This window comes from Molossus molossus, unplaced genomic scaffold (genome assembly GCF_014108415.1).
Source record: "Molossus molossus isolate mMolMol1 unplaced genomic scaffold, mMolMol1.p scaffold_m16_p_23, whole genome shotgun sequence".
In the NCBI taxonomy this organism is placed as follows: domain Eukaryota; kingdom Metazoa; phylum Chordata; class Mammalia; order Chiroptera; family Molossidae; genus Molossus; species Molossus molossus.
Genome location: NW_023425359.1, coordinates 13,911,108 through 13,982,123, shown reverse-complemented (window position 1 = coordinate 13,982,123; position 71,016 = coordinate 13,911,108). Strand labels below are relative to the sequence as shown.

The 71,016-nt window shown below is 49.4% G+C and overlaps 1 protein-coding gene and 1 non-coding gene across 2 annotated transcripts; both read left to right on the top strand.

Moving 5' to 3' along the window:
• The first annotated feature begins 15,475 nt into the window (after positions 1 to 15,475).
• LOC118640807 lies at positions 15,476 to 15,637 on the top strand. Its single transcript, XR_004961459.1, has one exon. It is a non-coding gene; the product is annotated as a U1 spliceosomal RNA (small nuclear RNA).
• A 10,090-nt stretch (positions 15,638 to 25,727) lies between these two features.
• STUM (stum, mechanosensory transduction mediator homolog) lies at positions 25,728 to 69,871 on the top strand. Its single transcript, XM_036277793.1, has 4 exons — positions 25,728 to 25,923; positions 66,813 to 66,992; positions 68,254 to 68,262; positions 69,837 to 69,871. The coding sequence occupies exons 1-4, from the start codon at positions 25,728 to 25,730 to the stop codon at positions 69,869 to 69,871; spliced, it is 420 nt and encodes a 139-aa protein (XP_036133686.1).
• Positions 69,872 to 71,016: the final 1,145 nt, after the last annotated feature.

The following is a 71,016-nucleotide window of genomic DNA, read 5'->3' as shown; positions in this document are numbered from 1 at the left end:
CCATGGCAGGGTCTCGCAGTAGTGTCCCGCTCGCCGACTCCCTGGCAGAGTGACAGGAGGGAGGTACACCATCCTCTGCTGGAAACCTGTTTGTTGACGACTCTGATGGTCTTGATGAGCTGGACTAATGGGACAGAATGAGCCTCTGCTGAGCAGGCGACTTATAGGCACTGTCCCACCTGATCCTCCCCTCAGCCCTCTGGGATGGTCTTGCCGCCTCATTATACAGACGAGGAACCACGCTTCAGAGAGGTTGAGCAGTTTGACCAGGATCACACAGCTAATAAGTGGTAGTCCCAGAATCCAACCCGGGTCTGCCTAAAGCCAAACTCAGTCTCTCTCCACTCCACCTGGCCACCTCCAGAGAAGTGACTCCTGTTCCTTCCAGGGATGAGTGGGGTCGCAGCCTTCATGGCAGGACCCCTGGAGAAAGACCCAGAGCTGCTGTTCAAGCTGAACAAGGCCTGGAATCAGCTGCGGGGCTTACTCCTCTAATAACCTGGCACAGCCCGAAACCCTGGTGTGAGAGAGGCAGCTAAGCAGAAGCCCTGTGTGTGTTCTCCTCAGCACACAGTCTGGGGGTGGTGGGGTGCCCTTTGGAGCCAGGAACAGGATTTAATATGCAAGGCTGTTCTGAGCTCTCCTGAGCCTGCCAAGTTAATTGGATCTGGGACATCTGCAACCTGGGCTGAAGCATCTACATCATCCAGGAAGGTCTGGTCCTTCCAGTCCTATTAATATGTGTCCAAAGTCCCAAACCCCAACCACCTCCAGCTGCTGCCTGGGACCACCTCTGAGTGGTCAGAGTTCATTTTTATTATTTTTATTTTATTTTATTTTATTTTTACTTCAGATAGACTGTGAGGGAGAGAGAGAGAAAGGGAGAGAAAGAGAGAGAGAGGAGAGAGACATCGACTGGTTGCCTCCCGCACGACCCCAACCAGGGCCAGGGACTGAAACACAACCAAGGTACGTGCCTTTGAATGGAATCGAACCCGAGACTCTTTGGTCTGAGGGTTGATGCTCTAACTGCTGAGCAAAACCAGTTAGGGCTGAGTGGTCAAAGCTCAGAGCTCAGGCTCTGAGGGAGAGTCAGATAGGGGCAAAGATACGAAGATAAAGAAGTCAGGCCCAGATGTAGAAATAGAAATAGACCAGCTGTACGGATGCAAATGCAGCTGTTTAGATGTAGACATAGAGGCAGATACCGATAAAGACAGAGGTGGCACCAAAGCCAGCCCAGGCAAGGCACGCCTTGAAGATAGCTACCCCGTACCAAGTTCACTGAGTCCCCCATAGCCCTTGCGAGGCAGGAATTTTTATCCCCATTTTAGACAAGAAACCAGGGCTCCTGGAGGTTGAGTGGCTTGCCCCGGCCACACAGTGACGGAGAACTGAACTACGTCTTGTTCCTGGGGCCGGAATCCCAACATGGTGACTGGCCCAGGCTGGAGGACCCTGGGATTCGGGCCTTCCTTGCTCCTGGCCGACCACAGTTCCACTGCCTCCTAGCAGCCCTCCCTGCCCTGGTCTCTGTCCCCTCCCTGTGGAGATGAACTTGCTGAATTTCCTGACACCGGGCTCTGCCTTTCTCAGGAACTTCCTAAAACCAAACATCAAGGTGTGACTCAAATCCTTCACTTCCAATGTCGCTGAGCCATTTCTACATGCCAGATACTTCCCCGGGCACTAGGGAGAGTGGAGAATAAAATGAGTCGGTCCCGGTCCCTGGGGAGCTTATAAGCAGCAAGGCAGAAAGATATGAAATACAACATTAGAATGGTGGTCGGCGCCACGGGAATCCTCAGGGCTGTGGAGTGTTTTATAGGGGGACCTGAGCAGGTCTGAGGGGATCAGGGAAGGCTTCACTGAGGAAGTGACGTCCCTCTCTGTTACCACACCCCCAGGGTAGGTCTGGCCCAGGTCCTGTCACCCTGGAGCTGCCCAGTTACGGGGGCCATGCCCAGCTGCATCCATGATATCACACTTTATCTCCCCTTCTTCATATACCCTTTCCTGTTGCTACACAAGTCCTGGCAACACCCAAGACTACAGGGCCCCAAGCCTTCATTTATGATCCTTGTTAGCAGGGTTCCTCGCCCATAGAACCTCAGGGCAAGAGAGAAATACAAGGACGGTCCCCTTCAGCAATGCTTTGATGACAAGGCTGGAGACCCTGGGTTTGATCTTCCCTGAGCTCCACTGTGGCTCCGAGAGCGGCCCCTGACCCACTGCTGCTTCTACCTTCATGTGAGTCTCCTCCGAAGCCGGGGGGAGGGAGGCTCAAAGAGAAAGCATGAGAGAGATGTCGTCAGCGGGCCCTGCTGGGCGCTTCGGTACATCCTGCAATTCTAGAACCAGATCGACCCTGTTATTTCCTTTGATTAAACTTCTGTTTTCCTTCAGCCCACTGGATCCATCTTTTAGTTATTTAATTCTAACTGTAATAAAAAATCCATTGAACTGCTCGCACACGAATGCAATATGAGGCTGGCAGCAGGCCTGGAGGGCGGAACCGAGCAAAGTGGAACCTGCAAGGCTTTGTCATCTTTATGTGCTCAGGTACAAAAAAAGTCTGATCATATTTTAAGTCAGCATGTGGGATGGGAGACACGCTCAGGAAAAGCTGGGGTTTTGTGGGGCAGGAGGAGGGACTGGCTGATAGCAAAATACTGTCCTTAGTCACTGCTACCTTCCTTCTGGCTTTTGGGCATTTGGGTCCTGGGCCTCCACCCACCCAGTCTCAGAGCTTGCGGGCCTCGTACCAGCACCCCAGCACCGTGTGAACTGGCCTCAGGCACCCACATAATAGTCCTGTCTTTAGACTGGAGTTACACGCTCTGACTCACCTTCCAAGCCTCTAGGCACATTGTTCTTATTTTTTCAGTTCTGTCTTTGAGGTTTATTTCCCTCTCTGGCCTTGCCCCACCCCTCAGACCCAAGCTCAGAGCTGGTTCTCTAGCTTTGACTTCCTGAGATTTTGGTCCCTGCCAGGCCACCATAGACCCCTCCCCAGACCATCCTTCTAGCCAGCCTGGTTCCCCAGGGTCCCACAGTTGGTTTGCTCATGCTTGGGTGTTGCCCAGCCTGGTTATGTGTCTCTGAGGGAGACCTGGATGCCCCCTGCCTTGGCCACGGCCCTCTCTGTGCTGGCAGAGCCTGACCTTCCAGATGCAGCTTCCCTCGGGGGTCTGGGTAGAGAGAACTGCTTCATCCCGGGGCCCAGGATGGCTGGAGATGCTCTTGTATACCAGAAGTCCCCCTGGAGGGCGGGGGCCCAAAGGAGAATTTCAAAATAATGAAAAAGTAGTATGCAGGGGAATGGACCAACACTGACCAAGGTCTAGCCCAACTCTGGAGCAGGGTCCTGGGGGCCCCACACAGGGCCAGGCATTAACCCTTGAGTTGTGGGGCCAAGAGAAGCTCCTGGGCTCCAGTGGGGGCTCCTGATCGGTCAGGGTGAGGGGACCTAGGAGGGAGATGTCAGGACCACAGCTCTTTGCTAACCTGTGTGAATGTATTTCAACGTTTTATCAATAGGCACAGTGGTACCAGTGCACACCAGCTGGTTAGCGGTCCTGGTTGGTTCTGCTGAATGACTGTTGGGTAGGAAAACAGGCCTCAATGACAGAACTCCTTTGGGAAAGCAGCTGCTGTGCCTGAGGGCGCCACTGGAGCCACATGGGTCCCCAGGGGAGAAGCCTGCTGACCCCAGGTTCTCGTTCCTGCCCCTTTGCTCTTTGCGGGAGGACACGGGTGCACAGAGCAGCAGTCAAGAACTTAGGCTCTGAGGTCAGACGGTCCTGAGTTTGACAGCTGGCTATGTTGCAAGCTGTGTGACCTTGGGAAAGTTGCTTAACCCCTCTGAGCTTTGTTATCTTCTTCTGAAACATGAGGCTAATACCACTTCTCTCACCAGGGACCCATAAGGGTTTTGTATGTTAGAAATCTGCAAAGCACCTGGTATAGAGGAAGTGCTTAATCAGTGGTAACTAATATTATTATAATTAATTTGGCTCAGATGGTCCACGCTGGCTATTTTTCCCTCTCCAACCTGACCATGCCTATATCCAGCCCCAGCAATTCCTGGGCGCTAACCATGTACCACACACTGTGCTAGACACTGGGGTTTCAGAAATGAACATCACAAACTACATGCTACGTGGAACTTAAATAAATGAACAAGGGCAGATTCCCATCCCCTCTGTTCCCCATAGCCCAATCTCCCACCTATTTTGTATAGAGATACCGCTAAATGTAGTGGTCCATTGTCCTATATTCCCACAGAGAGGAAGACCCATGCCCACCATAACCAGTGCCCACACAATGGCAAGGGGCTGTTGACACAGAGAGGGCATTTGACGCCCCTTAAAGGTGGTCAGTCCTTGGGAACAGGCCTCTCCACAGCTGAGGCTGGGGTGGAACAGCAGGGTTCCCTAAGTCAGAAACCTGGAAACCCACAGGCCAAGGACAGGCCACCTCTCCCCTCAACAGGGCAGGGTGGGGCCCAGCCTGGGGCAGGAGACTGGAAGGGAAGGCTCCCTCTGTCCTGAGGAAAAGCTGTTTGCTTGTGATTTTTTTTCTCAAGGAGACCAAAGACACTCACTGTACCCAGCAGTGCCTTTCAAATGGGTCACTTACATTAGAGCTGATATGTTTTACTTAAGAGTTTTTCAAATGTGTGCACTTAGGCTACCTAATCTGTCTCTCCATCTGCCTACCTGCCTAGTGTTCAATCAGAGATCACGACTCAGATCTGGTCTCCTGCTAAAACAGACTGTAAAATCTGCCACGCCTGGAAGAACAGAAATCTTATTTATTTATTTATTTTTTTAATCCTCACCTGAGGACATTTTTCCATTTTTTGTTCAGATAGAGTGGGAGGGAGAGAGAGGAAGAGAGAAACATCGATGTGAAAGGGACACATTGAGTGGCTGCCACCCGCACGACCAACCAGGGCCGGGGACAAACTGCAACCGAGGTACGTGCCCTTAGCGGGAACCGAACCCGGGTCTCTCTGGACCACAGGCTGACGCTCTAACCGCTGAGCCAAACCGGCCAGGGCGAAGAACAGAAATCTTATTGCTGGCAGCACGGTATTATCAACCAGATATTGGCGGTATGAACAGCAAAGAGTTCTCCCACTTTTGAAATGGAAATAATGGCCTCCTTTTCCAATATTGATAATTTGTAAAACAAAACATTGCCTGAAGCCCATGCCACAAGTTGACCATATCATTGTAGAGACAGCCCCCTCATGTCCTGCAGTACACCTGTGACCTGTGTCTGCACTGTCCTTGGTGTGAAGCACTTGCAGGAAGACGGCCCAGATGCCCAGAGCTTCTCACATAGGAACACAAGGAGGTGAGGCTGCATTTCCTACGTGTCAAGCACAAAAGCTTAATTAGGCCAGAAATACTCCCTAGTCCCTGCTTCTGGAAGACAGATCTCAGCTGTCACTAAGCATCTGTGGTTCCCGGAAGGGACAAGTGGAGTTCTGTGGGCTGGAGGCTTCGAGGAGGAGATTTTTTTCCTTTGTGCCAATTATGTACATGGTGTTTAGTTTTCTTTGTCTGAACCCTCGTGTCTGAAACTTTGGCCCTGGGGCTGACATTCTGAGCATGCTTGCGAACCCAGCAATACCACCACCATGACCCCTGCAGGGAAGCATGCCAGCTGAACCTGATACTTCAGACATTAGGGCAAAGGGGGACTCTGAACGGGGGTGGGGTGGGGTGGGGTGGGGGGTGACGGGGTGCTGTTCAGGAAAGGCAGGGGAGGGGAGATTGAAGGGGCAATGATCTTGGAGAGGAGGGCAGGCAGGGCATCCATGGGTACGAAGGGAGGCTGCACACTCATGTATCCCTTGTTCTACAGTATTTCTTGAGCATTACTGTGTGTGGCAGCCATGGGCGGGGAGGGGGCGGAACCCTGTTCCTGCCATTGGGGAGGGGGAGACAGACAAGGAAACACATAGATTTGATAGCTGGTGGGAAAAATGCTTTGAAGGAAACTAAAACAAGGTAAGGGGAGAAGGAGGGAATAGGGGTGGTTTTGGCTGGGCAGTCAGGGCAGAATGGACCAAGGGCACTGCCAGAATAACAGGGCATCTGGAGGAACAGGGGAGGGGTGGCTAGAGAGGTACAGCATTGGGGATGGGGATGCAGGCTGCAGAGTTTTGATAGGACCTGATGGGCAGTGCAGGGTCCTTACTGAGGGTGCCCACAGGGGTGCAGGGAGGGATTGCTAGCTATTTTCTCCAAATCCTCCGCCCTGTGAAGGAATCCACAAATCCACCAAGCCATCTCAGAGGTGTCAGCTTGTGAGAGCAATCTATGAGCCCACCACCAATTAACAGAGGACTAAGCAGAGCCTACAGAAGGGAAATGACTCATCCAAGGTCACACGCCCAGAGAGGAAGCAGGAATGGGGACAGAGCTGCCTCTGCCCAGGGAGCGCGGGCAGCCTGTTTCTTCTTTCTGAAGATGTTGGGAATGGCAGGCCCTGGAGCCTTGGGATTGTCCATGTAGGTGTGTCTTGGCCTTGCTCATCTGACCAGAGCAGAGACACTTTTCCTGTCCCCTGTCCCCTCTCTTTTCCAGTTCCCTTCCTCAGTTCTTGCCCCATCCTCTTCTCTCTAAAGTCCCCTCCAGCATTTCCTACCCGGGGCCCCTGGGTGCGGTATGGTGGGCGGACATGGGACTGGATTCCCTTAGCTATGTCTGGGTGGACACTGAGATTCTGTGACTTCCCTGAGAGTCTGCCATGAAATGCCAGCCTCCCCTGCAGCAAGGAGGAGCCTGTCTCACCATGCACGGGGCAGAGGTGGGTGCTGGGGTGTGCATGTTCCAGGCAGGTGCAGAACCTGATTTTCTCTCATTATTAATCCTCACAGGGGCTGTTGAACTAAGGTCCGGCAATGGTGGAAATGACCTTTGTCTTCAAGGGCCTGTAATGCTGTCGCAGGCCAAAGGCAGGCCACTGCTGGCTTCGTAGTTGCCTGCAGGAGTGATCCTTCAATCCACACGAAGTCTGAGAGCCTCTTCTTAGAGACATTAATTAGCCCCCAATTAATGCAAAACAGAAGCTCACGCTCCACAGAGAGGGGGGTTAGCTTTAGCCCTGGAGCCTGTCCCTCATTTGTCTGTAAATTGCCCAACAAATCTTGGTGAGGCTTCAATCCTTCCTTATGTAAACAACAGCTGAATGTGAAAATTAAAGCCCCTGCCCCCAGCGACCAGGCCCAGAAACAGCTCTGACTTTATCTCCGGCTCCTCACCCAGGCCTAATTCTAGCTCAGAGAACACTTGGGTCTTTAACCGACAGCTTTGGATTGATCAAAGTGCCTCCATGGGACAGAGATGCTGAGGTTTCTCTAAGAATTATCCTTAGTGGGTTGTACAGAGGTTATGGAGGTGAGTGGTGACATCATGGTGATTCCTCTGTTCCCCAAAGAGGAGCTTGCTGGCCAGTTCAGGTGGCTGGGGTGTAAGTGGGGCATGGGGACAGAGAAACCAGGATGTGGTTCCTAAGTAGGCTTTCATTCACACCACAGGCTGCTCAGACACCCACACTACTGCCTGATGCTTAGGGGACAGAACTGATCAACTCACAACTGAGGAGGGTGCTCAGCCCTGCACACAGATGGCAGAACAGAGGGCGGAGCAACCAGCAGGAACGTTTGAAGATGGCCAGCTCACTCATCACCCTTCTTTTTAAAAAAATCCTCACCTGAGGGGGGTATGTTTTATTGATTTTAGGAAAAGAGAGAGAGGAAGGGAAAGAAAGAGAGAGAGAGAGAGAGAGAGAGAGAGAGAGAGAGAGAGAAGGAAGGAAGGGAGAGGAAGGGAGAGAGAGGAACATCGATGTGAGAGAAACATCAATTGGTTACCTCCTAAGAATTTGTCGAATTTGTGACCATCTTCAGTCACTACATTGGGTTTAGACTTGTGCATATGCATAAGATCTTCTCTTTGTGAGGCTACTGGAGATACCAGGAAATAAATTTGCAGTCTCTCAAAGTAATATGAATGTGACAGGTAAGCACTCAAGTAATAAATAAAGAACTGATTTAGAAAGCATAAGAAGAGTGAGGACTTGCCTGGCCGGTGTGGCTCAGTGGACCGAGCATTGTCCCGTGGGCTGAGAGGTCCTGGTTTGATTCCGGTCAGGGCACAAGCTTGGGTTGTGGGCTCAATACCTAGTCCGAGGGGTGGGAGTCATGCAGGAGGCAGCTGATCAATGTATCTCTTTCAAATTGTTCTATCTCTCTCCCTTCTTCTCTCTCTAAAAAAAAAAAAAAAAAAAAATCAATAAAAACATATTTTTAAAAAAAAGAAGAAAGAGACTCCCCAACCCCTCATAATAGTTTGGGGGTCAGTTTTAGGGAGATCTTTGCTAGGGGGTTAAGAAGGACAATTCTTTTACTGAAAATGCTTCTGTGTTGTGATCATTGCCATTTTGATTAGCACCTACTTATTTAACTAGTTATTTATTTATCTTCTTAAATTGGAAAAAGTAAAAGGTGGCCAGTGGGACATAATTGCTCCCCAAATATTAATTCCAGTTGTCTCTGAGTAGTGGAACTACAGGCGATTTCCTTCTATTTAAGAACTTTCTTGTTCTTTTTTTTTTTTTTTTTTTTTTTTTGTACAGACAGAGTGGGAGGGAGAGAGAGGAAGAGAGAGAGAGAGGGAAACATCGATGTGAAAGGGACACATCGAGTGGCTGCCACCCGCATGACCAACCAGGGCCGGGGACAAACTGCAACCAAGGTACATGCCCTTAGCGGGAACCGAACCCGGGTCTCTCCTGACCGCAGGTGGGCGCTCTAACCGCTGAGCCAAACCGGCCAGGGCGAGAACTTTCTTGTTCTTTTCCATGCTTTCTCTGAGCATCTTTCTTTCTTTCAAAATGGAAAAAATAAACATCACAGAAATGTTTGGGGACAGATTGGGCCGTTCTCTTTCCTACCCTTTTGTCCTGATGAAGTCTGGCTAGAGACTAATAAATAGCACCTGGAAGGGAACAGAAGCCCACAGGGCATAATAGAACCATAGGGTGTGGGTGGCTGGGGTTAGGGAGAAAGTATTAGTCAGGGGCCAGTCAGGAGACCAGGGCCCTTGATGGGTCCTTTCAAAGTGGGAACTAGTCTGGCTCATCAAGTGCAAAACAGCCCGGAGGCTGAGCATTCGCCCCCAGGGAAGGGTGTGCAGTCTCCAGCCCAGGCAATAGCTTGTCCCACCTGACTGCCAAATGCTACTGGCTTCAACCCATGCAGCCAGTTTGCCCTTTGACCCTTGCAGCTGCCTCAGGGTTCCAAACTAGCCTGACTCACTGAACCTACTTCTTGTTCTCACAGAAATGTGAAAATGTGGGATGTATTTGCTTGAGATTCTTTTCCCTCTCCCGTCCTTCCCCCCTCCCCCCAAGGAGAATGAGCAAGAGGAGAGTCCTTCCCCTCTCCCCCCAAGGAGAATGAGCAAGAGGAGAAAGCAGAAACCATTTCTCTTAGGTAACCAGCCACCTTATCTTATGATCTCTCTGACCCAGCCTTCAGAGCCCCTTAGGTCTTGTAGAGAGAGTCACTGTGTTTAATCCAAAGCAGAGCCTGGCTTGGCTTTGACAGCAGAAAGGGCCTTTCTATGAGGGAGCCAGGAGGGGCCTCGGCTGGTGATTAGGCAGCCTGTCTGGCTCAGGTCTGAGCAGCCAGACATGAAAGGAGCAGAGCCAGTGATGTGCTGGGAGACACCAGGTGCAGGTGCTTTTTGTGCTTTTGAACTTCACAGCTGGACCTCTGCTGCAAGGGGTTCCGGGAGCCCATGGGCTCACCAGGGGAGAGTTGGGTTGGGAGGTTGAGCCAAGCATGCTGGTGGAGGCAGGGCCCTGCCTGGGTAGGAGAGCTGGCTGCAAGACACTTCTGCCAACGACAATGATGCTTTGCTCCTGAGTGGTGGGTGCCTCCTAGCTAAAAAAATGCTCACATTGAATTGCCCACCCAGAAGGCAATCTAGATTTGAGTATAACAATAATGCATTTGCCCAGGAGTCTACAACTTATGACATCTTTGATATAAAATTACTTTCTTTTAACTTGCTATGCACAAACCCACACATCCCACACCAGCGGGCTCTTGGTTTCTTAGGAGTCCCTTCTCAGGCTGTCAAAGCACAGGTGTGTGGAAGCATCACTGTGGTTGATTCTGAGGAATTAGAGCAAATGGGAAAGAGGACTAGAGCTCAGTAAATTTATCCAGGTATTTTACTTTTTTTATTTTAAATTTTTTAAATCTGAGGATATTTTTTCTATTTATCTTCAGGTAGAGAGAGAGGGAGAGAGAAACACTGAGGTGAGAGGGACACATCGACTGGTTGCCTCCTGAACAACCCCAATCCGGGCCGGAGACAAACCATCACCGAGGTACGTGCCCTTGGCTGGAATCGAACCCAGGACTCATTGGTCCACAGGCCGGTGCTCTACCACTGAGCCAAACTGGCCAGGGCTATCCAGATATTTTAAAAAAGAACCAGACATATTTTAACTCCTACATTTTGGAGAATATAATGTTAGTTCACAAGAAAATGCTGCAAAAATTAAGTTAGTTGATTCTTAAGTACTTAGAGAAAAAAAGCATTATTAAAAAAGAGCTTTCAGGGAGTTTTCTGTGCACAGATATTAGAGCTGGATTGAAGTATCTTCCTCTCCCAATCCTGATACCACAACCAAAGACGATCGGAAGGAAAATTACGGGTTCATTTCACTCAGAACTATAGTGCAAAAACCATTAAACAAAATACTAGCAAATAGCCCTGGCTGAGTGGTTCAGTGGGTTTAGTGTCGTCCCATACACCAAAAAGGTTGTGGGTTCAATATCCGGTTGCGGGCTTGATCCCCAGCAGGGGGCGAACAAGATTGATGTTTCTCTCTCATAGATGCTTCTCTCTTTCCTTCCTCATTCTAAAAAAAAAAAAAAAAATCAATAGAAATATTTAAAAAATAAATCAAACATATATCCTCATGTGAGAATTAAAATAAATAAATAAAAATATTAGCAAATAAAATACCAAGTTGACATTAAAAATAATATATTACATTTAAATTGAGTTTATCCTGGATGTTTAGAATGGTTTAATAGAAAAGTGCAAATATAACTTAATATATTAACAGATTAAAAGAAAAATCATCTAGTCACCTCAATAGATGCAATAGATTTATCTTTGATAAATTAACACTGAAAGTGTTTCTAAATTAGGAATGAAGATAATTTCTTTGATAACAACTGCATGAAAAACTGAATAAAATCCTTATGGGGAAATATAAGAATATTTTCTTTAAAATCAGGAATGAATCCAGGATACCCACTATTGTATTAGAGTTCTATTGTATTGGAGGATGTGGGCAGTTTATTAAGACAAAGAAATTCTTTTCAAAAAAAGAAGATTGGGAAGGAAATAATAAAACTCAGTATTTGCAAGTGACATAACTACTATATAAGAAACCCCAAAGAATTAACATGCAATTATTGACATGCATCATATCAGAGTTATAAAAACTGCTGGATATACGATTAATGTACAAAAATCAGTATAACCATTCTGTTAACTAGCAGCAAGCAATTAGAAATGTAATTACTATTGAAGATGATATCATATAATATCAAATGTCTAATAAAAGTATCAGAGATTGCCCTGGCCGGTTTGGCTCAGCGGTTAAAGCATCGGCCTGCGGTCCTGAGAGACCCGGGTTCGGATCCCGCTAAGGGCATGTACCTCGGTTGCAGTTTGTCCCCGGCTCTGGTCAGTCGTGCGGGTGGCAGCCACTCGATGTGTTCCTTTCACATCGATGTTTCTCTCTCTCTCTCTCTCCCTCCCACTCTACCTGAACAAAAGATGGAAAAATGTCCTTGGGTGAGGATTAAAAAAAAAAAAAAAAAAAAAAGTATCAGAGATTATCAAGAATCTACCAAAATCTGTGCAAGATTTCTATGGGGAACATTATAAAATTATGGTAGATATATTAAAGACAAATAAAAAGATATACCACACTCATGGATAAGAAGGTTTAAAATCATGAAGACGCCAATTTTCCCCAAACTGACCTATAGATTCAATGCAATCTCTATAAAAATCCTAACAATGTTTTCATAGAACTTGATAAAATCATAAAAAAATTTATATAGAAGAAATAAAAAGCCAAGAGTAGCAGGAGAATGAGAATTGGAGACAGAATCTGTGAGAGGCTAGAGACAGAAAGAAAATCTGTGTAGGCCATATACTGTTCCACCAAGACTTAGGAGAGGCCAGGGGTGGGAGACTGATATATGGGTAAGATAGTCCCTCTTCCTAGGCACCTAGTGACCCAGCTAGTCCAGGATAGGCCCAGAGTGGCTGTGGGGAGGGGCAGCTGCTTGCTGCAACAGTCATCTGGCCATGTGATCATGTGGAATGCCTGCAAGGTTGGTTCACCTGTCAGTCTCTCCCCTTGAACAGTGAGCTTCTGGAAGGCAGGGGCTGTAGGTGCTCAATTAATGCTTCTGGAATGAATGCATGAAAAGGAGGCTGGGGCAGCATCCATTCTAGAACATTTCGCATTAATTCTCCCTGTTCAGGATGCCATTATAACTACCAATTAATCTTGCTATTTTTTTTTTTTTTTTTACTTCTAAGTCATTCCTACTAAAGTGTCCTCAAACCTCTTTTTTTCCCCCCTAAAGAAAAAATATCTCTTTCCAAGCCACTGGGGATGGCACATGATTTGCACCCTCACAGCTTTGGAGAACAATTGGCATATCCAAAACAGCATTCGAGCCTGTCTGGATGGTGGCTTGTAGGGTAATAAAATAAAAAGTAATTTATAAGTGGCAAGGAATTTGAATAGAAGCATAATTCCATTTTCTGCAGAAAGCCAAGCTGTTCTGCATAATTTGTCATTCAGCCAGGGCTTTCTGACTTGCTCAAGCCAAAGGCTCCTACCTCCTCTCCATCAGTCACTGGTTCCTTCTAATTTAATTCTAAGTGGCAAGGCTCCCAGTATCTCAAGTAAATATGTTTGCTATCTCTCAGCTGAGCCAGCTGGTCTATGCTCTTTGCAAATGGCTGGCTGACCTGGGATGAAAAATCTTGGCTATACTACCCTTGAAACTTGCTGCCCGCCCCCCCCCCCCCCCCAATTCTGTTAGTGGTTTTCAGTTATCTATCACTGCATAACATCCCACTCCAAAATGTAGTGGCTTAAAATCACAATTTATTATTGATCATGATTCTGTGGGGTGGCTGGGCTCAGTGGGGCAGTTCTTCTGCTCCATGTGTATGGTTTAGGTCACTCTTGAGGTTGCATTCAGCTGGGAGCCCACTTGTGGGTGGAACATCCAAAATGTCCTCTCATCCCCCAGAGCCTCTCTTCACATGGCCTCCCATCGTTTGGTAGCCTAACCAGCTTCCTTCAGCATCACAGCTGGCTTTCCAGAAGGAACAAGCCCAATTTTGCAAGTGTTTATCAAGCCTCATGTGTGCCAATATCCCATGGGTCAAAGCAAGTCACACGGCCAATCCTAAAGTCACTGAGAGAGGGAAATACACCATAAGCTCATAAGCTTCCTTTCAACCTTGAATCTATTCAAATGCTCTCCTTGGCAGGCCAACAACATCTGTCTCAGAAAGCAAGGTCACATGTTAGCCACTTACGAGGGAGGTTGACAGGGAGGATGTAGTCTTCCAGGTGGAAATCCTCTCAGTGGCTGAATATTTAGGGACTCGATCTCTATAGACTAGGAACATCCTTTATGCTTTCATTGATTGACAGCTACGTTGGGAGTAAGAGGGTGGAACTTCCTATCCAGGCCACACAGGAAGACCAACAGGAAGGTCTGACTGGGCACTAGGCAGGGGTGTCTAAGCAAGCTTTTGAGAAGCATTTGGGCTCCACAAAGCCCCTCAGGGGCTCCCGGGGAGGGGAGGTTAAGGCGGGGAAGAGGACAGATAGGGCTCTGAAGGGAGAGACCACCTACCTCCCCCTACTCAATCAGAGCAACTCCACTGTTGTGTCCTTGCAGACTGAGTTTTCTTGTATGATTTTTGTTTGAAGAAAAGGGCTCCACAAGCAAACAAACAAATAAGTAAAAATCACCCAGAGAGTCCATCCAGAAGAAACATTCAGTCAGCTCAAGAGTCCCGCTGCTTATGGAGACAAAGGGAGGGTGGTGGTGCCACACACAGTGTCGGGAAGGGAAGCAGGTGCCACAGGCTTTGCCACTGAGGGTCGGGGCCAGCTGAGGTGAGCAAGGGCAGGCAGCTGCCCACCCTAGGGTGGTGGGGCAGGGTTCAGAGTCAAGGATCAGGTCTGTGCCCGTTAGTCTGAGGGTATGAGGGTACAGTCTCGGGGTGTCTGGCCTTCTTACCCAGGGTTCTACCTAAAGGTGTATGAGGCCTGCAGATGACAGAGCCAGAGCCAGGGATGCTAGGATGGCCACTCCCTAGGAGCACTGAGGGAGAGGAAGCGTGCTGGTCCTGGGCTAGATCTGACTGGAAAGTCTGTGACTTTCCTTAAGCTCCTGGGCTCCCCATCTCTGGAAAATTCTGCTACAGAAAACTTGACTTTCCCTCAGGTGAGGCCTCTCGGTAGTGTGACTCGGGGATACTACCTTCCTCATAACAGCTTTAGGGAGAGGTTTTAGGGTCATAGGTCCCACAGATATGACCCCTATCCACCTCAAGAACAAAACAGACTGGGACCAGCGAGGTGGTCAGGGATGGATATTTTGGCCCCGGCTAGAGCCTCTGAGAGTGAGGAGCAGGTTCAAGTTCAGTGGGAGCCTACCTTTAGCACTGCCTACCTCCCGCTCCAGGAACTTTCTCTCCATTGTATTCATTTTGTTCTGTCACCACACCACTGCAGTGACATGAAACAAGCACATTCCTCTGTCAGAGTTCCTGGGTCAGGAGTCTGGGCGGGGCCTAGCCGGGTCCTTGGAGTAGGGTCTCACCAGGCTGTGATCCAGGTGTTCGCTGGCCTCAGTCTCCTGTGCAGGTTCAGCTCTTTGAGGCTGTTGACAGGGTTGATCTTGCTGCCATATGACTGAGGGGTCCTGCTTCTGGCTGGCTTCTGACCGGAGGCTGCTCTCAGGTCCTAGGCTGCCGGCTGCCAGCTCCCTGCCCCGTGGTCCTCTTCAGCATGGCCGCTGACTTCACAAGGGAGAGCCCCTCACCCCAGGGAGGGCTCAGTTGCCTTTTAAGGGCTCTCACCTGATTAAGTTAGGCCCACCCAGAACGCTCCTTTTTGTTTAACTCACAATCCACTGATTCAGCACCTTAATTACACCTGCAAAATCCCTTCCCCTTTGTTATATTCCATGGGCTAGAATAAGTCAGTCTCACCCAGGCTCAAAGGGAGGCACACAGGGAGTGAACAGCTGGGGGAGGGAGTCATGGCGGCCACCCTGGGGTGTATCCCAACCCTCTTTTAAAGACCTCCGGCCACCATACTTACCTGGCAGGGAGATACCGTGATCACGAAGGTGGTTTTCCCAGGGCGAGGCTTACCCATTGCACTCTGGGTGTGCTGACCCCTGTGGTTCCCCAAATGTGGGAAACCCCACTGCATAATTTGTGGTAGTGGGCGACTGCGTTAGCGATTTCCCCTGAAGAGAAGTAAAACCCAGGCTCCAGGACTGTAATCCCTCCGCTTGCTTGCTAAGACCTCCCACCTCCAGCCCCCACCGTGCACAACCCCCCAGACCTGCTCCTCTTAGCTCACATTGAAGACTCAGTGCTCCATCTTCTCACACATTTCCCGCCAGGTGTCTGATCAGGTGGAAATAATTACATCAAAGAAGTAAGTCCCCCAAAGGGGACTCAATCTTTGTCTGGGGACTCTTCTTTATGCCAAAGAAGTGACCAGTGGGGACATTTTAGGGACCCAGGACTAGTGAGTGGTAAAAATGGCCCATTTGGATGCTGGGAAAGTCACTGTATCTCTCTGCTTAGATAATCACTTCCCTTGTTACTCTGTGGAGTCATTTCTTAGAGAGTGGTAGGGCCATGCCTCCTTCCTCCCACCAACCCAGAGGACACTGGCCTGATCAACCACCTATACTTCGTGTGCTTGTGTTTTGCAAAGGGGGTGACTAGAGAAGCCTGGTAATGGGAATTGCCCCAGTCTCCTCTATAAGGTGGTAATAATGATGATGGTGATACGTACCATTTACTGAGACCATTTACTATATGCTCAGCTACATGCTAAGCAGCCTCTGTGCAGTCCTCATGCCAGCTTTATGAGGCAGGTACTATCACTCTCCTCGTTTTACAAGTGTGGAAATTGAGTCTCTGAAAGTCTAAGTCTCTTGCCCAAGGTCGTGTAGTTGGGGAGTGACAGAAGTAGGATTGCCCCTCCATGGAATGTCAGACTCCAAAGTCCATGTGCCAGGACCTCTCTCGATCCCAGCACTTCCTGACTGTGGTATTGCGTGTGCATGTGCCCGGCACACCTCCCTAGGGCACAGCCACCTGGGGTTCTCCAAGGCAGCCCCTGAGGGCCCTGGAGTGTAGGGGATCGGAATGGGGCACAAGGCGCTGGCCCTGGGCACAGCATGGCTGCCCCGCCTGAAGCCTTGGAGATACTGGCATAAGTGCTGAATGGTTAAGAGAGAAACAAACCAACCTACACCCGGGAACTAAATGCCGAGAGAGACTCGTCTGTGATGCCTGCCAGAATAACAGAGCTTCACGTCCCCATGTGTCATCACAGGAAACATGAGACCACGCAACTGTGCAAAAGCTGCTCCATTGGCGGGGCGGGGGCTGCCAGGCTAGGCCTCCAGTTTTAGGTCCTGAGAGAGTTCAGTTGGTGGACTTGGCAACAGGTTAGTAAGGGTCCCTGGGTCTCTGCTGTGACCCATCTTCGGTGATTTGAGGATATCTAGGACAGATAGCACCTGCCTTCAAGGTTGGCTGGGCTTTGTGGTTGCTTTTCTTGGTTTTGTTTTCTAGTACGTTACTCCCTCAGTTAAATGCCAAAGTCGTGAGTATAATGGCACATGATCCAGCCTGGTGCCCGATGCAGATTACCTTTGGTAAGAGGCAAGCTTTCTCTGTCTCTGTCTCTGTCTGTCTGTCTCTCTCTTCCTCTCTGCTTTCTTCTCTCTCTTCCCTGTTTCTCTTTTGATTCCTGCTGGTTTCTTCCACCCTCTACCGAGTCATCAGTTCTAGGACTCCCACTGCTTCCGAAAAGACACCAGTGAATTGGCTGCTTGGGACAGCTGAATAATACAAATTGCACGTGGAGCTGTGGGAACTGATTGGTGCCTGAGTGAGTAGGAGAACTCAATTCACATGGATGGAACACCCAGGACGTGCCATCCTCTGTGCTCAGCCCGGTGTGGGAGAGTGCTGCAAGGGCTGGGGGAGGAGGCTGCAGAGCCCAAGCTTGACTGTGAGGAATACTCGCAGGGCAGGAGTGGTCAGCATGCCTGCATCAACCAGGTGCCCTGCTCCAACTCGATTTGGGTCTCTGGAGAGGGAGGAGGACAAGGAGATGGATCTTCCGTTTCCAGGGCATTTTCACCATCTGTCCTTCTTAGCCACCCCTTCTCCACTTTGGTCCCCACTGTCATGCCCACTGCTGCCTGCAGTCCCCTTCTGTTTCCGTGAGAAACAGCCAAATCAAATGTAGAGTTTCCAGGCTAACTAGGGGACTGCCACCTCTCAAAATGTCCTACCCTCTCTCACTTCTGAAAACCAAGTGGAGGGAGAGAAGCCCCTGGAAACTGAAGGAAGGAGAATTATTACCCAAGACGCGGAGGAGGAGGGGTGTTTATGAGTGGGACAGAGAGCTTTGGAGGATTTTTGACCACATTGGAGATCCCTTTTTCTGTGACGGTCAGGCTTGACCTCCACCCCGAAATCAGAGATCTGTTCTGGCCTCCACATCCTCAGCCTTGTGGGCAGGTGGGGGGAAGGGAGGGCAGCAGGGAGCCAGGTCATCTGTGGTCAGGGCCTGGCTAGATGGGCCATCAGAGAGAAGAGGTAACGTGTTCTGAGATAACCCCATTTATTCTGTCAGTCGATTTGATTTATTGCTCAGGTTTTCAGCTGTAATTACAGGGAAACGCAAACCTAATATCACCAGGTTTAATCGGGAGAGCTGATTTATAGATTGATTACAACTTAATAGATTTTCTGTATTAGGAGCGGAGTGGAACCAATGAGTAATTGGCTGAGTGAGGCTGGCCTGTTAAATTGGGAGACAAAAGAAAAATGAAAGCCAAACAGCCTGGGGAGAAAGGGAGGGGGTTTAAGATGTGAGGAGAGAGAGGCTGGGGAAAGAATCCAAGGAATCGACCTGGGACAGGTAGAGAGGAAGCAGCAACAAGTGGAATTTAGTGAATAAGGGGAGAAAGCTTTTGGGACCAATCTAGTCCAGCTCATTATTGAACTTTCTGAGCCACAACATCTCCATCTGTACAATGGGCATAGTTAATACTTTTGTCACAGGCGGCTGTGGAGGTAAAATGAGATTGTGTATGTGAAAGAGTTGAGCGTGGTGCAGTGGGGAATGGGGTAAAGGAAGAGAGAGGAGCCCTGGCCGGTTTGGCTCAGTGGTTGGAACGTCGGCCTGTGGACCAGAGAGTCCTGGGCTAGGCCCTAGCAGCTAGGGCCACGTACCAAAAAAAAAAAAAAAAAAAAAAGAAAGAAAGAAAAAGGAAAAGAGAGGAAATAGGAAAGTGGAAAGAGAGAGAACAGAAAGATTACAAAAAAGAGAACATAAGCAAACACTGATTTCAGCAATACACACAGCTGCCGTGGAAGAGACTGCTGTGCCCTGAGCATCCACACTCCCCTTTCTATAGTCATAAACTTTTTATTTTTTGACCAGGATAAAGTTTCCCAGCCTCCCTTGCTGTTAGGTGAGGCCATGTGACAAATTCTGGCCAATGGGTACAGGTCTAGGAAGGATACAGGTTCTGAAAGGAAGGAGTAACCCTCTCCTTCCCTCTTCCCCCAGCCGGTGCACCACCCTGGACCATGGCAGTGTCACAGTGAAAGGAACCTGAGTCCCTGACTCCAAGGACATCAGATGAACATAACTAGTCCTGATGACTTTGGGGAATTGAGCTACTCTACTGTCCTAGAGTTGTATGAAAGAGAGAAATGAGCCCTGGCCGGTTTGGCTCAGCGGTTAGAGCGTCGGCCTACGGTCCAGAGAGACCCGGGTTCGGTTCCCGCTAAGGGCATGTACCTCGGTTGCAGTTTGTCCCCTGCAATGGTCGGGCCCTGGTCGGTCGTGCGGGTGGCAGCCACTCGATGTGTTCCTTTCACGTCAATGTTTCTCTCTCTCTCTGTTCCTCTCTCTCCCTCCCACTCTACCTGAACAAAAAATGGAAAAATGTCCTCGGGTGAGGATAAAATAAAATAAAAAAAAAAAAGAAAGAGAGAAATGAACCATTTTCTCAGTTAAGCCACTCCGATGTTTCATCTTCTTAATATGCAGCCCAATCATATTGTAACTCAGTGTTGTCTGATCAAACTTTTGGAAATGTTCTCTGTCTGCACTGTCCAATATGGTAGCCACTAGACACATGTGGCCATTGAACACTTGAAATATGGCCAGCGCCACTGAGGGACTAAATTCGAACTAACTTAAAGTAGCCACAGGTGGCTGATGGCTACCAGAGCTGCTAGTGTGGCAGGTGTGCTCCAGGCTGCCCCGTCCTCTCTGGAGATCACCCTTTGCCATTTAAGCTACTGCCCGCCCCATGTTGGAAAGGTTGCTGGGGCAGGCTCCTCCTTGCCTTCTGATGTGGTTTGGAACTTGGCCTGTGCTTCAGCAGGAGACTCGGAGTCCGTGGACTTTAAGGGAACTAAAATCTGCTTGATTTCAGCTGCTTTTATTTATTTTTTATTTTGTTAATCCTCATCAGAGGATAATTTTCCATTGAGTTTTAGATAGAATGGAAGGAGGTGAGAGCAGAGAGAGAGAGAGAGATCAATGTGAGAGAGACACATCCATCGGTTGTACCGGGGGGGGGGGGGTATGGACCCTTGACCGAGCATCGAACCTGTGACCCCTCAGTCCACAGGCCAACTCGCTAACTGCTGAGCCAAACTGGTCAGGGCTCAGATGCTTTTAGATCAGAAAGGCCTTTGCTGGCAGAAGCCTCCTATTCTCTCTCTCTCTGAAGCATTCCACAGTTTTCTTGGTAACCTGGTCTGCAGCACAGCCTTACCAGCTTTAGAAAAATGTACAACTGTTTGCATAAGAAGTGGGACTTGCCAAGGTAGAGCCCCAGACTGAGTGTGTGCTGTAGGACTCTTAAAAAGACAGTAGTCTCTTCACAGGCCTTCTAGAACTCATCTTAACATGTTTTTCTCAGGTGACCAAGACTCTAAAATTTAGTGCAGTAATAATTCTTCCCTTGGTCTTTAAAGAGTGTGTAGAGTAATGAGCAAGATTGCTTAACAGTCACCCCGGGAGCTGGCATTGAAGAGTTGGTTGGAAGTAAAGATTTCGGAAGAGGAGCAGCTCTGGGAATGAAGGTGAGATTCAGGATGGGCCCTGTGAGTGTGTGGCCAGCCAGAAGGGGAGGCAAGAGACATAGGAATTAGAGGTACAGGCAGTTTTGTCCTGTAGTGGGGTTACAAGCAGGCTGGAAACCCATGGTGAGAGCTGAAGCTTGATGTTGACAGGCTGCAGTCAGGAAGGATGATCTAGAGGGAAGGGTGAGTAATTGTTACCCCAGCAGCTACTTGACGGTCTCCGGGGAGAAGGCCTAAGCCTGTTTTAAAGTGCTTCTAACTGATTAAGTCAGACCCACCCAGGATAATCTCCCATTGATTAACTTAAAATTAACTGATTAGGGACTTTAATCACATCTGCAGAATTCATTCAAGAAGCACCTAGGTTAGTATTTGATTAAATACCGCCGAGAAGGTACACGTTTGCCACAGGATGGTCACTGTCTCCCTTTTGTCCTCCAGCTCTTGAAAGAGATGATCACCAATAGCTCACCGCTAAGTAAAAACAGATTAGGAAGGGAATTCTGGGGACTGCAATTTGGCCTTGACAAATGGATACATCAAAAGCCATCACATCTATAAATCCCCCACCCACAAACTAAATTTGGGTTGGGTTTCTATCACTTGGGATGAAAAGGCTCCTGACTCAGTTGCCATTCATTGAGTTCCTTACACATGATATTTCACTTAATCCTATACATACTTAAATGAGATGGGTATTATTTACAATTTTGGAGACTGAGACTCAGAGAGGTGAAGAAATTATTCAAAGACACAGAACTCTAAGCAAAATCTGTCTTTCTACTGCAATGTTATAATACCAGTCAACCAAAAGGAGCCATCCCTGTGGGTGTACGAATTACTTGCTAGTTTGGAAGTTGACTTTAGCAAATTTTTTTTTTTTTTCAGCTAAAAGAGGTCCAAAACAAAGGCACTTTATTCAGCTGATGACAGAACAAGGCCAAGAAACAGATTTTATCTTCATGACCCAATGCCTGGCTTAGATGTGTTACGTGGCTGATAGAATCAACTGTTTGATCTGTTTGATCTGTTGTGTTTGTGTCTGATTTGGAGGGGGATTATGTTTTTAAGGTGTTAACTTTTATTTGGAGGCCTCTTCCTACCTGAAATAGCTTAGATCTTAAACTCTCCTTCAAACTCTAGCCACAGTCACAATGTCAAATGGATGTGGTATAAACTCCTTGTGAATTTAGGCCCTGGCTGGGTAGCTCAGTTGGTTAGAGTGCCATCATGATAGCCAAGGTTGCGGGTTCAATCCTTAGTCAGGGCACATACAAAAATCAACCAACGAATGCATAAATAAGTGGAACAACAAATCGATGTTTCTCTTTCTCTTTCTAAAAATCAATAACAACAACAACAACAAAAGAGTAATCAAGAAAAGAGAGAAAGCCCAAGTGAACAATATAGGACTGAAAGAGGAGACGTCATTGTAGATTTTATAGGTATTAAAAAGATAATCAGAGTATATTGTGAATAATTTTTTGCCAACAGATTCAACAGCTTTGATGAAATGGACAAATTCCTTGAAAATGGACATAGTGGGTGAGACTTTTGAGCTGGGATTCCAGTGAGCTGAACTTCTTAAGTGCCAAATCCAATGGGCACTTTGGGATCTTACTCTGTCCCTCTGTGGCGTTTGTTAGTGCCGACTGCTCCGCCTTAAAATCTTCCTCTTTGGTTTCCATGGAACACTCTGAGTTACTCCTTTTAAACCTCTTTGTCCCTCCTCCTTTGTGCTTAATTTACAGTACCCTCTAGGGACTCTCCTGGGCCCTCCATTCTTTTTATTCCACTTTTGTACACGGGACTTTACCTACCATTTGTATGCTGATGGTCCCCAAATCTGCAGCCCAGGTTGCTTTACTAAACCCCACGTGGACTACCCAACTTCTGTCTAGATGATCACCTATGCTGGTCAACAAGTGCCCGCCACCCCTTGGATGCCCTCAGACCCTCAAACTCAACTTTTCCTCTTTGCTAATAATATTGTTTTCATTTGGGAACTATCCCTCCCCCATTCCCAATCTGGAAGAGTCCTCCTCTCATGAGAACTGACTTTACCCTCTCTAGTCCAATCTCCACACTGTTGACTGAGTGGTCTCCCCAACCACATCCCATTATGGTGAATTTAAAGCTAGGGTCCATATTCTTTGACACTGCTCCATTGAGAGGTAGGGTGTCCTCCATTTGAATCTAAGCAGGTTTGTGAGGGCTTCGACCAATAGAGGTCACTGTGTGACTTCTGAGGTTAGCGGAGAAAGTCCATGCAGCTTCCACTGGTCCTGCAATGCTCCTGTCTGGAGGCCCCCTCTGAGGGTTTCCTCTTAGAACCCAGCCACCATATTGTGAAGAGTCCAAGTCACATGGAGAGGCCATATGTAGGTGCTCTAGCCAACAGTCCCAGCTGAGCCTGCTTTCAAGTTATCCCAGTCCAGGCACCAGACCTGAGAATCACTTTGGAAGTGAATTCTCCAGTCCCAGCTGTTCCAGCCGCCACTATTTGAGTCTTCACAGCTGAGCCTCCAGACATAATGAAGCAAAGAAGAGCTGCCTCAGCTATGCTCTGTCCATTTTCCAGACACACAAAATTTGTGATCATAACAAAATTTTGATCCAAGCCACTACATTTTGGGTAGTTTGTTACATAGTACATAATAATAACTGGGACACTTATGCCACATAACAACTGCTTATTCCAACAGTGATTCCACATCACCAGGATAAAGTCCAAATTCCTTTGCCCTTCTTTATGAGGTGCCTACCCACCCCACCAGAGCCATCTCCTATCCCTGCCCACACGAGCCCTGGTCCCAGCCATTCTGCACTTCCTGGAATGTTCTCTACTCTTCTAGGCTTCCATGCCTTTGTACATGTGTTGCTCTGCCAGGATGTCTTTCTGACTTCCAGATATTAAGTGAATCATCTGGGATATTGGGGGATATAAATCCACTTCCTCCTCTGAAATCCTTTCTTCCACGAATAATCAAGTTTGGGTGGTCCTAAAACAGTTCAGGTGCTCTGTGAAAGAATATTTTAGAAATTAAGTTATTTTTCTAGTTCCCTGAACAGTTATATGGATTCTGGAGCCAGATCGCTTGCATTAAAATCCCAACTCTATCACTTACTAGTGGGTGACTGGGTGCAAATTCCTTAACTTCTCTGTGCTCCGCTTCCCCCATCTGTGAAATGGGGTAAGATATAACACGTCATAGAATTGTGGGCAGGATTAAATGAGTTAAAATGTGTAAAGTGCTTGCAACGGTACCTACAGGGAGTGCTTGGATAAATAAGTGTTTGTTTAAACCAAAATAAATCTCCAGCAAGAAGTTAACTCCAGTCATTGCTCAGGTCTCCTTCAGTATCACCTTCTGTGGGACACCTCCCCTGATGCCTTCCCAACTCTAGCCGGTTTCACAGACAGGTTCATGTTTTTCTCAGCACCTTCAGCTTCCCACAGTTACCTTTGTCACTGTCTATAAGTCTATCACTGTAGTTGTTAGTGTCCCTCATCTTTGAGATCATTGAAGGCAGGGGATGGGTTTTACTTCCTTCTCTCTAGCCATAAGCTAAGTCATATTAGGTCTTCAATAAATGTGTATTAAATTGAATCTTGCTTTGATTTTACAATCACAGTAACTCAAGCCCAGAAAAGGCTAAATGAGTTCTAAATTATACAGGTGGCTGAAAAGAGACTAAAACTTTCAGACTTGTTCTCTTCTGACTGCTAGGCCTAAGATGGCTACTGTGTGTGTGTGTGTGTGTGTGTGTCCCCACAAGTATCACCACTAACGCCTGCTGACCATCTGCTTTTAAAATTATTTTAATCAGACACCAATAAAATTATCTATGGTCTTTTGGCATTCTTCCCCGGAGTCCTTGGGCTGTTTTATTATTACTCCTGGAGAAAGGGGATTGCTGGGAAGTAGATTTGCATCTTCCAGTTCTTCCCAACATCTGCTGCATTTCTGGATAATTCCGATGTATTGAACCTCTCCCTGCGTTCATCCCGTTCACTTTGTCCAGGTGTGGAGGTGAAGGCGGCATTATTCGGAAAATCTAATTCAATGTGGGGCCTCCTGCTGCGGGCTGGGACGCAGCCGGTCTATTCCTCTGACTTCTACCAGCTGCCACATTGTCGACACCAGACGGTGCCCTGTCCTCACACACAAGGCCAGGTTTTTCTCCAGGACAGTTCAGGGAATGGTACCCAGCATTCCCCTATCCGGTAGCAAGAGCATTTCTTTCCGCTTTTTGCATGTGTGTAGGAAAGGGTCCCATTAAAAAACAAAACAAAAAGTCCTCACTTGAGGACATCTTAGAGAGAGGAAGGAAGAGAAGAGAAACATTGATGCGAGAGACAAACATCGATCTGTTGCCTTCCCTATGCTCCCCTACTAGGAATCAAACCCATAACCCAGGTATGTCCCCTACGGGAATCTAATCGGCAACCATTCGGTGCACCTGCAACCCTTTGGTGCACCGAAGGACGCTCAGCCAACAGAGCCACTGCGTCGGGGCAGGGTGTCCCATTCTAACCGGTCTTGCGGAGACCTGTTTAAAAATTTCTCTCCTGCTTTATGCTCTGTTACCAAGCCTAAAACTTCTTTCGCTTGGGGAAACAAGTCCATTTAAATCAGAATGAACTGAGGCCTATGGTGCTAGAACTGAAGGGGCCCTGTGATCCTTGCCTCCGGCTCCCTAACGTTCAGCACCTCCCCCAGATGAGTGTACTCAAACTCGAGGCTTTCCCGACCCCGCCAGCCGAGAACACAGGGCCAATACTCAGTGTCCTCCGAGAAGGTTCCCGCCCGAGTCACCTATCTAGGGAGGGCGAGATACATCCATTCCAATACTTTCTTCCCTCCACCCAGATTTGTAAGTGACATTTTAGGGGGGTGGGGTCGGGGGCGGGGAGAAGGGCGGGGAAGGGGCCCGGCGGGGAGGGGCGTGGGAGCGCTGTCACCGAGAGTCACGCCGCCCTCTCCGCCCCGCAGCCGGGGGTGTGGGAGCGCCTGAGCTCGCGGCTCGTGGGGACGCGGGAGTGCGGGTTCCCTGCCAGCTGCGCGGCACCGGAGCACACTGGCCGCCTGAGGTCGGCGCGGAGCCCGGAGCTCGGAGCCGGCCCCCGCCCCCCGCCCTCCGTGCCAGGGCGGCAGCCCCGCCGAAGCAGCCCGGCTCCGGGGAGCGCGCCCCGCCATGGAGCCTTCCCACAAAGACGCCGAGACCGCGGCGGTGGCGGCGGCGGCGGCGGACCCCCGGGGGGCGTCCTCATCCAGCGGAGTGGTGGTGCAGGTCCGCGAGAAGAAGGGCCCCTTGCGCGCTGCCATCCCCTACATGCCCTTCCCGGTGGCCGTCATCTGCCTCTTCCTCAACACTTTCGTGCCGGGACTGGGTAAGACACGGCCGCGATCCCTGCGCCCCGGCCGGCTGCGGGAGGGCACCCAGGGTGGGCAAGAGGGAGATCCTTCCGTGGCACCTACGGCTGCGAGTGCGCCGGCCCGCGTTCCCAGCACCCCCTGGCAGGTGGCAGCAGCGCGGGGAGCAGCGCCTGGAGGGTGAGGGCTCCCGACCCGCCTTTCGCCTCCGCCCACCTGTGAACGTGGTTGTCCGGCTCGAAGAGCCAAAACTTGGCCGGGAATGTTGGAGCCCGCGGGAGGTGGTCAGGACCGCTTCCCTCCAGGCGCCCCCAAATCTTGCCCCTTCTCTCCACCACGCGCCCCTTTCTGCAAGGGTCCCAGGCCCCGGCAGAAGGAGCACTGCGGACACGCGTGGCGGCGACCGAGTCCCGGGAGTCCGAGAAGTCTGCGGGAGCTGGGGATAGGGGGACAAGCTGGGCTTAGGAGACACCCTGCAGCCCCGCCTGCATCTCGGGGTGTGTCCGGGGACCGCTCTTTAGCCAGAGCCGCTTGAACCTCCTCTCGGAGAGCCCGCCATTCTGCCAGCACGCCCGCGGGTCTCCAAGGGGGTGGGGGATGATTAATTTGGATACCTGTGGGTTTTTTTCTTTTAAAAGATTTTTTAAATTAATGTTTAGAAAGACAGGAGGGAGAGAGAAACATCGATGTGAGAGAGTAACATAGATTGGCTGCCTCCTGCACTCCACTACCAGTATCGAGCCTGCGACCCGGCATGTGCCCCAACCGGGAATCAACCAGCAACCCTTCAGTGCATGGGACGAAGCCCAACCAACTGAGCCACAACAGCCAGGGCGGATACCTGTGGGTTTGGGCCGCACATGGCCAGAGGTGACCCCAAACTCCCTCCCACCCCTTCCGTTTCTTCGAAAGTGGAGAGCGCGCCCATTTAATTCTGTGTTGGACTCTAGCTGCCTGGAGGGACCCTGATGGCACTCGTGTTTCAAATTTTAAAACAGGGGACCATCACAGAGATAGGGGTGCTGAAGGGTGCATAAGGGAGGGGACGAGAAGTTTTCCTGACCATCCCTTTTTTTATCCCCAACTCCCAAATCTGTCTGCACGCCCTCCCCCCACTCCCAGTTTGCCTGCTTGGCTCATGATGTTCTTTGTGCTAAGAGGTGCCTCCTCCCCAATTCCGAGCTGGACAGAGAAGGAGGCACCTTTGTGCCCTCTTCAGGAGCAAGCCTGCCCCTGCTTGCCAGCCAGTTGCCAGCATCTGGCTCCAAGTTCCCAACAACCGAGGTCAGCTAGCAGAGGTTTTCTGTTGTATTTCAGCCTTTCTCACCACCTCGCTCTTAGCCAGCTTAGCAGGGGCCTTCCCGGTGCGGAGAGAGGGTCACACCCACCCACGCAGGACGTGTCCATTTTCCCTTTACTTGTCTTTCTGACTGCGAGGCTGCGGTGGCCAGAGCAGCAAATCTGTCTGAACAAGAGCCTCTTGTTAGGTGGCCTTCAGTTGTGATGCTGCCAGCCTCCCAAGCCTGTCCTTGTCACAGGCCAGCTCTCTGCACATTCAGACTGCGAGGAGGCTAGGTGATGGTGATTTAGCTGTGTTGGAAATTCCCACCTGCTGGAGTGTAAACACACTGCCAGTCCCTCTCTTTGGGATGTGACTCCACTTTTTTTTTAAGTGGTGAAGTCAGTCCCACCCTACGGTCTTTTGAGGAAACAAACGAATTGGTGCCAGGTGGGAGGGGCTGTATCAAGTCTGTGCTGAGCAGGGAGCCACACTCTGAGGCAGCAGCTGCCCACCTGTGCTTGCCCTCCTGGGTCTCACCTCACTATGTACCTTTGCTGCCATTCCCTGGGTCCCTGGCCCTCTGCCCCCATCCCCGCTCTAGGGACCCACTTTTCCTCTCTACACACTTGCCTTTGTTGGATCAGAATCCTATGGGATTTTTGTAAAAAACCTTTCTGAAAAGCCAGGAGAAATTAAGGAAACTATGTAAGTAATAAAACAGGCAAGTCATGGTTGTACAGACTTCTGAATTTTCAGTGATCAAATCCAGGTGTTTTTCATTTTGTCACTGCAGAACTGACTGGGTACACGGGCCCCTGTCCCTCTCCACACCGAAGGGGTCCTGATCCTTGGCAGTGTTTCTGATCTGTGAATCAGGGATGCCTGTCTCTCTGGGTTGCTGGAAGGATGGGAGGAGATTACGCAGAGCTCAGGGGTCTGGTGCATAGTGAGTGCCCTGGATGGAGATGGTGGGTCCCTCTTGCTCTTTGTGCTTCTTCAGAGCTGACACTGGTTTCATCTGTGTAGGGGGTGACTTTCTGGACCTTTCTTCTGAGTATTTGTTGAAATCTCTGCTGCCCTTGACCTGCAGTGGAGACCTATATGACAAACCAGCCCAGGCAAAACTTGTGGGTGATCCTCCCCACCCCCTACCTCTACCCCTGTGCCCCACTTCTCCAAGTCTTCTTGGCTTATCTGAAGCTCCTGTGAAAACTGAATATTCATGTCTGGCTCTGCCCTTTGAGGAAATGCAGCTACTTTAAATCTACAAACACAGAGCATCCTCCACATGCCAGGTACTGGGGATATGATGATGAATAAATCAGCCAAGATGCCCTAGATTATTGAGAGCAATTGATGCAAACATTGCTTAAATTTGGTAAGTGCCATGATGGCAGCAGGAACAGTGTTCTAACCACAATAAATTCTTCCTGGGTTGGGGATCAGAAAAAGGCTCCTAGAGGGAGTAATATTAGGTTAGACTCTGCAGAAAAGTTTTAGGCTTTTCCCATCCTTACTTCACTCCTACTCTCTGGAAACTGGGCAGACCATTGGCCTAAAGATCTCTTTCTCTCTCTGTTTTTTCTGGAAGCTTCCTTCTCTGCAAGCCCTCTTCTCATTTGCAAATTGGACAAGAGTGTAAGTGTTGGGATGAATGAAGGCATGTATTCTCTCTGATGTAGGTGTCACACGTCCATGAAGAAACCCAGTCTTTACAATTCCCCGGTGACTTCTTGATCCAAGCAACAGTGCTGTCGGGATAACACTCAGGCCATAAGAGGGATGTTTTCTCTCCTGGGGAGTGGACAGGAAGCAGAAGTGATCTATGATCTCTCTGACTCCTCATTGGCACAATAAAAACAAATTTAAAAAATGGATGATGGTGCCCCGGCTGGGAGGTTCAGTTGCTTGGAGCATCCTCCCATACACCAGAAGGTTGCAGGCTTGATTCCTGGTTAGGGCACACACCTAGGTTGTGGGTTTGATCCCTGGTTAAGGCACATATGGGAGGCAACTAATCAATGTTTGTCTCTCACATCAGTGTTTCTCTCTCTCTCTCCCTCTCCTTCCTCCCACTTTTTCTCTTCGTAAAAATTAGTGGAAACATCCTCAGGTGAGGATTAAAAAAAAAAAAAAAGGTTAATAAAGGATGAGGGTAAGGAGAGTCACCCAGTCCTATTCAGTGACACCACTGATAAAGACCACTGCCTGTACTTTCACAGTCCAACAAGTAGGGTATTTATAAGGATATATATAAATACTCATACACATAAGGAAAATTCATTGTTATGCCCCCAAATAGCCAGAAAATTTGTGTATTGTATTGGTCAGGGGTAAAATTACACTTTCTTACTTAAAAATTATATCTATCTTGATTGACTTGGTGAAATGAAAATGTTGATAACGCTGATAGTGGGAGGAAAAGTGGGATGGAAGAGAACTTGTGTTGACCATTAACCATTTTGTCAGACTAATATTGGCTATTAATCTACTGTTGAATGTTCATAAACATTTAATCTATTCCTAATATACCGCCTACTCTTTGACACTCAACTGAAGTCTTGCTTTCCCCGTAAGAGCACCACTGGCTGATTCAGCTTCTTCTCTTTCTTTTCTCTAGGCCTAAGGCTCTAATTGATATTTATTAGTTCTACCTTGTGGCATCTTTTGTAGTGTTGACTTTTTGTTGCTCTTTCAAGAGTTTATTCTTTGTCTATCTATATGTAAGTTCCTTGAGAGCAGAAGACATTTAAATTTTCTCCTTGATATAGTATGTTATTTGTAAATACATATTAACCAAATTATACTCCAGGAATAGGCATTAGAAGTCATCTGGTCCATCAGCTTAACTTTATATAGAAGCAAGGCAGGCCAGGACCTGGAAGTATATCCAGGTAAGAACCAAGGAAGTTTATATCCTACTCAACCTTTTAAAGGAAGTTACTTAAGGATGTATTTTAGCAAAACAACAGTGTAAATCAAGAAAGAAGATAAGAAAGCTAGGAAATAATGTATCCAAATTTAAGGCAGCCATGAAAGGCAACTCCAAGATCAAATTGTTTGCAGGCCTGGAGAGCAATCAGTCCTCATTAAAGTGGAAGGATGGGACGCTCCAGGAAAGTAGTCTCTGAGGATATGGTGGAGGAGGGGACATTCCACAGAGTAGAGAGCATTATTGGGGTAATGCAAGAAATTAAAGTTGTGATTAAAAAACAAAACAAACTAAGCAAGAAAAACAGAAGGCAATTAGTAACTGCAGTAAAGACAAAAAGTTATGAAAAAGCATTAGGATACCCAAATGAAGGAACCTGTCCAATGAGATCAGGGGGTCAGCAGGCTTCAAAAAGAATGGAAAGATTCCAAACAATAAATGAAAAACGGGAACGATGTTAGGGATATGGTGAAGAAGGCGCATGTTTTTCTACCAGCAATATGAAAGACAGGTAATCAACAACTTCCAGAAAAACAAAAAAATTGTCACGAAAGGCAGAGCTCTCATATGAAGCAAATGAAAATGTGGCCTGATTTTGAGCAAGTGGTGAGAAAGGCTCTCTTAAGTGGGTCAGGTCTGTCACTGGTCAGGTCTGTCACTGGACCAGTGGTGCACAATATGGGCTCTTGTGTTCTCTTTGACTGCAGCAATGAATATTTGCTTTGTCATAATAATATAAAGGCTGCTCAGTGGTTTTCAACTTCTAAAACCAAACACAGACAAAGCACTGAAGACTACTCAAAATAGCTATAAAGGAGGGTATAAAGATATTCCACCTTGACAATATAAAATAAAAAGTACAGCTTCTAGAAGTTGGCAGATAGAAGAAAAGAACAGGGCAATTGTGATAAATTGAATTATTGTTCCCAGTTATTCACTGTCTTCTCATGGCTTGCCACACCTCCTGTGGGAGGGGAATACTTCCTTCCCTGCCCATTGACGTCAGGCTTGGACACGTGACTTGCTTTGGCTAAGTGAATGTAAGTGGACGTGACATAAGCCATACCTGAGCAGACACTTTAAGAAGCATTGTGAGCTGATGCCATTGTTCTTTTCCTTCTCTCATGAGAATAGTAGGTCTCAGGTGGGGGCTACTCTTCAACTGGGTTCCCAGAATAAAGAAGACATCAGAAGAAGGGCATGGCATGTCATGTGAATGAGAAATAAGCCCGAGTTGCTAAGATTTTGTTGTTGTTTATAGTGTTGTTATTGTCCTAGCACACCCACCAAAGCTGACTAACACGTAGATGGTAGGGTAGAGGTATGAATGCCCTCTTCATATAAAGTGGGGGATCGAGAGATGCTGTCTGTAATAGATAGATTAAAAAATAAGCCCTGGCTGGTTTGGCTTAGCGGTTGGAGCATTGGCCTGCGGACCAGAGAGTCCCTGGTTCGGTTCCCGCTAGGGGCATGTACCAAAAAAAAAAAAGATTCATTTTGCGGTCCTGAGAGACCCGGGTTCGGTTCCCGCTAAGGGCGTGTACCTCGGTTGCAGTTTGTCCCTGGCCCTGGTCGGTTGTGCAGGTGGCAGCCACTTGATGTGTTACTTTCACATCGATGTTTCTCTCTCTCTCTCTGTTCCTCTCTCTCCCTCCCACTCTACCTGAACAACAAAAAAAAATGGAAAAATGTCCTCGGGTGAGGATAAAACAAACAAACAAACAAACAAAAAAGAAATAAAGGCTACCAAGGTAATCAATAGATGAACTGAAATAGTGATATGTTGGGACAATGGGACAAGGTTGATGTGCTGGGATAATGTTGGGACAAGAGTAGAACGAAAATGGGGGTGATGTAAGTAGGTGAACTCTTATACATCATCAGTTTTTCTTTGTCTAATACCTCATTCCCAGAAGCATGCACACATGCTGAAATTGTCTCCCGCCTTTTAATTTCTTTATTTTAATCCTCACCTGAGGATATTTTCCCATTTATCTTCAGACAGAGTCAGGGGGAGAGAGAGAGGAACATCAATGTGAGAGAGACACATCGACTGGTTGCCACCCATACAACCCAACCGGGGCCCGGGACAAACTGCAACCGAGGTATGTGCCCTTGGCTGGAATCGAACCCGGGAGTCTTTGGTCTGCAGGCTGACGCTCTAACCGCTGACCCAAACCAGCCAGGGTTCCTGGTTTTCTTTATACCTCATGTTTCCTTTGCTCATTCCATCAACTTCTAAACTTGGGAGCGTACCAGGGCACTTGATTTCTTGATCTTGATCTCTCTCCTGCCTGCACTCACTCCCTTGACGTTCCTGCTCAGTCCCCAGGCTTTACATTGCATTCTCGTGCTGACTCCCAAACCCACATCTCAAGCTCAGGCCCCTCCCTTGAACTCCAGAGTGTTTTATATTCAACTGACTTCTCAACGTCTCCCCTTGGCATCCAAAAGGCATCTGGAGTTAACTTACCCAAAACCAAACTCCTAATTTTCTTCCCCAAACCTGCTTCTCCCTCATCTTTCTCTATGACAGCAAGTGGCATTCTTTCAGAAGTTCAGGCCCAAACTGGGACCCATCCTTGGCTCCTCTTTCCCTCACACCCCAGGCCCAATCCGACAGGAAATACTCGGCTCTACTTTCAAAATCTATTCCGTATCTGTCCACTTCTCAAGCCTCCATTTTCTCCTGCATGAGTTCAGTGGCCTCTTAAACAGTCTGCTTGCCTTTACTGACCTCCCTCACAGTCTCTCCTCAACATGGCAATCAGAGTGATCTTTTTAAAACACAAGTGAGCCCTGGTTGGTTTGGCTCAGTGGTTAAAGCGGCGGCCCGCGGACCAAAGAGTCGAAGGTTCAGTTCTGGTCAAGGGTACGTACCTCGGTTGCGGTTTGGTCCCAGCCCTGGTCAGGGTCTCTCATCGATGTCTCTCTGTCTCTCTCTCTCTCTCTGTCTCTCTCTCTCTCTGTCTCTCTCTCTCTCCCTCTCTCCCTTTCTCTTTCTTCCTCCCACTCTATCTGAAGATAAGTAGGAAAATATCCTTGGGTGAGAAAATAAGTAAAATAATTAATAAAATAAAATAAATAAAAATACAAGTGAGTCAGATAATGTCACTTTTGAGCTGAAAACTGTCCAATGGCTCCCATGTCACTCAGAGTAAACGCACAGGTCCTTATTATGACCCACAAAGCCCTAGGCCAGAACTTTCCAAAAGAAATGTAACATGAGCCACGGGTGTAATCTAAATTTTTCCAGCGCATAAATTATAAAAAGTAAAAAGGAACAGGTGAAATGAACTCTAACAGTATACAGGAGTTGGCAAAAGTAGGTTTACAGTTGTAATACAGTGATACCTCGGTTCTCGAACGCCTCGGATTTCGACCAAATCGGTATTCGACCAGGAGATTCGAGAAACTTTTGTCTCGGAATCCGAACAAATATTTGGAACTCGAACTTCCGAGATGAGCCGAGTTGAGCCGAATGGCGTTCATTCGGCCCAGCGCGCCTTGCTCGCGTCATCAGCGTGAGTGCAGAGAGAGAGTCACGCTTTGTGGAGAGAGTCACGCTTTACACTGAATTTAACCCTTAGACATACTGTACACTTTTATTTCTTGTTGAGACTTATGTTTTTCTACATATTATATACAAATTAGGCCAGTAAATAGGCATTTTCTGGGGCTTGGAACGAATTAATCCAGTTTCCATTATTTCCTATTGGGTTTCATTGCTTCGGTTCTCGAACAATTTGGTTCTCGACCGTCCTCCTGGAACGAATTATGTTCGAGAACCGAGGTATCACTGTATAAACAATAATACAAGAATAAACTGTTTCATGTACTCACTACTGTAAACCTTTTGCCCATCCCTCTATTTCACTTAACCCAGTATATCCAGAATACCACTATTCAGTGAATATCAATATAAAAATTATTAATGAGATATTTTATATTCCTTTTTGTGTATACTGATTTTTCAAAATCTGGTGTGAATTTTACACTTACCACACGTCTGAGTGTGGACGGACCCTATTCAAGTGCTCACTAGCTGCAGTGGCTGCCGTATGGGACAGTGCGGCTCCATAGTACCTGCCTCCACTGTGTTTCTGATTTCTTTTTTTCAATCCTCACCTGAGAATGTTTTTTTAATTTATCTTCAGATAGAGTGGGAAGGAGGGAGGGAGAGAGAGAAAGAGAGAAAGAGAGAGACATCGATGTAAGAGAGATGCATCGACTGGTTGCCTCCTGCTTGACCCCGACCAGGGCTGGGGATGAACCACAACCGAGGTACATGCTCTTGGCTGGAATCGAACCTGATACTCATTGGTCCGTGGGCCGATGCTCTACCGCTGAGCCAAAGCAGCCAGGGCTGTGTTTCTGATTTCATCGTCTGTTGCCCTCCCTCATGCTCACTCTGCTGCAGCCCCACTGGCCTCTGCTGTTGCCTGAAAATGTCCGGGGCACTTTCTCATCTCAAGGCTTTTGCATTTGGTATTCCTTCTGCCTGGAGTACAGGTCCTACAGAAATTCATGTTCCTCATTCATTCACATCCTTAAGTCTTTGTTTAAATGTCACCAACTCAGTGATGCTTTCTATATTAGTTTGCTAGAGCTGTCATAACAAAGCACCACAGACTGGGTGGTTTTAACATCGATCGGTTGCCTTCAGTATGTACCCCTTCCAAGGAGCGAGCCCACAATGCGGGCATGTGCCCTGACTGGGAATTGAACCAGCAACCTTTCTGTGCACAGGACAGCGCTCAACCAACTGAGCCACACTGGCCAGGGCAGCAGCTGACTTCTGAGTGCCCTCAATGGCAGGTCCCTCACCAGACAAGCACTGTGCTCTTGCTGTGTGTCAGGTCTGGGCTCCAGCTGAGGTGCAACATCAAAGAAAACATGGTCTCTGCATCAGGGAGCTGACCATCTGCTGGGACCGTGGGTTGTGCTAAGTGCAGACAGTGGGTGAGAGTCTTCCAGAGAGAAGGGACACATGAGCCCTGGGGTCCATCACAGGGCCACAGGGGTGGGAGAACACTCTCCGGGCAAATGTGGCTTGTGGGGGAGTGACCTGGAGGGCACCGGACTAAATTACCCTTCCAGTTCTGTGTCAGATTCATGAAGCCACGAGCGTCATGGAAAATGGGGTGAACTGCAGACCTAGTTCCAGTTCTTCATTAGCACGGACCCTTGGGCAGGTCACTTAACTTCTCCGAGCCTCAGTTTCCCCATCCATAAAAATGGAACCAACGGTTCCTGCTTAATGGTAAAGCCCTCCATGGTCAGAAATGGTTATCATTACTGACTAACATCAGCAAAATTTCCTTTGTCCCCGAGATCATTTCTGGGGTTTTCCTCAGAGTGGCACCTGGGGTGGGCGGGAGACCAAACAGCTCTTCCACCTTTTCCAGCATCTGGTCCCGCCCACCTCCCAGAACTGAGACCTGGGCATTCCTGGGCACCAGCCCCAGTTCACACACCTGACATGCTGGGGGTGAGGGAGGAGAGCACATGTTTTCTCGGACTTGGTTTACACCAAGAGGTAAGTTTGCTGTTATACTCCCCGAACCCTGGGCCTGAGGCACCTGCTTCTTTTTTTTTTTTTTTTTTTTTATCCTCACCCTAGGACATTTTTCCAATTTTTGTTCAGATAGAGTGGGAGGGAGAGAGAGAGAGAAACATCGATGTGAAGGGACACATCGAGTGGCTGCCACCCGCACGACCAGCCAGGGCCCGGGACAAACTGCAACCGAAGTACGTGCCCTTAGCGGGAACCGAACCCGGGTCTCTCCGGACCGCAGGCCGACGCTCTAACCGCTGAGCCAAACCGGCCATGAGGCACCTGCTTCTGAGTAAGAGGCTATGGGAGCATCAAATGGTGAATGAGTGTGTGTGTGTGTGTGTGTGTGTACAAACTCGTGCATGCACACGCAAATGTCCCCACAGGATTACCTCTCAGTTACTTTACTGTGAAAGTTAGAGGACTGTTCCCAGGTGGTATTGGACCAGCCTGGCCTCGAGTCCAGGGAAGAGGCCTCTGGCAGCTCGTTCGTAGAGCCCAGAGGCGCAAGTTGGTGGTGGGTAGCCTTGAAGCCACATGGCCTGGGCAAGGTGGGACTGGGAGGATGGATGCTGTGGGCACAGTGTCTTTGGCATGGGAGCTTCCCAATGAGAACTGGGTGCTGGGTCTCAGTGGCCCAGGCTCAGCACCTTTTCTCCAAGCCACATGAATTAGGAATGATGTTTCTAGGGAAAAGCTGAGGAAAAGATGAGGGGACAATGTCTTCCTAATCAAAAGGCACAACACAGGAATCAATTATGCATTCCTTTTAAGAAAGGCCTTTAATTGCCCGGCTGGTGTGACTCACTGGTTGAGCGTCGACCCCTGCACCAAGAGGTCGCTGGTTCGATTCCCGGTCAGGGCACATGCGCAGGTTGTGGGCCAAATCCCCATTGGGGGGCATGCAGGAGGCAGCCAGTCGATGTTCTCTCTCATCAGTGTTTCTCTCTCTCCCTCTAAAATCAATAAAGAAAAAATACTTAAAAAAATGAATTAAAGCCCGGCTGGTATGGCTCAATGGTTGAGCATCGACCCATGCACCAAGACATCGCCGGTTTGATTCCTGGTTGGGGCACATGCCCACATTGTGGGCCACATCCCCAGTGGGGGGCATGCAGAAGGCGGCCAATCAATGTTCTCTCTCATTAATGTTTCTGTCTCTCTCTCTCTCCCTCTCTCTAAAATCAATAAAAAAAAAACAATTTTTTTAATGAATTAAAAAAAAAAAAAAAAGAAAGGTCTTATATTACACTGAAGAAGTCATTTTTCTTGAAGGAGTAAAATGACTTGAGACCAGGGCTGTCTTGGAGCCTGGAATGTGTGGGGGCCATGACCAGGGTCCATAGAGCCCAGCACTTAGTAGACTTTGGTCTTTGATGACTGACAAGTTTGACCCCAAGGTCAAGAATAATTTGGTATTTATGAAGAAGAGTCTGTCCTAAAACCTCAACAAAGAAAATGGTCCAAACTTCTGAGGGCCAGGCAGTTTTAGGGCTACTCCAACCCCTTAATTTTACAGATGAGAGACCTCCTCTGGTACCCAAGGCTCTTACTCACAATCTGAGCATCACTTACCCCAGCCAAGGCCTTCCTGTCCACTGTGGCATCTGCCTTGTCCTGGACGGTTAATTATTACGTGTTGAATTAAGTGAGTGCACCGGCATTTTATAGATCTGGTGAGGGCTGTGGAGGATCTATCAGTGACCACATTAGATCCCTTCACCTGGACCACCTTGTCACTGCCCAGCCCCCACCCCTTACCACCTTTACTGAGGCATATTTACATCATAAGTCACTTTTTCAAGGTGTAGCAACTATCTTCCCCTGCCCTGTCTTCCAACCTCACTATCTGATCACTTTCTGAAGCTCAGAAGCTTACTATGACAAGAACACCTTAAGGCAAGTGCCTGTAGGGAGGAGCGGTTGTTCGGGAACCTTTGTGTCGCTGCTTCTCAGGGTTCTGCCTGTGCAGGAATCCTCGTCCCCCTTCGTGCTGCAGATGAGCCAGACACAAGAGCCTGGAGGCTTCCAGAGCAAACACTGTTTGGGAGCCTGTCATATTTCATTTTCTGTTTTGTTTCAAAAAGAAGCATTTCACCAAGAAGGAACTTTCTCAATGAAAACATTTAACAGCATGGCGCCAGTAGCATAACTTGCACCGTGGGGCGTTTCTGAGGTGGAGACAGATGGGCTCTGGCCCTGGCTGTGGGGGTTGCATTGTTCTAAGAAGTGTCACCCTTAGGCCAAGCTGCAGAAGGGAGCACCAACAGCAGTTCAGATGGACTCGGGTCTCCCTGGGTCCCAGCTCAGTGCGGCTGTGGTGTTACATTACTGTTTTAATGGATTTCGGTGTTAGCAGATTAAGTACATTTCTGCTGCTGTCTCAGCTCTGATCATTTCATTCTTCTGCTCTGAAGTCTGGTCGCTCCCCACTGATCCCAGAGCTAAATTTATCTTCCATATTGGACTCACAAGGATTCAGTGAACTTCACCTACTCTTTCCCTCCCTTTATTTAGCCAAACTGGGCCACCAGCTTTTACCGGGTGCTGTCCATGCTTTTGTAGTGAACTCCCTCCCCCACCATCTGTCTAAACCCTACCCAGCCTTCAAGGCACCTCCGAGCCTTTCTTGATCACTCCCTCATGGTGAGCTCCTTCTTCCTGGGACTGTCAAGCCACTTAGGACACTTCTTTTGCTCTCCTCCAATTCTGGTCCTTAAGTTCTGGTTCTTCTATTGTGGCCTTAATCTTATCCTGGAATCAATCATCTTCTTGACGGTAGGGGATATGCTCTCCTCACCCGCTGCCTCCCCCAGCACCGGGCACCTTTCCAACAGGTACTGGTGGAAGTAAGGCTATGTGTGCATACTGACTTCTGGTGGTGGAGCCTGGTCCTGGTTCCTTCAACCTGGCGAGCCCTTCTCCAAGGAACACAGGCTTTCACATCGCTTCTCAGCATCCCTAGCTCAGACGGAAGTAAGGGGCAGAGTTCTCGGGCTGCAGACAGGGTGGGGGGTGTTGTCCTCCAGCATGTGTGTCTCTGAGGAATGCTTGGTGTTCTGGTCACTCAGGGATGGGACATGAGCAGAGGAGGGATGTTGGCTCCCCATCACAAAAGGATAGGGCCTGTTCTCTGGGGGATTTACTGGGGACAGTCACAATGTCACTGAGAAGAGCCAGGCCACCGTCCATCTTTTTGAGTTGTTAGCTAATGACAGATAAGGTAGGGGGGTGGAGGGCAATGATGGAGGTGATCAATCTTAGTAAACTGCTTTAACAAAGATTGGTTTGGTCAATAGCCATCAAATTAAATCTAAGGGGAAAATTGGATGAGGAGCAGGATATTACTATGATCTTAAAGTATCTCTCTGCAGAATGTTTATAACTTGCAAGGAGAAAAATCGTACAGTGAAGAAACCAGATAGCACTTGACTGGGTGAAAAAAACCACCTTACCTGGACCTTGAAAACATTGTGCTAGTGAACGAAGCCAGTCACAGACCACATATTGTATGATTCCACTGATATGAAATGTTCAGAATGGGCAAATCTGTAGACAGAAAGTAATGGGGTGGGGTTGGGGGGGGGCAGTGGGGCAGTTGGGAGGACCCAGGGAGTGATTGCTAATGGGCATGGGGTTTTTTGGGAGCGATGAAAATTATCTAAGTTGATTATGGTCGTGGTTACATAACTCTGAATATACTGAAGCCACTGAATTAATAAACAGGTGAAAGTTAACAGTGTGTGAGTTATATCTTAAGAAAACTGTGAAAAAATTAGCATCAATGAGGAAGGATAGACAGACATCACATGCCTCCTGATGGGATATCTTGAGAGGCACACACATCACTTCTGTAATATTCTGGCTGGGGGCGCAAAACCTGAATGGATTAATGTGGAAATATCAGAAAAGCCCACAGTGAGGATGTTCTACAAAATACCTGGCCTGTATTCTTAAAAAATATCATTGTCGTGAAAGATGGAAAAAGACATGACAAGACAACTACATGCAAAGCACATTCTTGGATTTGATTCTTTACTGGAGGAAAAAAATGAATACCAATAAGGACATTATTGAGATAATTGACAGTTGGAACATGGGCTGTAGATTAGATAAAATATTATATCCGTATCACGCTTCTTAAAATTGATATCCGTACTATAAATATGTAAGAGAATACCTTTGTTCTTGGGAAACACACTGAAATATTAAGGGGTAATATATATATTACGGGCTATCATATATTCAGCCTATTCACAAATGGTTCCGAAAAATAATAATATGAAGACAGACAGAGAGAGAATAATAAAACAAATGTAAAGTGTTAAAAATTGGCAATGTAGGTAAAGGGAGGTGTCTGTATTATTCTTGAAATTTCTCTGTAAGTTTGAAAATATCTCAAAATAAAATGTTAAAAAATCATGTGGTTAAAAGCCAAACATAACTCATACACTTCAGACGCAGCAATTGCACTAAAATCCAAATTATTGTACCTGAAATTAGTCATATCCTCTTTCTTATCACTTAAGGTCTATTTACCAGCTTTAACTAACTCAGGGGCCATGTGAAGCTACAGGAAGAAAGTCATGGTACAAGTTGGCTTTGGCCTGCAGGGCCCAGACGCACAAAACAGGTTTTCCCAGGGACTCCTACTGTTAAAAGCCCATGGTTACACCAAAGCTATTGCAGCCATTTGAGAGTGTGAGCTGTCCCTCTGCTCCACCAGCACAGGCTTGATTATAACCAAATTGAGTTTCCCAGGAGTCTGGGCCAGTGCCCACAACTAGATTCCCTTGCAGTGCCTGGTTGGAACTAAACAGGCTGCATTGGTAGCCATCCTTTGGGGCCGATCAGGAATTTAAAAGCTTCAGCCAGAGCTGGACCAGATCCCAATGCTACAGAGCTATTTGGAGAATTCTTTCTTTTCTTGGTTATTCTTCCTTCTGACATCTCAGGATGGAGTCCAAGAAGCATTCATGGACCTCAAACCAACAACCAGTGGCATAGCTGCCCCTTAGCCTTGGCTACTCTGAGCAGTCATGTGAGTTGAACACACAAGTGGAATCTTTCTGCGACCTGACTCAGGAGGGAGGGGGAAAAAAAGCCCATAACCATCTTAGGCCCAAATAATTGGGGTTCTAAGGCTCAAGGCAGAAAGGGGGGCAGTGGAGGATGCACCAAACCATGCAGGTTGAGCTTGACCAGAAGGTTTGGTTGGTCTTGGGCCTCAGTGCCCGTGGCCAGACTCTGAGTCTGATACACCCCGAGAAGAGGGGCTTGGGAACTGATCTGGGCTAAAAGGAAGCAGAGGAAAACCATGGCTTTGGCAAAAGACCTGACTGCTTGCGCCCACTCTTGGGCGGGACTGCTGTGTGGTTTACTTTCCCTACTAGCTTCTCACCTAAGCCCAAGGCAGCTGGTGTTGCAGGATGTTCTAGATTTCCAGGTGCAGTTTCCCCTGAAGACTCAAGAGTTGGGTTTACCTTGTGTCAGGATGCTTGGAGATCGACCAAAGCACTCCTCAAAGGCAAACCCAGGGGAGGGGGGAGGGGGAGCAGTGATGTCTTTCCCATGCTGTTTGCATCCCGTCATTTTATATTCTGCATGGGGTTTCCCACCCACCACCCCCAGATAACAGGGGATCGTCACCACTACCAATCATGAGGGGAAACACACATGATTTTTAACATAAGTCTGAAGACACTTAATACCAGCTGGGGGTAAGGGATATAATGATGAAAATAAGATGCATTGAAATCAAGAGACTCCTCTTTTGGGTTATCTGGTCTACCTACCAGTCTAATTTTGGCTTGTCTAATTTACCATGTGGGTGAGTCTTATCTCTTCGACTACTCCTTTCTGTGTCTTCCCCCAGGGTGTGGGCCAGGGCAGAGCACACAGCAGGATCCCAGCCATACCTGCTGACTGATAACGAGCTGGGAAGAAGAGTGGCCTCTGCCAGGCTGAGGCTCAGTATCCCGGCTTCTCTTTCTAGCTCTGTCATAGCAGTGCTGCTGGCCCGATGGTGCTCCCTGTCCCTGACCAGGCTCCACTTTGTACCCATCTGAAGCAAGGGTGGTTATTATTCTTACTTCCTTGTTTGTGCAGAGATTGTAGAAGAAATAAGATTAAGGTTCTATGTACCATGTGCCTTTAAGTCAGGAAGTGAACAGAGGTTCCTCTCCAGGCCATGCAGCCTAATCTCATGCTCTCAGGTTTGAAGGAGTGAGTCTTGCCCTTCCAGAGGTGGGCAGGAGATGGCGCTTCCACCCAGTGTCCCCCTTTTCCCCGACCCCTTCTCTAGCCTTCCCTGACCTGCTCTGGGCTAGGAAGCTGACCTCTATGGCCTGCCTCACCTGCTCCAGGTGTGTTGACCAGTGGAAGGTCCTGGCAGGGATGGAGGAAAGGAGCGGTTGGGTGTTGGCTCCTCCAGCGTCCTGACCATGACCATGGCCCCTGTCCTGTAGCCCCTCTTCCTCCACCCCAGCCCTCTCCAGACTCAGACAGTACCCCTTCCCTCTCCCTGCCCCTTCAGGCCCAGGGGTGGAAACGGCCTCCCGTTGTTTCTGATCCTCAGCATTTCATCTCCTTGTGGGCTCCCTGGTCCTTCCTGCACCTCTGTAAATAGTCCCTTCATCAAGCCCTGGGCTCAAGCCTGTTTCCTGCTGGGACCCCCACTGGCACAGAGGCATTTGTTTCTAGCATCCTAACTGGGCTGTGGGGTCCTGACTCACCTCCTTGGCACCACTGTTGCTCCCCCCACCCCACCCCACTCCCTACCCCACCCCCTACCCCTGCTCCTTCCCCCAGTTTTTCTAAAGAAGTTGGTTTCTAACAGTCTTCCTCCTGGAAGCTCTGAACAGCCAGCGCAGGAACCAGAGCCTCCTGCCGTCTGAAAAGTGTGGGCGTCCAGCTTCCAAATGGCTCTCAGTGCTCGTGAGATGCCACATCCCCACGTGGGCGGGGGAGGGGGCCAGGTGGGGGAGGGGCGGGGGAGAAGCGAGGGGAGGGGACTGGAGACAATGCTGAGCTTGGGGGTGGGGTGGGTGGGGTGGGGGGGGGGGTCCAGACCAGGAATCTCCTTCCTGCATTTTTCTTCATGTTTTTTCATGTTCTTGCTTAACACAGGCACCAGCCTCGGCTCCTCCCTGGGCAGTTCTGGCCCCTGGCGCTTGGCTCAGAAATCTCTGGCTGCCTGCCCGCCCAGCTCAATCACCAATGATAAGCCAGAGTTCTGCCCCTGTCCTCCCAGGAAACCCACACTGCCGGAAGCTTTGCTCCCCAGGAGCCACTGCCCCCCTCTCCCTGCCTTTTCTTACCTGTTCACTGCTCAGACCACCTCTCTCCTTCCCGCCACGTGAGTCCACAGACCTGCCAAGCTTCCAGAACTAGCTTACCACTCAAACGATTATGGGGATTTCTCCATCTTTATGATCATTTTGGGAGATGCAACATCTGCCCAGCCCCATTCCTCCTTACCCTTACTGCGATCAAGATATGGAAGCAGCCCTGGCCGGTTTGGCTCAGCGGTTAGAGTGTCGGCCTGCGGTCTGGAGAGACCCGGGTTCGGTTCCCGCTGAGGCCAGGTACCTCGGTTGCGGTTTGTCCCTGGCCCTGGTTGGGTTGTGCAGGTACCTCGGTTGCGGTTTGTCCCTGGCCCTGGTTGGGTTGTGCGGGTGGTGGCCACTCGATGTGTCCCTTTTGCATTGATGTTTCTCTCTCTCTCTCTTCCTCCCTCTTTCTCCCGCTCTATTTGAACAAAAAATGGAAAAATGTCCTCAGGTGAGGATAAAAAAAATAATAAAAATATAAAGATGCTTTTCTAAAAAAAAAAAAAAAAAAGATATGAAAGCAAATCACCATCTCAGTGCAGTGTATTTTCCACTCCCCTGGACACATCATTTTGCTTTTTGTCCTCCATTTCCTGCCCCCTCCCCACCTTGGAGATGGAGACCAGCTAAAGAATAAAATGGTCTGAATATTTTAAAATCATAGTTTGATTTTTTTTTTCTTCCACTCACAACAAGAACCTCCGCTGTTTGAGTTGTTAAAGCCCTCACGATTCCTTGTTATGAGACGAGTCATCAAAATACGCCTAGTACGTTCTGTCTTTACAAAAGACACCAAAAATTAGTGCATCGTCTACTTGGAAGGATCCTCTTTGATAGTCATCCCAATTACATTTTTAAAAAGCACAAAAGTTCTAGTCGGATACTTCTGAATCTGTTCTCTTTTGCTCTCCTGTGTGATTTGTGTGCAGACTTCTGAGAAGCAGGTTTTATAATTAGAGATTTAGCCAGGCTAAATCGCAGCAGCAGAAGCTTATGCAACTGCTAAAAACCTATGAGTTAAAAATGGAATTATCTTGCAGAGCAGGGAAGGTAATAATATCAATGACATGAAAATAGAAAGAAATTAGTATTTCAGCAATTCCAGTCTCTTATCCACATTCTTCTGCACCAGGTCTTGGTGTCATTTTCCAGAATAAAATAGAAAGTGCAGCCTCTTTTAGGAAAAAACTAAAAATCAAACTTTACTTTCACAAATTCAACCCTCTGTCCCGTTAATCCAAGGTCGGGAGCCTTTTTTACTGACTTTTGGCCATCATGCCACAAAACACATGTTGTATTTGTTAGAATCTGTATGTTCACTAGTGCCCATAAGGAAAGAGATTTTAGATTTTCCTAAGTGGGTTTTGGTAATTTGCTATTTTAAAAATACTTGTGAGACCTTTACAGTTGCCATGGTGATATAATTTCCATAAACATGATTTTTGTGGGGATTTTGCACATTAAAGGCTGAGGTTGATATGCAGTACTGGGGGAAAAGTAGGTGGTAAATTTGGCAGGCAGCCCATTGCTGCTTCCCTCAAATACTGCCATATCTGATTCCAAGAACTCATGTTTATGGCAGAGATCTAGCTCTCTAAACAACACGATTGACACGAGAGGCTTCTGGGAAGTAGACCCGGTTGGGGAGAAGAGGCCAGCTTGCTCCTTGAGTGAAGCCAACAGGGTGGTGTATCATGGACGCCTACTCTACTGATCAATGGTCCTGTCCAGGTCAGAGTGACCTGCAATCTCTTCCCAAACCTTAGTTGCATGAGAGCTTTGAGGACCAGATACCCTGGAGCTGCCCAAGGGGTGGCAAAGAGGGTTGTCTTTTTCTTTTATCCAGATTCATCAGGAAAAATCCCATTATAATGTACAACACTGCTAAAATGTTGAACATTTGCAATGGAATACTAGGAAGTAAAAACATAACAATATTAGCTATAAATAAAACAAGAAAAGATTGCATAGGAAGTAGATAGTTTTTTTTGTAATCCTCACCCGAGGACATTTTTCCATTTTTTGTTCAGATAGAGCGGGAGGGAGAGAGAGGAAGAGAGAGAGAAAGAAACATTGATGTGAAGGGACACATCGAGGGGCTGCCACCCGCACAACCAACCAGGGCCGGGGACAAAAGCAACCGGGGACAAACTGCAACCGAGGTACATGCCCTTAGCGGGAACCGAACCCGGGTCTCTCTGTACTGCAGGCCGACGCTCCAACCGCTGAGCCAAACCAACCAGGGTGGAAGTAGATAGTTTTGTAGCCATCTGGAATGCTAGTGATTGAGATAAAGCAGCTTTAAGTAGAAAAAGAGGTAGATCGCCCTGGCCGGTTTGGCTCAGCGGTTAGAGCGTCGGCCTGCGGTACAGAGAGACCTGGGTTCAGTTCCCGCTAAGGGCATGTACCTCGGTTGCAGTTTGTCCCCGGCCCTGGTTGGTCGTGCGGGTGGCAGCCACTCGATGTGTCCCTTCACATCGATGTTTCTCTCTCTCTCTCTCTTCCTCTCTCTCCCTCCCGCTCTATCTGAACAAAAAATGGAAAAATGTCCTCGGGTGAGGATAAAAAAAAAAAAGAAAAAAGAAAAAGAGGTAGATGGTCCCAGTGGCACCAAACTTTTTATCACTGATGCTAGATATTTGTTTGGGCTCACAGAGGGACTTTATTTGGCTCACTGTAAACTTCATTTCCCAGAAAATGCAATATACAAAGGGATCGAGGGAGAAGCAGAACAAATAAGAGAATTTCCTAATAACTAAAAGCGTTTTGGGAAAGAAAAAAAAAAAAAGACGAGTAAAAGGAGTTAAAAGTGGAAGTGTGTCAGTGTGAGTAATTCCACCCAGGGCTCTATGATGAGCAGGCTGGGCACTTGGTGCCACGTGCTGTGTAATTGAGCACCTGGGCACAGCTGAGGGGTTTGAATCATACAGAATTATGAATCACAAGGAATACTAATTACTAGAAAGCCATTGTGTTGGCTGTTATAATTTATGTAGTGCCGGAAATTTGAACAGGGCCACCCAGAAGAGGACATGCCAGACTTCCTGTCTGACGGAGTGCTGATCTCTGTTCCTTGAAAGTCAAACTGTGATCCTAGGAGAGGCTGTGTGTGCACATCTGGTGTGTGCACCTGTGAGCCCGCACACCTGGTGCCTTGTGAGTGCACATGTGAGCCTGCATACTTGTGTGTGCATACATCTGTGAGCCGGCACACCTAGTGCATGTGCACGTGTGAGCCTACACACCCGGTGCCCCAAATGTGCACAGGACGAGGGTATGTTCAGAGGTTTGCACAAGTCCAAGAGGCACAGACCGCCAGCTCCACTATTGACAGTCTCACCCTCGCACTGTGGGAAAAAACCAGTGGACTGTTCAGTCTGCAGACTCTGTGGCGACAGCAGCTGCTGCTGACGCTGCTGACTTGTGGTTTAAGACTGTTTATTGAAAAAGAAAGAGTGATGAATGAGAGATGTTAGAGGACATTTTGTGCTTCTAGACTAGTGAGTGTCTGGGTAAGGCTTATGCCAAGGGTGATCCAGGCGGAGTCCTGAGGATGTAGGATGGAAGGTGAGCACCTCTGTTGGTGGGACTTCCCTGCCTGGCACATGGGGATGTGATGCCCGTCAACCCTGGGATGGGTGACTTGTCTAGGACAAGTGGTGCCAGCCTGTAGGAATGCCTTCCAGGGCTGCTCAGAGGGTTTCCCAGGCATTTATTTTGCCCTGAAGTGTCGCAGATGAATTGGTATGGAAAGCTGCCAGAGAGTGGTTCACTGCCCTGTCCTGAGTGGGAATGTGAACCAAAACGGTGCCTGCAGCACTGCTCCAGGCTCGTCCCTTAACACACATTTAATTTAAAGCTTTTTTTTTTAAAGCAGTGGTGGCTGGGGCTGGTGGGTGGCAAGGAGAAGGCAGTAGCCCCAGGACTGGTGCCTTTCTGCCTGTTGCCCCCTCTGGCCCCCCTGTTCTGGGGTGGATCGCATGTCCCTTGATTTAAGGCTCTGCACTGAGGCCCAGGCACCCAATGCAGTGGGGCGTCATCTTCTGGGATGCTCCTCCATGCTCCAGGGTGTGGGAAAGCCAGGCTGGCCCTTGCTCCCCGTGCCAGGAATGGGAAGATTTCATTCTCTGGGAGGTAACAATAAGAAGCAGCAGAAGCACCCGCCACGCTGCCCAGAGAATTCCAGAGCAAAGAATATTTGATGATGTAGAGTCAGGGACCCAGAATTCATTTATTTTTGGAGTACTTCTTTAAACCCTGGTGAGCTTTTTCTGGGTACAATTGCCTTATTTTGTTGAGGGCCCAGATCCCACTCTACGATGTGATGCCTGTGTGACCTTGAGCCAATTACCTAAACCTCTCTGTGACTCAGTTTATTCATCTGCAAAATGGGGATAATAATAATACCCAGTTCATAGAACTCTTTTGAGCCTCATAAAATGCTTAGAATAGTATTTGGAACCTAGTGAGATTATGTTTTATTCCCTGGCTCTAAAATATATTTATTTTTAAATCTCCCCATTCCCCCCACATCCCAGCCTCTGGTAACCACCACTATACCTTCAGTTACCAGGAGTTTTGTGTTTTTGTTTTTTGTTTTAAAGGTTCCACGTGTAAATGAGATTACACGTGTGAGATTACAGTATTTCTCTTTCTGTGTCTTATTTCACTTAGCATTATTCCCTTGAGTTTCATCTGTGTTGTCACAAATGGCAGGAATTTCTTGCTTCTAAAGCCTGAATTATATAGATATAGATATATCACATTTTAAAATTTATTCATCTGTTTAGGTTGTTTCCATATCTTGACTATAATGCTGCAGTCAACATGGGAGTGCAGATATCTCTTCAGGACAGTGATCTTACTTCCACTGGATATATCCAGAAGTGGGATTGCTGGATTGTCTGTCTGGTAGTTCTATTTTTAAATTTTTGAGGAAACTCCATGCTGCTTTGCATAATGGCTGCCCCAGTTTATATCCCCACCTACAGTGCCTGCGGAATTCCTTTTCTCCCCCTCCTGACAAGCAGTGTATTTCTTGTCTTTCTGCTGATATCTCATTGTGGTTTTGGTCTGCATTTCCCGGCTGATGAGCGATGTGGAGATGCTTTTCATGTACCTGTTGGCCATCTGTATGTCTTCTTTGGAGAAATGTCTATTTTGTTTCTGCTCATTTTTTTAAATTTTTTATCTTTACTCGAGGACATTTTCCCATTTTTTGTTCAGACAGAGTGGGAGGGAGAGAGAGAGAAACATCGACGTGAAAGGGACACATCGAGTGGCTGCCACCCGTGCGACCAATCAGGGCCAGGGACAAACTGCAACAGAGGTACGTGCCCTTAGTGGGAACCAAACCCGGTCTCTCTGGACCGCAGGCCGACGTTCTAACCGCTGAGCCAAACCGGCCAGGGCTCTGCTCATTTTTTAATTTTTAAAAATTAAATATCATTATTATTATCCTTGAAACTGGTATTGGGGTGAAGCCAGCCCTCCCAGTGTCCTGAGCGGAGCCATGCTCTGTGAACCAGCGGCCTGGCCAGACTGTGGGCCTGTCCAGGGCAGGTACAGTGCCTGGCTCGACACAGGTGCTCAGTGATCTGGGGACAGAATAACGAGACAGGAACATGGCTGATGTGTGGTCCTACAACCTCAGCATTCAACCTGGGAAGCTTGTTAAATGTCAGGTCCCAGCTCCCATCCTCAGAGGGTCTGATTTAGTATTAGTAGGAGTGGGGTGGGGCCAGGGAACTCGCATTTTAAAAAATGAACCCCATTTGAGAGAGACTCTTGGGAACCTCATTGTGTGGCACTCTGTGGTGTCCTAAATCCGGGGCTGGGAGAGAAGAGGGAACCCAGGAGTGACGCTACCAGCAGCGGCCTGCCGTCCAGCCATCTCTGCCCTCGGGGCTTGGGGGAGGATGGTGTCCCCTGAGCCTTCTGGTAGAAACACCAGGAAGACTAGAGCCTTCCAGGGAGAGAAGTCGTGGCTGGATTTGGTCTAAAGCATGTTTAACTTGGAGTCTTTCTACAGGGAATAGTGAGAGGTCAGTGGTTCCTAGAAATCCTAAAAGGAGCCCCCAGGAGTCCCTAGGACAGGGTCACAACTCATGGGTCCCACAGGCTATCTCCACACAGCAGGGCCCCTCTCATCCCTTCAGCCCCAGCTCATCCCTCCTAGGAGGCCTCCTTCATGAGCCCCCTGCTCAGAGTCTGTGGGCGTCTTTAGCTGGGACGGTGCCCTCCTTTCTGCCCAAGACCATCACCCTAAGCTCTGCAAGTGACTCCTCTGTTTGGATCACTGGAGCAGGTCATTGGATTTTCCTGGAGGCTCAGATTGAAGCCCTTGGAAACCAGCTATTAGTTTAATCTAAGTGGCCCAAGAGAAGACACAATGGAGTTGAGTGAGGAAGAAAGTGCTTTTATGGAGCTGGGTGTTTAAAGAAACTTCTGGGATTTGTTTCTTAGCAACAGGGCTCATCCAAAGCACACTGGCAATGTCAGAACATCTAACAATGCTCACAAGCACCGTATAAGACACAATAAAAATCTGTGGAGTAGGAGAGACCATCTGAGCACAGCGCCTCCAACAGGTAGAAAAACTCCGAACCCTGAACAGATGCTGTAGCCATTGGTTTAAACCAGAGAGCTCCGGGGACAGTCACTAAGTCACCTTCCTCTGCCTGGCTTCCTTCGGGCCAGTGGAGCGAAGGGCTCCCTGGGCGGCTCTTCTCCCCCCCTGCCGCCCTCCTTCCCTGGCACCTGCAGCCCTGCATCCTATTAAATGGGTTCTATACAAAGTTTGTATTTGAAGAGCAGCAGGCTTGAGCCCAGAGGAGATGTTAGACCCAAATCTAGAGGTTCTGAACCTTGTTTTGGGGGTCTTGGACCCTTTAGAAGTCTGGTAAAGCCAGAATAATGTTCCTTTTAATGCATTTAATACACAGACTTACCAAAAAAACTCCAATGATATTGAGAAATAGTTATCACAATATTTTTAAGCATTTGTATCTAGACACAACGTGCTATTGTATGAATGTATTACGTAAGAAGACCCAGCAGTGTTTCCTTCCTCCCTTCCTCCCTCCCTCTCTTCTTGCTTTCTTTTTCTCCTTCTTTCTTTAAAAAAATAAATCAAAACAAAATAAAATAAAATAGAAAAGAAGATTCAGCAGTGGGTCTAGTGAGGACCATAATTTAAAAATAGTGATGCTTCTCCGCTTCAGTGTGGTATGGAAATAGCTGTGATTTCTGTTGGTGAAGGCCAGGATCTGCTAATATTATTGTGGTTGTCGCCTACATTCATAATAAAAGAAAATGCTAAGATTGAGTTATGTTAGTGAAAATAAAAAGTAATTTTTTTCAATCCCAGTTCATGGATCCCCAAGAGGTTTGTGGATCCCAGGTTAGGACCTCTTCCCTTCGTTATTCTTCTACCTGCGGGCTGTTATCTGAAGTTGCTTAAAAACTGGTCATCAGAGCTGCTATATGGGCATGGACAGACGGACAGAACAGAACAAAACAAGCATAGCCAATAAGTAAGTATTAAAGGGCATGGTGGTGTTATGGTTGTTGTGAAAACCTGTGACCTGTGTCATCAAAGAGCCCTGTGCCATCACCTTCCCCCTCAGAGGGGCAGTCACAACACAGGTGTTCTGGGTCAAGGTCATTGAGGTACAACGTGACCTTTGGACGATGAGAGCCCTTGGCTCTGAGATGCTAGGGAGACAGGTATGGGGCTTGTTTCAGTCTGTTTGTCTAATATCTATTACATTCATTTAACAACTTTCAACAAATATGTATGAAGCGCCTAAAATGTAATAGCCACTCGAACCCAAAGTAGGGAGGTTAACAGTCCTGGGCAGCCAAGGTGGTCAGGTAGCATCAGGCTCAGAGCTGGCTTCACTGCAGGGCATCCGAGATGCCGGTCAGAGGGTGAGGCCGCTCGGCTCAGCCACTCCAGAGGGCAGGCCCGTAGGGGGTTAGGTGGGCACAGAGGGCAGGCCTGTAGGGGGTTAGGCGGGCACAGAAAACCTCCCGAGTTCCCAGAGTAACAGCGGCAGCCACTGGGCGGGGTTCCTGGGACCCAGGCTCTGGCCGCCCGCCCCAGGGAGAGCCCACGTGCAGGCTGCTCCACCAGCCTCTGAGCAAACCCCTCGGTGGCTCTGCCAGAACCGCTCTCTTCTGCTTCACAGGACCAGGGTCACAAAACGTTAGACCTGGAAGGGTTCTTGGGCCACCTGCTGTCCAACTGTCTCATTTTACAGATGAGACACAAAGGCTCACAGGCAAAAAGGACGCCCCCAGGTCACAGGGCAGTGGCAGAGACAGGCTAGAGCCCAGGTCTCCCGACCATGAACCGTGAGCAATTCCAGGTGACCACACCTTCCTTTTCTCGCCCACGGCGGAGGCAGGATGGAGGGAATGCCCAAGTCCCGGGCCTGTTTCAGGTTCTGGAGTTTGGCTTGTTGTTCTTGTAATATAACTAGCTGAGAGTCCGTTCAGCACCCACACCAGTGTTCCCCAGGCAATTCTGATCCTGGTGATCTGGGTCCCTGCAGAGGTTAGAACTTACTGCGTACTGCAGGGTTTCCGGAACAGCACACCAGCCCTGCCATTCTGGGCTTTACCCCTTCTAACGTGGGCAGGTCAGTTAAGCTCTTTGTGCCTCAAGCAACCTAATGTTGCTACTCCTATTTCACAGGTGTGTCGTCATACGTGAGTTAATACACACAGAGCTGTCGGAGCTGAGGGTGGTAGGTTACCCTCTTTTGGTTAGAAGTGTCAGGAAACTAACTCAGCTGGCTTCCACAGGAGAGGGAATGTATTGCTTCACAGGACTGTGAGGTCTAGCGGATTTCAGGCCAGGATACAGGGGCTCAAATGTCCTCAAGACTCAATTTCTCTTCCCAGCTCTTGGCCCGACTTGTTTTCCTCTATATTGTTTGATTTTAGGTGGGCTGTCTACAGAGTGGCTCTCAGGTGCTCTGTAGTGACTGTCTCTGAAACTAACAATTCCAATGAAAAGAGGGCTTTTTCTCCTAATTGGACCAGTAACACTCCTGGTACTGTATCTCATTGGCCTGGCTTGAGTCGTGTGCCCATCTCTGAGCCAATCACTATGGCCTGCAGAGTGGACTGCCTGGATTGGCCAGGCCTGTATCACGTGCCCTCCTTTGGAGCTGGGGACCAAGGTCAGTCCCACCCAAACTTCATGGCCGGAATGTGAGGGAGAGGAAGGTCCCAAAGGAAGCTCTGGGTACTGTTTCCAAAAGACTGGGAACTGATATGAAGTAGGCAAAAGTAACAGATGACCAGACAGGGTGAGGGACGTGGTGACCTCACATAAACATGTAGGCCTAGGGGAGTCGAGGGTGAGGGCATTACTCTCAGAATGGAGAAGGAGGAGGCAGCCACGGTGGCTGTGACTGGCCTGCAGGCCAAGAAAATGGACAGGCATTCAGAGAAATTGTCCCTGGTAGAACCCAAGGCAGCACTGAGGAGTTTCCTTGGGGAGTTTCTCATATTGGTTAACAGATTCGGGCCGATGAGTCTGGTTCCTGTCTTCTAGTCTCCACCCTGTGCAAGCAGCCAGCCCCTTTCAGAGGGAGATGGGATGGGGGTGATTGAGAAATCCATTATGGAGTCGGGGAGTCTAAAGATCCCCTGGAATGCCTCTGAGCTGGGGCGGTGACAGGACTCCTGAAGCCCAGAGGGGGTGGGAGTCAGGCTCTGGCAGTGAGGGAACCAGGGACGGAAAAGGGCACAGGGCACAGGTTCCGGGTCAGAGGGCCCAGGGCTGCAGACCTCACAGCCTGCCCCACACTCATGGGGAACGAGCAAACAGAGGAACTGTGGACTGTCACTTCTGTCCCATCATAGAGCAGGGTGGAGAGTGTCCCCTGTGTCAGGGTGAGAGCCATATGTTGAAGCCCTCACCCTCGATGTGTCTGTCTTTGGAGATGGGCCTTTTAGGAGGTAATTAAGGTTTAAATGAGGTCATAAGTGTGGAGCCGTCTTGATGGGATTAGTGCCCTTGTAGAATAGGCACCAGAGGCTTTCGAGCTCTCTGTCAGCCTCTCGAGAACACAGTCGGCCGTGGTCATCTGCAAGCACCTTGATCTCAGCCTCCCAGCCTCCCGAACTGTGAAAACAAATTCTGTTGTGTAAGCCGTCTCGTCCGAGTGCGTTGCGAGGCAGCCTGAGCCGACCGAGACACCTGTGCAGCAGGTACTGTTACCATCAGCCTCCTCGGCCGAGGAACCTGAGGCACAAAGAGCCCCACTGACCTGCCCAAGGTTAGACGGGGCGGAGCCAGGTGACTTGGTCCCATGCACCAGCGGCAGTCCACTTGACCTCCCTTGCAAGGAGCGCCTACCCCGGGTTTTGTGAGGACTCAAGGAGTCTTTGCAGGCAGAGCCCTTGGACGGCTGGCACAGAGCAAGCCCTCAGGGAAGGTGAGGGTTGTCACTGCCCCATGGTTCGCATAGGCCGGGGGAGACTCAGGGAAGAGGAGCAGAGAGTCAGGAGCCACCCCACGTGGGAGCCGCAGGGTCCTAGAGAAACAAATTGGCCTGCCTGGCTTTCCAATAGGCCACTCTCTCTGGACCCCACACCAGTGGGCACCCAGGGTGGGTAGTGTGGGAGTTGAGCAGGATGGAGGCGAGCCAGGTCCCTGAGCCAGGCTGGGTCCCTGGGTCATGCGAGCTGAGTGGGGTGGTTAGGTGGCAGTGGAAATGTGTAGGGCAGGATGGGTGAGAGCAGGCAATGGGCCAGCCTCTGACTACACAGTCCCTGCTGGGGACAACGTGGGGGTAGTTCTGGAAATCTATCAGATTTCCCAAAAGTGCCATTTCCGAGAGGGGAAAAAATAACCAACTGTTTCTACAGAGCTGCATGCCTTACTCAGTCACCTATTTCCAGGCCCTTCCAGGCGATGAGAGCCTGGAGCGGCCCTTCTAGCACATTCAGCTTTCACATCTGCAGGCTTCTTGCCCTAATAGGAAATGTCTGGTGCTGAGTTTCTCCCCAGAGCCTGCCTTGGCGTCCAGCCTGGGCCCCAGTCCCGCCCTCCCCAGCTCCGGGCCTCTGCCTCTGTCATATTCCTGCTTGTTTAGCGTGCTGGGAAGCAATGCACAGCCCGATACTGCAAAGCCCCAGACAAGCCTCCTCTTCCTAATGAGTTCTGCTTTGCGAAATCCATCAGCTGCAGAAGTGCTGTCTGACCCTGTACTTCTCTCCTTGGCTCAGTAATCAGCCGAGCATCCCCAGAAAGGCTCCCAGCTCCTCTCCCAGCCGCTGCCTGCCAGGTGGATTGATGGTCTGGCTTCACTCTGGGTCTCAGAAGCACCTCATTAAAGGGGGTGACACACAGTCTGCTGGAGCAGCCAGTCAGGTAGCTGCAGGAGTGGTGTTAGAGGGACAGAGCTGGTCCTGGGGTCAGGGGTGAGCATGCTGTGTGTTCTGGGGTGCCCAGCTATGAGTGCCTCTAGGGAGCCTGGAGCCCTGATTTTGGTGTTCACACACTACCTCCCTATGGGTTGGACCTATTTCATAAGCTTGGCATTCAAGTCAGAGGAAAAAAAAAGGATTCTTCATAAACTTTAAAAGCCATGACAAGATTAAATTTATTCATGGAGAGATTACACACATCCAGGCTCCCAAGGCTACTGCCTGGAGTCTCATGTCCCAGGTAAAGACTCACCTCTCACTCAGGTTGCCAATGACTAGTGAGTTAGTAGACATCAAAGGTCATTTTTCTTATTGTGATAAAATATTCATAACACAAAATTTGTCATATTAATGCTTTAAGTGTATAACTCCGTGGCATTAAGTATATTCACAATGTTGTGTAACCACCATTCATCTCCAGAATGTTCTCACCATCCCAAACTGAAACTCGGTACCCATTCAACAACTCCCATTCCCATCCCCCTAGTCCCTGGTAACCTCTATCCTACTTTCCATCTCTGTGGAATCATACAATATTTGTTCTTTCGTGACTGGCTTATGCAATTTCAGCGTAATGTTCTCAAGGTTCATACATATTGTAGCATGTGTGATCATTTCCTTTTTCAAGGCTGAATAGTATTCCATTGTATGGATACACCACATTTTGTGTATCCATTCATCTGTTGGTGGAAACTTGGACAGGGCATTTAAAAAATGCAGTGATTGTTCTAAGGGGCCCTAGAGGTCTAGCTGTGACATCTCACCATGGTCTCTGGGGTTGACTTGGAGCATCTGGTTGCCTGGGAGGAGGTGTGCCCAGAGGTGAAGAGGAGGGGGCATGGCTCCCTGGTAAGGGCTGTGTGTGGTGGGCAGTGAGGTTGACTCCCAGCATTCTTTGCACCAAGAGGACTACTGCAAGCCAGTCTTTGAATTCAAACCTCTGGTAGGTGAGTGGTTCAGAAATGACAGGTGACTCAGTGATAATTAATCAAGGAATTGTTTCCTTAGGCCTAAAAGGAAGATGCTATCTTTATTCTTCTAGATATTGTCATGTCAAGATTGAGCTTTCTGGAGCTGCTATTGCCATCTGGGTATCAGGCTGAGGTTGAAACCAATGCTGAGTGTCAGTGCAAAGAGATACAAAGAGTCCAGGCCTTTGGTGGCACAATTGAACTTCTTAATTATCTACTCTCTGAACTACCTTTGGACTTCCTGTCATTTGAGATGATAAATGCTTCAAATCACTTAAGCTAGTTTGAGTTGGTTTTGTGTCACTCCCAGCCCAAAGCATCCTGAGATGTCAGCTCTGAGTAGCTGTGTTCCTCTGCTGACCCTCCCAAGGGCTATCTTTGGAAACAAAACATAAACCAGTCTAAGAATATCATGAGCCTGCCATTAATTGTAAATATAGATACAAGGTAACAAACAACCAGTTGCGGTCGGTGTATCAGCTGATTACATTACATATACACCCTGATGTCCCCAGCAGCTTGGCTGGCATGCCTGGCATTCCATCAGGGTGTGTGGCATTAATGCCAGATACCTCTCTGTTTGTACCTGTTTCTTGAAGGTGGGCTGGGGGTGATGTGCTGAGTCTAGACGAGCATGGGGAGGCCTGCAAAAAATGTCCCAAAAATGTCACAGTGCCTGGCCAGTGTGGCTCAGTGGTTGAGTGTCATTCCATGGACTGAGAGGTCCCAGTTTGATTCCAGGTCAGGGCACATGCCAAGGTTGCAGGCTCGATCCCCAATAGGGGGCGTGCATGAGGCAGCTGATCAATCTTTCTCACATGGATGCTTCTATCTCCCTCTCTCTCCTTCCCTCTCTAAAAGAAATCAATAAAAATATATTTTTTAAAAAGTCACAGCATTTCAGGGAAGTTCACATCTATGAGACACACTTTTATGGATGATCCTCTTGTCCTGAGTATCATTGGTCCCAGCAGGGCAGCGTGGCTCAGAACAAGTCAAGCGCCTCCCTTTCCCCCTGGGGATCTGCTCTCAGGGGCAGCAGAACATTCTTTTGAGAATTTTAAATCATTCCCAGAAGCCTCACTCAGGGAAGGTGACATTCATTTCTGGAAATAGCTGATTTGCAGCCAAGGGAGGTGAATGAAGTGGGTGACTAAGCGGAGTATTCTGACCTCTGTGAAGTCAGGGTGAACTGTGACCAAAACCCACGAATCTGAGTCCTGATGTGTTCCCCGGGGTGTCGTTCCTGCAGGGCTCATGTTCTGGTAACGTGTGTGCGAAAGTCACAGTTCATTTCAGAAATGAACGCATGTACTTTGAGGTTACTATCTGTGAGAACTAACTGCTCACATATCTTGAAATGTTTCTGATATTTCACTGAGGGGAAGCAGTTGGGTTCTGGTCCCCAAACCCTTTAGGGAACTTCCCCCTGATCTGTGTTCTGTTTGTATCCACTTTGAGGATGTGGGACAGCCTGGGACATAGAGTCCTTATGATGCTCACGTGGCTTCTTCTGGACAGGGCTTTGGTCTCCTGTCAGGCTGTCCCCTGAGGGCTTCTGTCCCTTTCCTGCCCCCTTCCCAGACACCCCAGGCCTTTGGGAGAGGTGCAAAGCTACTTCCTGGATTGCATAGCTCCCAAGAAGCCAGGTCATTTTTATTTTCAGATGGTAGAGTGGTGCCCAGCCCAAGCATCCTGGGGACTGAATTCTGCTGGGTGCCAATAATAATAATGTGAATAATAGTAACCATCCCAGGAGGGGGAGGATGCTAGGGGAGGGGCAGTGAAGGCTGAGGTCTTGCAGCGGTAAGTGCCCGAGAAGGGCTGGACGCCAGAGGATGACTCTACTTGTGGCCTTTCCTAAGCAGCCCGGGCGTGTGTGCAGGCAGACTGCCCGTCTCTGTTGGACCTCAGCCCATCCCTCACCTGCAGGGACAGGAAGGGAGATCATCTCCTTGGCTTGGGTAACCAGCTTCTCAGCTAAGATGGTCCTCGTGCACACCATGTTGTGTGCAAGCCCCAGGAATGGGTGAGGGTGGTGGGATGTGGAACTGTGGGAGCCTAGTGGAGACATCCTTACAAAGCCAGCCAGCCACCTGGGCTTGCCCCCAAGGAGCACACGGTCCACTCAAAGTCGACCACGTGGCAGCTGAGAAAGGACAGGAGGGCAGCAGAAAGAGCACAACCCCCCAAACATAGCTCATCCCGTTCTTCGGGCCTTAGCTGATGCTCCGTGGTGATCTGTTCATTCAATAAACCTTTACTAAGGGCCTGCAGTGCTCCAGGCATTGCACTGGTCCCGGAATATACGGGGAGTAAAATGCAAACCCTATTTCTAGTGCAACAATAACTAAAGCACACACGTCTGTAGTGCTTCCTGGGTGCCCCCTGCTGTTCTAAGCACCTGCACCTCCTGTCATGTCCAAAACAACACAGAGCGGTAGAGATGATTCCAGGTATGTGAACCAACAAATCCCTTTGTTATTAAAGCCTGTTTGAGTTGGTTACTTTAAAAATCAAGACCACAGTGGACAAGCCCTCCCTGCGAGTGTGGTATGTCCCTGTGGCCTGAGCAGCAACATCAGCCCTGCTTGCAGAAAGCCATCCGGAGCCTGATCCCGTGAGCCCTGGCAGGAAGTTGTCCCTGGCACAGCAGCGTGCACACAGGCCATCCCACAGGGCACAGAACCAGGAAGGAGCAGGTGTGTCTGCTGGGCTTGTGGGAGTCCCCAGCCAGCCAGAGAGCACCTGACGCAGACCTCCTTCCGCCTTCCCTTCTTCCTCCCTGGTCCTCCAGGGGGCTGGGCACCAGCTCAGCCAAGCCACCTACGTTTGTGCTGTTGAATCTGCAATGACTCCTCAGGGTCTCTGGGGCCTGGAGTCATTTCCTGGCTGCCAAACAAGAACCCACAGGGTTCACCTCATCCCACCTCCAACAGGAGAGAGAACATCGATTGGCCGCCTCCTGCATGCCCCCCACTGGGGATTTGGCCCATAACCTGGGCATGTGCACGGACTGGGAATCGAACCTCTTGGTGCATGGGTCAACACTCAACCAGTGAGCCACACTGGCAGGGCATACTATCATTATCTTAATTTCATAGATGGGGAAACTGAGGTCCAGAGAAATATGTCACCTGCAAGGTCTCAGGCCCGAGGGGTGTTGCAGCCAGAATTTGGACCCTGGCACTCTGACCCCAGAGCTTACCTTGGTAACCACAGTGTTATCTCGCCTCTGCCCCTCTCGCAGGAGTGACCACACAGCGTGGGTTCTGTGCCTGATTGGTCTTTCTCACAACCCTGTGGGATTCCTAAGGGCCTGACTCACCGATTTGTTTGGGTCCACATGGATTTAGCTTGGTTCTTGGCATCTGGTAGGTGCCTCATGGATGCTACCTACGGAAAAATGAACGATGGAAAGAATCAGATGTGATTTTAAGGAAGAGGCAGCTTATGCCCAGGAATGCAGGCCTCCAGGCCTAGGTGGCATCGTTGGAAATGCTGTACTACCACCCACAGGCCTCTGCTGTCAAGTGCTCAAGGGCAGGCTGCAGGGCAGTGCTGTCCTCCCCTGTGCCGTGAGTGTGAGTGTGAGTGTGAGTGTGTGTGTGTGTGAGTGTGCATGGCCACAGCTTCGGGCACCTTGGGACAGCTCCCCACGGCACCCCGGGGATGAGTGCCTCTTGGGGCCTGGCACACCTGGCCCCACACATACTTGGTTGCTGCTGGCCCAGGGCAGCCTTGTCCCCACACTTGAATCAACAAGGAGAGGGTGACTTAGTGTCAACAAGCTCAGGACTGAACACATGGTAGTCGCTTCAAAATGTTATTTGTTATTTGGGTGATTAAATGAGGGTCACAAGTCCAGAGGTCTTGGCCTTGCCCCCGAGGATGAAGGGCACCTGCTGAGGCAGGGGTGGATGCAGGACTCGGGGTTCCCACCCTCGGTTCCCGTAACAGCTGTTTGCAAAGAGTGTCTTTGGGGTTCATCGTGTTGCAGATTCTCACTGTGGTGATCTCAGAAAGGCTCCCTGGCAGCCGTGACCTTGGGCAGAGCCTTTGTGCTTTAATCTCAGTGTGTAGCCGTCCGTGGTAATGTCATCTTGCCAGGATGCAGATTCTCAGGGGATGGACGCTGTGTTGTCTGCTTGAACCAATGTCACCAACTGCTGCCCTTGCCCATCTTTCCACCTGAGTGACCACTCCTAGCATCCATCCCGCGGAAGGTGGGAGGATAAAGCCCAGGCCTCAAGGGCCTCAGTGCTGGCCCGGGCTCCCCTGCTCTGGTCATTACACACCGTCCTCCCCATCCCATCCCCACTCTCTCTGGCATTTAATTGTCTCTGTCGTGACAAGGCTCAGAACCGGGAGCCGAGAAATTCCATGTGGTTCCATTTCTGCTCGGCTCAATGTCCTAGGGAAATCCCGGGGCCTCCTTGGGGCCCCCAAGGGAGACCTGCAGTCCTGGTCGGCAGCTCCCCTGCCCCCACAGCCCCTCCCGGGCTGGAGCACATGTTGGAGCTCGTGGGGATCTGGCTGGAGGTTGAGGGAAGAGGAGATTGCTAATAGGCATGGGGAGCCTGATGCAACACCAGCATCACTGACATGAATTATCAGCTCCAGTCGACCTAGCCTCCAGCAGGATAACCAGCCCGATGTCACAGGGGGAGAGGGACAGAAGAGGAGCTGGTCTCATTTTCTGTCCTCGGAAGGCAGGGTGACAGATTTATTTGTGGCAGCCACAGGGGCTCCCCATTCTCCTTTCTTTGAGCCATGGAGCCTTTGCATTTGGAAAATGTATGGCTTGCCCCATAGTGTGGTAGCAATTAAAGACTGTCCCTCACCGAGGCCCCCTTATCTGTTTGAAGACGTCCCCCTACTGCTTTTTCCTGGGGTTCTCAACCCTTGGATTTCAGGCAGCTACTCAGCAGTTGCCTGTGGCCCAGAGAGGAATCCAGCGTGCACCCCAAGCTGGTACTTTCTGACGGAGGGAGGAGAGAAGAGGGGGTCCGGGTATGGAGCAGCTGGGCAAGGGCGACATGGTTCCGGATGCCTCACACCTTCTCTTTATGGGGGGACAGAAGCCCACCTGTCATTTTTCTCCCATGAAACCCATGCTTGGAAAGATTGTCATAATAAATTCACAGCCTCATCTCTACTTGATCAAAGGTGGATAGAATGGTCATGAGGACCCCCGGTTATTGCCCTGAGATAACGTGCTTCCCAAATGCTTACAAGTGGCGTTCTGCTGGGCGGCGGGACCTCATTAGGATGTCTCTGTGCTTTCTGGGTGATGGAAACAGTTCGCGGACCCTTTATGCTACTGGGCCAGGACACATGAGTCGAAGGCACTGGCATATTTGTTTGGAAGAACTCAGGGTGGTCAGGATGACGAAAATACTAGAACTATGTTTTGACTGTCCTGGTTTTATAGTCTGTCTCCCCTCTGCAAGTTCCTCGCTGGTCAGGCAGGACGTGTTGGGTCTACCAAATGCTTCCCGAACGAGGACACAACTGTCCTCACAGAGCTCCGCAGCCTTGAACCCTGGGCTGACTGTCCTTGACGCACAGAAATCCCCTTCACCCTCTGCGGCACTCATGGTGGTCTGAGCGCCTCCTCCTCATTCTCGGTTCCAGAGTTTGTTGAGCTGAAGAAACAGAAGGTGCCTTCCCACAGCACATGTGAACGCAGAGTGTCCAACATCTCCCCTCACTGCCCCCTTTCTTAAGGGATCAGACCTGAAGGCGCAGACAGCAGGAATACGCCGAGCCCCACGAAGGGTCGAAGCCTTTTTGTTTCTGGCTTGCTGAGCCGTGGGATCCTGGGCACTTTCAAACTATTTTGATTCTTTCTTCCTAGGACTTCTGTCCAGAATCATCTGTGTACTCAGTCACTTCTCCTGCCGTTCCATTTCCATTTCCAGCTGAAATAATTGCACCTTCTCAGAATTTTGTAGGGTGTGGCTTGTCCTTCCAAATCAGCGGTGAAGTCCTGGCCAAGCCTTCCCTTTCATTTCCTTCCTGTCCCCGAAGCTCACGTTCAAGGTCAGCCTTCCCTGGAGGATGCGGGGGTGTCAGGTGTAGGTCACTGCTGCTGGCGAGCTGCGCCTCTCAATGACTGCAGAGCCAGCTGCAGGTGACGGCTGGGCTCTGGCTTGACTTACTGGCCTTGGTCCCAGGGGAGCACTTCTGGTCGCGAGCGGCTGCTTCAGAAGAGCGTTCTGCTCTCTCCCGAGTTCCAAGGGCCCGAGACCCCCTTTCCATCACAGAGCCTTCCACGCTCCCCCGTGAGTCATGCAAAAAGCCGAACATGATGGGACTCTGTTGTTTTTAAAAAATATGTATTTTATTGATTTTTTAGAGAGAGGAAGGGATAGAGAGATAGAAACATCAATGTGAGAGAGAAACACTGATCAGCTGCCTCCTGTACACCTCCTACTGGGAATTGAGCCCCGAAACCCAGGCCTGTGCCCTGACCGGGAATCGAACCAGGACCTCTCAGTCCATGGGATGACCTCACTCCACTGAGCCACACCAGCCAGGAGCATGATGGGACTCTTGAAGGACGTTTTCAGCCCCCAGGCCCTGTCCCAGGAGCAGAGCTGTCCCCTCCTCTGATGGGAGCCTGTGCCCGTCAGAGCAGGTTGGGGGTGGGAGCCTGTGCCCGTCAGAGCAGGTTGGGGGTGGGAGCCTGTGCCCATCAGAAGCAGGTTGGGGGTGGGAGCCTGTGCCCGTCAGAGCAGGTTGGGGGTGGGAGCCTGTGCCCATCAGAAGCAGGTTGGGGGTGGGAGCCTGTGCCCATCAGAGCAGGTTGGGGGTGGGAGCCTGTGCCCGTCAGAGCAGGTTGGGGGTGGGAGCCTGTGCCCGTCAGAGCAGGTTGGGGGTGGGAGCCTGTGCCCGTCAGAGCAGGTTGGGGGTGGGAGCCTGTGCCCATCAGAGCAGGTTGGGGGTGGGAGCCTGTGCCCATCAGAAGCAGGCTGGGGGTGGAAGCCAGGCTGGAGGAGCTCTCCCCCAGGACGGAAGTGGACAGCAGCTCTCCCTCCCCCACTGCCTGTGTCTAGGGCTGAGCCCTGAGCTCCTTGGAGAAGCCAGTGATTTCAGCAGTGATGGCAGCCAGAGGGGGCTGTGCTGTCTCCATGGGGTCGGGGTGGGGGTCTTCCTCAGGCCTTTCTTCTTCAGGATCATGGGAGGACACAGACACACACAGCACACGTCCCTGCCTAAGTGCCAGGTGTTTTCTAAGACGCTGATTATGGTGGGTGACAGTACAGTTCCTTTTCCTTTGCATCAGTTGGTGCTGGCTGGGCCTTGCTGCCCCCAGGAACTTTATGCTCAGGGCCCAGCCCCTGCCTGTGCTACAGAGGATCACATACCCTGCCTCCCCCAGCTCAGCATTGAGCCGTGTGGGGGCCGCTGCTGGGCGGAGTGAAAGGCGGAATCCGGGGCTCTGTCCCACAGGTTGTGTCGTTTTCCGGCTCTGTCTCCGTGGGCCGTCTCTTCGCCTCTCACAGGATTCCCAAACCTGACCGATGGCGTGTTAGAATCAGCTGGGGATCTTCTTTTATTTTCAAACAAGCAATCCCTGGACCTGTCTCTGGACTTCTGGTGGTGTGGAGGTGGGACCCTGGAACCTGCGTTTTTAAAAACCTCAGCTTGAGATTCCTGAGTTTGGAAAACCGCTGTCGATTCCCCACCCCTCACCTTCTCGTCTTATCAAGACCCTGGACAGCCCCTTAGCTTTGGTTACATTTCCATCTTTCCGCAGCACCTTCTCCTCAGCAGATACGCAAGCTGAACTTCCTCCCGTGGACTTATTGAAAGAGTGGTCCTCACCCCATGCTGGAATCCACAGCTCATTCTCTCCTCTAACCTCTGACACCCTGCTCCTGCCATTCATTCTCTGACTGGCTGCTCACGACCTCATCAGACCTGTGATTCCACCTGTCCCCTCCCCATCTCTGCAGCAGGTGACCCTGACCAACACCTTCTCCTCCCCGAGACTCTCCTCACCTGTGTATGGAACGCCTCTCTGATGGGTCTCCTCCATCCCCTGTGTAGTCACTTTCTTTGCTCACCCTAAGATCTTGGTGTTTCCCCAGGTCTTTCCTTGAATTCCATGCTCTCCTGCAGTGTCCTCATTCACTTTGGTGACTTCCATGGTTTAGTTGACCCCTCCCGAGTCCCTGTCCCCAGCTTGGCTCTCCTCAGCTGATGGACATGGCCTCTCTGGGTTTCCCACCTGGTTTATGGCTCCACCCTCACTAGGGACTATGAAAACCAGACCCCTTCTGTGCCCAGTTCCCTCCTTCCTGACATGCAGCTGGCCACTGATCCTGGGGACACGACCTCAGGACCTCCGTGGGGTCCTTCCCACCGTCTCTCCCACTGCTGTGACTCACGTCCCCTCCCACGGGGATTTCTGCAACATCTCTCCTCCCCGTCTTCTTCGTCACCCCTCTGCCCACCCTCCCCTTGGGGATCACAGCGTTGGTTCTGAAATTCAAACGCAGTCGCATAACTTCTGGTCGAAACCTTCCCAGCGGCTGCCAGTTGCCTACAAGAGGAAAGCCCGGCTCTTGGGCCTCACTCCAGTCTGCCCTCTGCCCACCCGGCCCCATTCTCTTAACTTATGGTTTTTGTTGTTGTTGTTTTAACCCAAATATGAAGCTAGCCTTGTTTTCCATCACTGTGTCCAGCTGTCCTTCGCCACTTAGTCCCTTGTCACCCTCTGGGCTTCCAGACATACACTCTGGGTTGTTTCTGAGATGCTCTTCCCCCTCCTTCCCTGGGTCATTTCCGTTAGCTTTCCAGACCTTTCCCCCCAATCACTTACTCTTCTCTGAAGTCCTTTCTGATGCAACCAAACAATTCGTCACTGTTCCTTTTGTGACCCAATGTCCCCACCGGAACGTGAGCTCCCAGGGTGGGGGTGGGCAAAGACCCACCGCCTATCTGGATTCTGTGTTCCCAGGACCCAGCATAGGCACGTGGCCGATGCTCATGAAATAATTAGAGCTAACACGTGGTGCTCATGAAATTAATTAGAGCTAACGCATTGCTGTTGGGGAGGACTTATTATATAGCGGGCAAGACTCATTGAAAATAATTAACACCTCTTTATATGAAAAGGTGCTAAAATCATTTTTTAAATTTCCTGCTGAATTGATTTAAACGGTGCTTTTATATTATAAATCCATGCACTTAATCCTTACATGTAATCCTTACATGTTACTTTATATGGTAAAAGAGACCTATTACTGTTTATTCATAATTAGTGACATTATTTATCCAAATTAATAAGAATAAGTTCATTAATAATAATGAATGTATCTAATTTAATGCAACTGCAGGTCGTATAGGTACATATCATACAAGTCAGTATGTATACAATGTGTGTGTGTATAGTGTGTGTATAGTGTGTGTGTGTGTGTGTGTGTGTGTGTGTGTTAATCCTCACTTGGGGTATTTTCCCATTGATTTTTAGATAGAGTAGAAGGGAGGGAGGGGAAAAGAGAGAAACATTGATGTGAGAATGACACATTGATTGGTTGCCTCCCACATGACTCCAGTGGGGGCTGGGATCAAACCTGCAACCCAGGTATGAGACCCCTCAGTCTTAAGGCTGACGGTCTAACCACTGAACCAAACTGGCCAGAGCAATGTGCTTATATTTTCGTACGTCTTAGAGTTATTATGAGTATTGTCAATATGGGTAGAAGAGAGACTAGTGACCAAAAGTCTCTCCCACACCACCCACTGCAGAGGTAGTATCTTCTACATAACAAGTTTCGTTTCTTCCTTGCCCCCAAGTCTCTTTATTGTGCTAAAATACACATAACGTAAAATTTACCTTCTCAACCATTCTTAAGCGTACAATTCAGTGTTATTAAGTACATTCACATGATTGTGCAGATAATCACCACCATCCATCTCTAGAATGTTTTCTCGTAAAACTGAAACTCAGTTCCTATTAAACAATAACTCCCCATTCTGCCCCCTCTTCCCAGCCCCTGGCAACCACCATTCTACTTCCGGTCTCTATGAATTTGACTACTCTGCCTCATATAAGTGGGCTCGTACAGTATTTGTCTTTTTGTGACTGGCTTATTTTACTTAGCCTAATATCCTCAAGGTTCATCCATATTGTAGCATGTGACAGAATTTCCTTCCTTTTTAAGGCTGAATAATATTCCATTGTATGTATATACATACCACATTTTACTTATTCGTTCACCCATCTATAGACAACTGGGTTTGCCTCCATGTTTTAGTTATTGTGAATAATGCTGCTGTGAACAAGGGTGGACCAGAATCTCTTCAAGACTCTGTTTTCAATTCTTTTGGGTATATACCCAGAAGTGGAATTGCTGGATTATATGTACTCCACCATACTGTTTCCCACAGTGGCTATACTAACTTTCCTTATTTATAATGTAAGGATGTAATGTCCTAGACTAAGAAGAGCTTACGCTCTTAAACTAGAGAGACCTGGGTTTAAATCTGGGCTATGCCATGTGGGCAAGTCATTTAGCCTCTGTGAGCTTTGGTTTCCCCATCTGTAAAATGGGGACACTAATAACCACCTCCGGTAGGTGGAAGAATTGGAGGGAATACAGTGGGGAGGCGGTAGCCCAGTGAAGCACGCAGTAGGGGTGCGGTTAATGGCATCTGTTATTTTTACTTAATATTGTCTCCACACATTTGTTCATCTCATGCCATCCTTTTACGTCGGTAGTGTTCTCTTTTTTAATGGTCTCTGCTCGTGTTCATCTCGTATCCCACATGCATGATTCGCTGGCCAAGGCAAAGGGTGGTGGCACACACTTTCTGATGGTCCCCAGGTCCCATTTCTTCCTGTGTCCTCTCCCGACCTTCAGCCCATTATGTCTCAGCTGCTGCCTTTTCTGAGTTTGTTTTTCTCAGACACTTTCAATCCACCCAACACCCTGCCGACGAGTTAATTTTCTTAAATCCCTGCTTCCATTGTATTACTCTCCTGCTCAAATCTCTTGGTCAGAGCTCGGTTCTCTAGAGATTGGGGCAAGCCCCTTATCCAGGCATTCAAAGCCCCCCACAGATACCCCGAGCAGCCTCCACCCCACTCCTGTCCCCTCCCCTATGTCATCACTCCCCCACAGCACACCTTGCCCTCCTCCTTAATGGCAGGGACCACTTGCCATGCCATCGGTGTCACCCCAAAGGCCCCTTGGCAGCCTCATGCTATGCCTTCTCCAGGTGGTAATTTGGCCTCTCTAGTGTGGGGACAAGATGTGGACTGGGGTCTGAGCGGGGAGGTGCCCAGAGGGTGGGCAGCTGGGCCCAAGGTGGTGATGAGTGCTGTGTCTCTCAGCGCCCTCATGTGGCTGTCCCCTCGGCCTCTCACAGGGACGTTTGTCTCCGCCTTCACTGTGCTGTGTGGAGCCCGCACTGACCTCCCAGACAGGCACGTGTGCTGCGTCTTCTGGCTGAACATCGCGGCGGCACTCATCCAGATCCTCACGGCCATCGTCATGGTGGGCTGGATCATGAGCATCTTCTGGGGCATGGACATGGTCATCCTCGCCAGTGAGTAGCCACAGGCGCCGTGCCTCCTTGTTGGGCTGGGGCTCCACGGGGATGAGGGGAGTGGGACCGGAGGAGGGGCAAGGACCAGAATGGTCTGGGTGTTTCTGATCTTGCAGGCTGTGGGCACTTGGCAGGGAGATCTGCTGAGCCTGCTCCTCCCCTGAGGGCTCACTTGTGTCCTCCTCACTAGTGTCCGTGGCTGCCTGCCACAGGGGACCTTCCCTGTGCGCCCAGTTCCAACGCCTGCAGGGCCTCCCGCGTGTAGACTCAGACGAAGCTGGAGAGTTCAAGTGAGGGGAGGGAGGCCCTGTTCAGCTCAGACACATCAGGCATCACGTTTGTCAAGGAAACAGGCCAGCTGACAACACCGGGCAGCAGGGGTGCGGCCCAAGGTAGCTCAGGTCCACTGTGCCTACCTTTACTTGACCCTCCATCATGCACTCTCCAGCAAGAAGGAAAGGGCCACGTGATGTATTTGCCCATAGGAAACCCTGTGACTGCTTTCTACAGCCGGAGCAGCATAACGGCTCCTTTTACACTAAGCTCTTTGTCCCTAAATGCTAAAGCCTGACTTCCTAACTGGTGTTTCAAAGACCTTCGCCAACCGCTTTACACAAACTTGATCCAGACACAGAACCGTTTTTGCGAAAGGGCTTAACCTTATGAAATCAGGTCTACCGAAGGTGACTCGATGAACAGGTTAAAAATGAACTGGCAAGATCTTAAAACAGACACCACCTATTGTGAGCAGCCACGCACGTCCCCCGTGCCCCATGCACGCTCCCTGTGTTCTCACACGTTCTGTCTCCCGAGGCCACGGTTCCTCACTCACAGGGACCACATCTCCTCGGCATTTGTCCTTCTCCACACCCCACAATCCTCGTCATGCCCCACACCCAACAAAACCCACAGAGGTGCCATTGTCAGAGCCAGAGATAAGCTGTGTCAGGAGGTGAGCAGAGAGTGGGCTTGGCTGAGACATGAAGGGAAGGAGGGTGTTGGAGGCAGCATCTCACCCGGAATGACTCCTGGCGAGGGGAGAGCCCTGCGGTGCCCACACGCCACCGGGGCTAACCGCTGGCCACGTGGCTGGTGGCTGTGAGCATGAGCACACCCCTGTTCCATCGCCCAGGCTCCCCCCGCTGTGCATCCTCCTCTTTTTATATTTCATGCAGCCCCTCTGTCCTCTGTTTTCAGACTCTTTTCTCTTTGTCTTTTCTTCTCTTCCTCATGCTGCCTCACATCCTGTGCTGCTCCCAAGTTTCCCAAGGTGAGTCTGTCGACAGATGGCTGCCCAGCCTCATGCCTGGGACCCTCCCCCACTGCCCCACCCACCCCCTCTTTCAGTTGGTCAACTGGCTTCTATTTTTAGCTTTTTATTTTGGAAAAGGTTTAAACAAACATCGAGGGCCTAGTCTAATGAGTCCCTAAGGGCCCAAGAATTGTCAACTCAGAGCCACTCTTGTTTCATTAATTACTCCCTACATCTTCCCCATCCCCAGGACTGGATTATTAGCACCTCAAATTGATGAATAATCTGATAACTAAAGAAGAAAAAACCAGTGAAGTCCACCGAAGCTCCTCTTTGGGCTAAGTCACCAGCTAATAGTGGGTAACCACTCAAAATTCCAGACTCATAATTTTATCCTGAAAAATTCATTAGGTATCTTTTTTTTTTTTTTTTTTTAATCCTCACCCGAGGATATTTTTCCATTTTTTGTACAGATAGAGTGGGAGGGAGAGAGAGGAAGGGAGAGAGAGAGAGAAACATCGACGTGAAGGGACACATTGAGTGGCTGCCACCCGCACGACCAACCAGGGCTGGGGACAAACTGCAACCGAAGTACGTGCCCTTAGCGGGAACCGAACCCGGGTCTCTCCGGACCACAGGCCGACGTTCTAACCGCTGAGCCAAACTGGCCAGGGCCATTAGGTATCTTTTTAAAAAAATATGTTTTTATTGATTTTTTAAGAGAGAGAGTAAGGGAGAGAGAGATAGAAACATCCATGTGAGAGAGACACATCGATTGGCTGCCTTCTGCACACCCCACACTGGGGATCGAACCTGCAACCCAGGCACGTGCCCTGACCGGGAATCCAACCGGGACCTCTCAGTCCACGGGACAACTCTCAATCCACTGAACCACACTGACTGGGCACAGGTATCTTTTTTTTTTTTTTAATAGAAATATATATATATATATATATTTTAATAGAAAGATTACAGGTATCTTTTTTAAACAAACATAACCACTATACCCTTTACACCCAAAAAAATTAGCAATAATTCTCTAAGATCAATAGTGGTCAATTTTTTCCCAGTGGCCTCAGAATTATCACCAATGTTTTAAAGGCTCAAAACCCTCAGTTACCTCTGCCTATGTCACAGACGTCCAGCTGGTGGAACACACGCACGGTTACTCCCTTCTGTGTGCTGTCTCCCTCCTGTCTTCCTTCCTGCTCTGCATCCACACATACCAGATGCCCATCACTTGGTGGAGGCTGTCTGGCACCTTCTCCCCCGGTTCTGCATTGGGAAATCACGCCAGTCTGGTGGGGCCGCTTGTGTGCAGGGGTGTGGATTCAGGGGGTGTTGAAAACCTTCCAACCCCCTCCACAGATACCCTTCTCTCATACGGCCCCAGTAAACCCCAAGCTCCACAGTTCTCTAGTCACCCCTTTGATTCCCATTAAAAAGCCCTTGGGGAAAGTTGGACGCTCTGTAGCAGCCGCGTACACCTCTGTGTGAATGAGGTCTCACGAGCAGATTCCAGTCTGGCGCCTCTCCCGAGAAATCCGAAGGAAGTGGTGTCTCACCCTCTCTCCTCTGCTTCTTCCTCGCAGGCTACAAGGAGCAGGGCATCCCACAGCAGCTGTGAGCCCGGGGATCTGGGAGAAGTGCAGGGCGGCCCCGTGAGCGCCACACCCGCCAGCGGCAGGCACAAAGACCTCACCTGTTGTCTTCTGCTGTTTCCTGGTTTTGGAGTGGAAAGGGGGGTTTAAAGATATTATTTATTTTGGAAATGCATCTGCTTTTCTCAGCAGGCTCCGAGGGCTGCCAGCCCCTCCCCTGCTCCAGAGAGCCCTGTGGGCGCAGGCTCCCAGAGCATCTGCAGGGGAGTGGGGAGTGGGGTGGAGACGGGAATGCTGACAAAGGCTGGAATGTGCCTGCCACCCCCCACCCCACCCCAGCCTTGCGTCGCCCACTGCAAGGGTACATGGAAGCTGTGGGACCAGGCAGCAGTGGCCCCGTCCAGGTGAGCAGGGGCTCACCAAGGTGCAGGACAGTGGTGGACACTTCCTCTGGGTCCCCAGCCCCTGCAGAGTGGTCTCCTGGGAGCAGCACCAGGGCGGGGGGAGAATGGACAGGCTCCAGCCTGGAGTGGAAAGGCCTGCTGTGCCCTCAGCTTTGGTGGCAGGGGATACACGACCCCCACAGGTGTGACATGGCCATGCCCTCCCCTGTCGCACCTCCACCCTCCTCACCGCTGACATCTCCGGGCCTGGGTGTGTTTGACCTTTGTTTCCCTGAGAAGGAGGGCCGTGGCCCCACCCCTGGGGGCAGCTGCTGGAGTCGGCAGACTGTTCATACACAGAATTACCAGCCCAGGTCTGCGTGGGCACAGCCTGGCAGCCTTCCACGTTTCACTTAATGCCGTCTCTGGCCCTCTGTCCTTCTGAAATCACTGGAATGGGTGGGTCTCTGAATTCAGCAAGTTTGGATCTGTAAAAGAAAACAGGAGACTATACCCTCCACTTCCTGCCCCCGCAGTTGGGAACAGCTCTCCACCATCAGACAGGTGGCACAGGGATTCCTCCAGCGGCACAGGGACCTGGGCCCTTTAAGACAGCTCTGTGATTGTAACAGTCAGATCCCGCAGGAGGAGGAACAGCAGAAACTGTCCAGGCTACTGCGGGTCAGGAGTCAACCTGAAACGAGGAGGAAGCAGCTCCAAAACGACCGTGGCGAGGCGGACATTCACATGTCTGTTTTCCTTTCCAGTCTAATAAAATCGCTAAGATG

Bases quoted from the DNA above. Each gene is read 5' to 3' on its own strand.
- STUM (XM_036277793.1), top strand. From the start codon at position 25,728: ATGGAGCCTTCCCACAAAGACGCCGAGACCGCGGCGGTGGCGGCGGCG. The intron at 25,924-66,812 runs GTAAGACACGGC...GGCCTCTCACAG, and splicing joins CACTTTCGTGCCGGGACTGG to GGACGTTTGTCTCCGCCTTC.